This window comes from Aethalodelphis obliquidens, unplaced genomic scaffold, assembly GCF_003676395.1.
Source record: "Aethalodelphis obliquidens isolate GAN/ISIS:26980383/991018 unplaced genomic scaffold, ASM367639v1 scaffold5, whole genome shotgun sequence".
NCBI classification, from domain to species: Eukaryota; Metazoa; Chordata; class Mammalia; order Artiodactyla; family Delphinidae; genus Aethalodelphis; species Aethalodelphis obliquidens.
This window is the reverse complement of record NW_020837949.1, coordinates 72098562-72170650: the sequence shown is the minus strand read 5'-3', so window position 1 is coordinate 72170650 and position 72089 is coordinate 72098562. Positions and strand designations below refer to the sequence as shown.

The 72089-nt window shown below is 37.6% G+C and overlaps 1 protein-coding gene across 1 annotated transcript; it reads left to right on the top strand.

The window, feature by feature from the left end:
- Positions 1 to 36550: 36550 nt before the first annotated feature.
- Positions 36551 to 63950, top strand: MACC1 (MET transcriptional regulator MACC1). Its single transcript, XM_027101337.1, is given in 7 exon segments — positions 36551 to 36666; positions 38144 to 38158; positions 45420 to 45708; positions 45710 to 46531; positions 46678 to 47614; positions 50299 to 50487; positions 63738 to 63950. Coding segments are annotated over 7 exon segments (2580 nt in total). The 5' UTR covers position 36551.
- Positions 63951 to 72089: the final 8139 nt, after the last annotated feature.

The window sequence follows — 72089 nt, the reverse complement described above, 5'->3', positions numbered from 1 at the left end:
CTCCTTTTTCATGTGGGTGTGAGAGGTACTTCATATGGTCTCTCTGATACAGGCAGGGATTGAGGGACGAGATGTGATGACAGGATCAGAAAGATGTGACTTCAGAGGATTCCACCTGCTGTTGCTGACTTTGAAGATGGAGGAAGGGGATCTGAGGTAAGGAATGGGGATGGTCTATAAAAGTTGAAAAAGGCAGGACTCTCCCCAGAGTGTCCCAAAAGGCATGTGCTTCTACTGACACCTTGGTTTTAGCCCAGTGAGACCCATGTTAGCTTCCTGACTTCCAGAACTGTACGATAATAAATTTTTGTGGTTTAAGCCACTACATTTCTGGGTACTTCGTTACAGCAGCAATTGAAAATGAATACACTCAGAATGAATTTGTCAGTACCAGGAGAATGTGTGGATATAAAAGCAGCCAACTCATAGGTTCTGACATCCCAAAGGGGATCCTTACAGGGTAGTGGATGGGTGACATAAGGCACTGCTTTTCTTCTATGCAAGAGAACACCGGGATTTTGTATTTTGAAGGTAAACCTATCTGTCTCTAAGGAGTTCACTCTGTTAACCTCAAGTTAGAGAATAGAGCTTGCTGTGGTTGAAAATGTATCAGGAATGTACAAAATAAGAGGCAGGATAAATACTGCTACTTTCTTATAGAGATTCAAATCGACAGAAAAATTACTGCTGAAAAATTCCAGTAATGGTGTCCATAGCACATAGCAGTCTGTGAATGGATGTTAACATTAAAAAATATTTTGTGTCTTCTTGTGCAAAAATTTTAAAATGTTCAAGAAACATATATATGTATAGTGAAGCATATTATCTAAACTATATTGGCAGATAAATTAGGAATATTTGCCATTCCCCTTTGTCTTGGCTTATAGATTGTGAACTTTATAGAATACAATTAAAAGTTGATATTTTACTCTCAAATTACTTACATTCTGGTATATCAGGGACTCAGAGTAAACTCTTCTTTTCCCCTAAAGTGGGTGAGGTAATCAGTATGCTTGTACACACACACACAGACACAGACACACACACGTACACACGCACACATACACATAAAGACATCTGTTAATGGAATGAAAAAATCACTATTTTAATCAAGGGACACAAAATTCTACACTTTTCTAGGACTTAATGACAAATATATACCTTGGAAATTTTCTGGAAAATCATTTAAGTTCCAGGGAAGTTGATGTAAAGACAGCTGAAGATTTTTCCAGAGTGATCTTGGTATGAAAATGGCAATTGTACCAATAAAAATACAGAGGAGTCAACAAACGGACAACTCTTTAGGTTACTGTTCTGAGGCAAGTAATCCATAGACATTCCAGCAAAAACTAAACAGAGGGTTCTTTGTTGTTGATTAGTAGCAAAAGGGCAGCATGGAAACATCTTATGAACAGGCGAGTTGGCACATATTCCCTTACGTGCTATTCTGAAAGCAGCAAGTGAAAGAAAACAGCAATGAAATTCTAAACTACATCTTGGCGGGGGTCAATTTATGGATGATTCATCTTACGGCTGAGTAAGGAACGAGAAAGATCTAATGAAGGAAAATATGAAATTGTAAGAACAACTTGGCTCACTTTCTTAATCTAGGGAATTTAGGGTCAATCTAACCTAAATTAACAGACGAATTAACACTCTGACTTGAGATACTCACTGAAATTAACTGGTAAATGGCACAGTATTAACTGTTTTTAGCAAGTTACAGTATGATCATGACTCAGGGACAAAGTGACCCAGAAAACAGATGTCATAGGCAGCCCAGGGGTCTAAGAGTGAATGCATACTGATACAGGACAGAGAAAAAACTCCAGGGGGAACTTTCTTATAAGCTTGCAAATGTGGCCTTTCTCTTTCCAAGATAGCCTCACATGGGGAAAAATCTGATCTTGTGGGGAATATGGCGGCTTCCTATCAGTCTTTCTGGTATATTTGTACTATAGGGACCAAACATGAGTGACATTTAACATAGGTCATTAAAGGATACCAAGAAAGTCCCCTTTTAATTATTAAGCAACACCCTGGGCATATTCAAACCACTTTTTCTGTTTGATTTCCCCCTATGGGTGCAGGGAGTCACCACCTCTGCTCCCTACCAGATAAAGAGAGGGGGTAAGGTCTAAATTGTAAATCAGATGTAGCATTAGGAGAAAAAAATTACCTCTGCATTAATGAGCAATTGACAGCTTCCATGTGGTCAGAAAATTTTTAAGTTAGAAGAACTTTAAGCAAGCCTTCCTCATTTTACTGGTCAGTTCAATTTAGGTCAACAAATATGTACCATTGCCAGGCACTGTGGAGCTTTTGGATATTTAGGGATTAAATAAGATCCAGTCCTTGATCGGATGGAGTCTAAATAAAGTGGGGTAGGCAGAGGTGATATCTGTTACAGTGAGGTAAGAACTGCATTAGATGTATATATCAGTCAGTGTTCTTTGTTCCAAGTATTAGCAAATGACTTTGGCTGATCTAAATTGAAGCGCAACACACCAAACTCCAGTCCCACGATTGCTGAGAGGGCTAGAGAATCAGGCACATGGCTTGTGAAGCCAAAGCAGCAGCCAAGATAATGCTGCTGGATAAATTAGTTGTTTCTGCTAAGTCCTAGAAACCAGTTTGCAGGACCATTACCAAGAGTCCTCGGCTCTACTCTCCACAGCTCCAGCGGACACATCCAAAGCAGGACATTGTTTGCACAGCTGCCTCTGTTCACTTCAAGAGTGGATTCTCCTCTGTCTCTGCTGCTTTGTGTCGCCAGTTCCTAATTCCAGGTCCCAGATAACTGTATCTGATTAGCCACTGTAAGTGCTTTGCTTCTTCCTTATCTACCAGGCTGGCTGGGACAGTGAGTCACTGGCATTTTAGCTTCAATGTTGGTTGTCACCATTAGAGTATGGATGGAGCACAGCAGATTTTAAACTCACAGTTTAGTACATCACAGTCTCTTTTAGCTTGAATAATCTCTTGGGTGACTTTTCTTTTATTCTCAGTCTTGCAGTTTCTCCTCCTCCTTCTCCAGTTTTAGGTGGTACCTAAGTGTACGTAGGAGGACAGACATAATATTATGGTATGGGGAAAAGAAGGGAGTCTGAAGCCATGTGATGCTATCTGGATCCTAGGTAGTCACCTGCTATGGAGGAGTTTGCTTTGACTCTGGTGCTTGACCAACAGGTCTTTTGGGGATGTTGTAAAAGCATTACATCCATTGATGTATGATTCTTACCATTTTTCTCAGGTCACAAAAGCATAATATAGCCTCTTTGTCCTAATCGCTAGCATCTGCAGGTCCACTTGCCCCCTCGACACCTTCACATTCCCACATGAAGAATGTGAAAATAGTTACTCCCTGATTAGCTCTCCTAACTGGGCAAATAATACAAGGGTGTCAGTTGTGTGATTGAACATGGAGGCCCTGCACCTGATATATTTCACTTTTCAGTACCTACTAGTATGTTTCAACTGAAGCCCCCTTAGACTTCCACTCACCCTCTGGGTTTCTTCTTCCCACACACTGGGGTAGGAAGGGCTGGCTTTCCATACCCTTTTGCTATCTGTCAGGAAATAACAGATGTCCATGTTCTACTTATTTTTTACGTACAATAAATCTCATGGCTACAAGTGATCATGATTTCAGAGGAGATATGAAAACATCTTGGTTTAGCGTGAACAGAATATCAACCCAGTCAGACATTTGTGTAAATCAGTACAAGAAACATGTAAGGGTTGTTAAGGTAGAGGGGTCAGAAAAGACTTTCTTAAGGAAGCAACCCTGAACTGTGTGTTGAGGATGAACTCCCTGCCCAATGTTAGATAGCTTAGATAAGGGGCTAGCTGTCCTTACGATATGTTAGAGGAGAGTTGGGAAGACTTCCCTGACAACAATCAACTTCATTAGCCTGCCTTCGCGTCTGATGATCCACAGAAATTTCATTGTGTGTCAGCAGTGTCTAGAAGGTTCACTTCCTCCACAGTGGCTGACAGCTAGATGACAGAGCAGACTGTGGGAGGACTGGGAGAATCCCATAGAAGCAGACATGTGAGGAACTAACAACTACTGAGAGAATTCCCTTCCTGGGTGGGAGAGATCAGTGATTAAGAATTATTCAAAGTCTAAAGGTCAGAGTTTTGACTTCAGAAACAGGAGATTAGATTGTAGGGGAAGGGAGCCAGAAGTGCTGGAGATGATGATCAAAAATTGTAGATGGCGGCAGGACCAGGTCTCCAAGATACAGTCATAGGACTGGGGCCAGTCCTTGGGAAGCTGTTAGCAAGCCAAGTGCGCAGCATGAGGCAGAGCTGGTAAAACAATTAGTTCTGATCCAGGAAAGCATTCATTTCAGGTATTGACAGGGGTTAAATTGATAGACCTAGTACCTTATCATCCTGCAAATAACAGTTGTGGAAGCTACACCAGGCTAGACTACAGGAGCATTCTGATAACAGTATTCTTTCTAGGTATTTAGAAAGTTCTTTAAATGCAGATATTTCTGGGAGACATAAAGATAGTATTAACATCCAGTTTAGAGTTAATATCTCAGTTATTTCATTCATTGGTTGTTTATCAGAAACATTTACATGTAAATTACTGAGTTAGTGAGTGGGAATAAAATAAGGTCTTGCCTTCAGATTAGAAGGTAAAACCACGTACACACACACACACACACACACACCAATGAAACAAAGTATAAAATCTGCTATGAGAGGACTAGATAATACATGGAATTTGTTAGGAGAGAGAGAATAATTCAGATTAGGGCAGACCGGGGAGGGCTTCTTGGAGAAGAATGTTTTTTCATTGGGCTTTGAAAGAAAGGAAGGATCTGAACTTTTAAGGGTGGGCAAATAATATTTCAGAGAGAAGAAACAGCATGGAGAACAAAATCTATAGGGTTTAGGGAAATGGCGAGCGGTTTGTTTTGGAAGTAATATAAATGACATAAGGGCAGGTGAGGTTCTGGTCAGGAAACTGTGGTACCTGTGACAAAGAAAAATAGAATGACTCAGTTTGAATTCTGGAATGACCCAAGAGGGAACTTCAGAACAGCTCTGGGTAGGTCAAGTAGGTTGGGCCACATGAAGCCTGTGTTCCTTAGGGGGGGGGCAGCATTTAGGGAGGAGAGAGAGAAAGTGCAGAAAATGGAAAAGAAATTTCTCTTTTGTCACCATTCTGCCATCTGCTTACTTTAGCTGAATCCTTACATTAGGTTCTTGGGTTCATACCAGGACTTGTCTATTTCCATTTTATGGGTTGTTTCTAATGAGAAATAAAAGAGACAGATGCTGTATGTAACAAATGGAGAATACACATTTCTTAGTTTTTGTTTGTATTTATCACTTTCTGTTCCCAATGTGGCAAAGAAGCGAAACAATAGCGCCTTTAATTTTACCCGTTTTAAAATTTCTATTTTCTATTTTTCCTTCCAATTTTTTTGCTCTTGAATTTTGAGCAGTCAGAAGTAATCCTGGAATGTACAGAAGGAAAACACAACATCAGGGAATGGAAAGGAAAATGGGAGAAAATATCAACAAAAGTTTCATCTTGCTCACATTTTTAACAGCATATTTAAAGAAATCCAGGCCATTTGGAAAATGAAGGGTAAAATGTCTCCATTATATCCTTAGCACCTGTGAATGACAATCACAGTGCTGATGCAGGAGGAACTAGAAGCTTTTAGGCCTCACCTGGGAAGTCCTCATTCACCTGTTCCACCAGGTAGTGAGGCATCCTCAGCTCTGAATCACTGAAAGAGAAACTGGTGGTGCAGTTTCCTCGGCTGCATGAGGATTTGTTTGTGTAACGATTTTTTAGTTCTTGGCAACACTGAGGGCGCCTTCTTACTCCTTGGCAAACATCAAACTTTTTTGTTTTCTTTTATAAAAATAGTTTCATATTTACAAATTGTTCTTAGATATACACACCTGATACATACATGTTTATTTTTTGCTTTGCTTTTCGATCTTCCTAGGGTGAAACTGCAGCCACCCACCCTCTTCTCCTGGTTTCAGGTGAGGAATTTGAATTGTGCGTATTGTAGTTCTTCTGCCTTTTAGGGTTTCCGGTTAGGCAGCCTGGAGCCATACCAGGAGGACTCCTAGTCCCAGGTGGCTGGGTAAGCAGTAGTTCAGGCGCCACATTCAGAGCGAGGCACGTTTGCAGAGTCCTTGGTTTTGGTAGAACGACTTCGATTCTTTCTACCAAATAATGTTCCTGAACTGAAGAGACTGGGGTTCATTTCCACAACTGTAAGTGTTGTTTTTAAAAATTAATATCCTTTTCACTGTTGATATATGGTACAAATAGGAAATTGTGTCATTTCCAGAACAATTGACCAAACTAAATGTTTCTCCCTTCCCAAGCCCTCCTTGGGAAGGATAAAGGGAAGGTAATTGATATCCTGTGGGTTTGTGGGACATGGTTTAAAATAAATTTTAACACATATAATAGACTAATACCTTGAGATGGCATAGAATGAAATGATGTATAAAAAGAAGAGTAAGACATGAAACATTCAAAGTCAAATGTAAACAACAGAACCCCACTTTGACTTGCTTCAAATATGTAGACGGTTGAAATCCTCTGAAATTTTTAAGTATTTCAAAAGGCAGCAGGTGTGTTGAAAAGAGTGTGGGCATTGAAGTCAGATAAAGTTGGATTCAGTGGCTCCACTTCTTTTTTTTTTTTTTTTTTTTTTTTTTTGCGGTACGCGGGCCTCTCACCACTGTGGCCTCTCCTGTCGCGGAGCACAGGCTCCGGACGCGCAGGCTCAGCGGCCACGGCTCACGGGCCCAGTTGCTCCGTGGCATGTGGGATCCTACCGGACCGGCGCACGAACCCGTATCCCCTGCATCGGCAGGCGGACTCTCAACCACTGCGCCACCAGGGAAGCCCGACTCCACTTCTTATTAGACGTGTGGACTTTGGCAAAATAGTTCACCTTGTCAAGCCCCTGTTTCTACACTTATAAAGTGGGTATAAAACCTACCTCACTGGATTAGTAGAATGAAATTAGCATAATGCGTAATAGTAAATAGATATTTAGATAATAGCTGCTGGAGAATGAACTTGGCTTCTTCCTAATTGTTTCAATTAAGCTTCAAAAACAGATTAAAGAGATAATTTGTTGTAGGATTCCACTTATATGAGGTATTAAGAGTAGTCAAATTCATAGAAACAGAAAGTAGAATGGTGGTTGCCAGGGGCTGGGGAAAGGGGGAAATAGGAAATGTTTAGTGGGTAAAGAGTTTCAGTTTTGCAATTTGAAAATGTTCTAAAGATTGGTTGTACAACAATGTAAATATACTTAACACTACTGTACATTTACAAATTGTTAAGATGGTAAATTTTACATTATGTGTTTCTACCACAATTAAAAAAACAGATCAAAGAGCATGTAGTGAAAATTCTGGTGCCTCCCATTTACTAAGGTGTCTCTGACTCCTTAAAAGATGTCTAATTCCATTTTCAGTGGGTCTAACTTTAGGATCGATATTGGATCACCTATGTTAGTGTCTGGTTCTTACATAATAATTAGTGGAGAGGATAATACATTTTGGGTATATTCTTTTCTTTTATAAACTGACTGATTGATTTTTTTGGCTGCATTGGCTCTTCCTTGCTGCGCACATGCTTTCTCTATTTGTGGCTTGCAGGGGCTACTCTTCTTTGTGGTGCGTGGGCTTCTCTTTGCAGTGGCTTCTCTTGTTGCGGAGCACGGGCTCTAGGCATGAGGGCTTCAATAGTTGTGGCACACGGGCTTCAATAGTTGTGGCACGCAGGCTTCAGTAGTTGTGGCACGCAGGCTCAGTAACTGTGGCTCACGGGCTCTATTACCCCGTGACATGTGGGATGTTCCCGGACCAGGGCTCAAACCCATGTCCCCTGCATTGGCAGGTGGATTCTTAACCACTGTGCCACCAGGGAAGTCCAATTTTTGGTATACCCTTAAAGTTATCTCCACTTTTGTGGAGATCCTTGTATACCCTCCATGAATTAATTATGTGATTATCTCTAATTCATAATAATGATTTTTAGGGCTTCCCTGGTGGCGCAGTGGTTGAGAGTCCGCTTGCTGATGCAGGGGATACGGGTTCGTGCCCCGGTCCGGGAAGATCCCACATGCCGTGCAGCGGCTAGGCCCGTGAGCCATGGCTGCTGAGCCTGCACGTCCAGAGCCTGTGCTCCGCAACGGGAGAGGCCACAGCAGTGAGAGGCCCGCGTACCGCAAAAAAAATAATAATAATAATAGTGATTTTTAATATGATTTCATAGTTACGGTACAGAATATAGGAATTGTGAAGTCATAATTTGGTTATAACTTACTTGAAAACTTTAGATACAGCTTAAATGTATTATTTATTTTGGAGTTCTCACCTTCCCTGGAGCTAATTTATAAACAGATAATTTTATGTGTCTGTCTTAGAGATAATAAAGACTATTAAGACAGGATCTGTTAAACACTATCCTATCTTAAAATACATTAGCTAATTTGGAGGACAAAAGACAATTTGGAATTAAATTGATTTTAAACTTGAAAGCGTGTCATTGTTGAATTTTTGGAAAATCTTTTCTTGAAAGACCACACAAATGCCTAGCTGTCTATTAAAACTAAGTGTCCCCTGTGATATTTGGTGATAGCAACTAGTATTTGTGACAAGTATGCAAAGTTTTGCGCGTGATATACCATTTAAATGTAAACTCTCTCAGGAACTGTGTCAGGAAGTCCAGGGTAGCATTAGAATGAAAACAAAGGAGAAGGAAAGCTACAGAAGCAGTTGATAAATATAGTATACTATCTAAAAGGGCAGCATTGTTTTTGCTGTTGAATGCCATCTATAGTCTACTCTCTCTAGGAAGTGTCATTTATTCACTTAACAATTACTTCTAGCAATCCTACAATGTCCTCCCACTGGGTTGGGCTTTGGGGTTAAAGAGTGACTGAGGCATAGCCCTTGAGGGGATCCTGGTCTACTAGAGGAGATATGTACTCATAAATAGCTAAAGGGAGAAAGTGCTAATTCATCAATCACTCAAGTCATTCCTGGCCTCACTGTTGGTTAATTCCTACTGCTTAGAGTATATGATGCCCAGTATCATGAGATTAAAGAAGCTTCCATAAATTTTTGCTTGAACTGTAATCATTGGAGACCTGAAAAAAATAAATTTGAAAACTTATATGTGAGTCAGTCAAAAACAAAGTGGAGTGACTTCCCAAAACTTGGAAGAAACGCATACCCAGAATGCCAGAGGAAAGAGAGGTCATAGTGTACTGGATACCAGGTGGGTACTCTGGGAAGTGGTAGAGCTTTATTTTTAGCCCAGACCTGGAAGGATGTACAGAGTTGAAATCATCAGAAAAAGTTGAAGAAAATATCTCATCTATAGCAGCATTTCCCAAACTTTAGATGGATAATATGATTCTAGGCAATATGTGGACTGGGCAGTCAATAACATTGGGTTACACAGTGAGAAAGTTACTATATTTTTAAAATTACTTTCAATTCTTCAAGGACAAAGTCTTATTGTTGTAGATATGACTTTAAAATTCTTTTAACACTTGTTTAATCCTTTATAACAACAATAGAATAAGTAACACGTTCAATGATTTTAGCAGGCAAAAAACGTTATAACTTAATAACTTTTAGGATAACAGTTATTTTTATAGCTATTGCCTATTTATTCCAATAGATACTGCTTTTTTTCACTTATGGTACTGATAGAAATGTGCTTTTAAAAGACTTACCTGAACTAAAATGAGAGTGGATTTAAAGAAAATATTAAATAAAAAATAGTTCAGATGGTAATGGAAGAATCATGAAGAGGTACCAGAATGCCTGAAGTTTGTGAAACACTGAAGTACGGGCAATGCCACGTACAAAAAAATCAGGAAGTGCAATTGAATAGGCTGGTTTTATGTATATCTGGAAAGGAGGGATATTGAGCATTCTATGGAGGGTAACCTAGGAGGCTTTGTGTGATGATGCTGGAATAAGTTTGATTGTGGAAGATTTGAAGGGATTTGCACATCAGCTTCTAGATGGTGGGGCTCCACAAGGGTCCTGACCCAGGGACAACGTGTTGAAATCTGTGCTTAGGAAGAGCACAAAAGGAATGGCATATGGGTAGGTTGGAGCACAGGGAACATGAATGCAAAGAGAGCACTTTGGAAATAGGTTTTAATGATCTGAGCATGAATAAATAACAGGTGCTGGGAATGAAAATGGAAGAGAGGGACGGGGAAGTCATTCAATAACAAAGAAAATAATAATAATAATAATGAATGATGACAGACAAGATGCTTTTGAATTTTTAAGCTTGGTGGCCTGAGAGAATAACAGTAACACTGAGGCAAAAGAGAGGGAGCTAGTTCTTGTGTGTTGGGGGGAATGATCCTTTGTACTTCAGGCAGTTTGAAATTGAGCTGAGTTGACCTTCCAGTGGAAAGGGGAACTGCGTTGCTAATCACGTGGAATTGGAATTCTGGAGAGCCATCAGAGTTGGCCAGAGAAATAGAGACAGCAAGCAAGCACCTCCCTCCTTAAAATGAAACTTAGTTCTGTTCTTCCTCCTGCCTAACTCATAGAGGAATGCTGAGGAAAGAGAATCTCCAATTATCTAGGGATGGAAAGGCGAAGGAAGAGTTGGCTGTTTGCTTTCGATATTTTATTTTGTCCTGGGTGTTCCCTCTTGATTACTATAGGTGCCACCTTGCTCAGGGATGACACTTCTTTGTAGGGTCCTCCCTGGGAATAAACAAAAACATCTTCATCTCTAGCCAGGAGAATGGCCACTAGGGTTACTTTCCAGGAATGGTAGAGGGGAGTTTTGTATGTCTTATATTTCCATTGGGAAGAGCGCTTAATTTGGAAATTTTCCTAAAAAATACAATACATAGTAGATTTCTATTTAAAGATAGATATTGCAAAGACTTGCACACTCACCTTCCAGCTTAACAAATAAAATTTTAGAAATTTTAAAAAATGAAGTGCTCTACCTGATTCTGTTTCTCCCTCTCCCACCTCAGCAGTCACTACCTTCTTGTCTTTGTAGATTTTCTCTCCACTGTATGCTTTTATTCTTTTTTCTGCTTTTATTTTTATATTTTATTCTTTCCACTGCTATGTGAACATATCCATAAATACTATGTAACATTGTTTTAATGTTTCAAAATGTTATATAAACATTAGAGTTACAGTGTTCATTTGCATCTTGCTCTTTTCTTTCAACCTTGTACTTCTGAGGTTAATCCATGTTGATTATTTTAGCACCACTTATTAGTTTTCATAGCTGTATGGTATGATGCTACTTACATTATTTATAAGTAGCATTATAAATAATATTCTTATACATGCCACTTGTGTACAAATGTAAGAATTATTCTAGTGAATATTTCATAGATTTGCTGAGCCGTAGGCTATGTATCTTCAAATTTATGAGATACTGAAAAATTGTCTTCTAAAATATTTATGCTAGGGCTTCCCTGGTGGCGCAGTGGTTGAGAGTCCGCCTGCCGATGCAGGGGACACGGGTTCGTGCCCCGGTCCGGGAAGATCCCACATGCCGTGGAGCGGCTGTGCCCCTGAGCCATGGCCGCTGAGCCTGCGCGTCTGGAGCCTGTGCTCCGCAACGGGAGAGAAAAAAACAGGGAGCGCCCGACAACCAAAAAAAAAAAAAAAAAAAAAAAAAAAATTATGCCATATTTTATTCATAGACAAAATGGATCGGAGTTCCTGTTTCTCCCATAATCTCAAGACACTTGTTTATCTTAAATGTTATAATGAAATAATCTTTCCAGATGTAACTGAAAACCAGACACTTGTGGCATCTTGCAGACTCAGATATGTTTGTAGCACTGTAATCTGTAAAATATAGTGCAAAATTTGATCTCAAATCAAATTCCTTGTTTCTCAACCTATGGTGTGAGAGATTGACTAACTTTTCCATTTAACAGACATTACTTTTGTATTAATAATAATAGTGATAATGGTATTGATAACACCTGTTAACACCAATTGACTGCTTACCATATACCAAGTACTGTCCTAAGCCCTTTAATTAAAATATCTTATTTAATTAATTTTGGGGTAAGATAATGAGATTATGCCAATTTTAGAGATGAAGAAACTGATTCACAGAAATAGCATGTCAACAGTAAGTAGAGATGGTGGAATTCATATCTAATCAGTCTATTTCAGCTAAGACAAGTGATAAAGGTTAGGTGGGAACAGACTGGGAAAAGAGACATCAAAGTACCGTAGTCCTTAACTTCCAAAAGTTTAAAATCTAGTTAATATTTAATAACATCAAAAGAGCATAAGTCTGTATTTGTATTGGGGAGAATTTAATTTTGTCTAGGAAAATTGGAAATGATTCTCATAGGTGATCAAACTTTACTGAGCCTTGGAGATGAGAGAAAGGAAGTTAAAGCAGCAAAAATAAAGGGAGTAGCTGTTTAGAAAATATAAGGAAGTGGAAAGTACAAGATAGATTTGGTAAAGTTACTTTATCCAGTCATTAACTCAACAAATAATTTCTGAATATCTGTTATATGAGAGGCACTGTGAGCTAAATTGTGGGACACAGCAGTCAACAAGAAAGACACCATCTCTCCCCATAGATGGGTGTGCTTGATGATGTAGTATTTGGGGAACTGGGGGGAAAATATGAAAGGAATAAGATTGGAAAGATAGGTTACCTCTAATTATGAAGGATTTTCAAATATCAGCCTAAGGATTGTGTACTTTATTCTGAAGGCAGTGAGGAATCAGTGTGAATCACTGAGATGAGTGGCATTATTCTTTTATTTATTCAGTAAACATTCTACCTGTGCTTTGCTTAGTGCTAGGGATATAGGGATAGAGGGAGTGACAAGTATGTATATAAAATTGATAATACTATGTGAGAAATAAGGCAGAGGGTTACACAAGATAGAGAAGCCTAACCCAGGCTGGAGAGAGTGGTGAGAAGAGGGGGACCACGGTGGGAGATTCCTTAAGATGGTTTGGGGGATAAAGGAAACTGCTTGAAGAAATTTTACAATGGAGTTTAGTCTTTTATAAAATAACATTTTATACTGTGGTATATGTTGTCCTGTAGATTTTTTTTCCTTCTTAATTTCTTTTTTCTTTTGTATGGAGCTAAATACTTACCTTTGTTTAATTCTATATCATAGCTTTCAATTTCTCCTCCTGACTGAAGTTACAGGAAATATTTTATAACAAAACTTAACATTACTAGAAACTAGCCAGTTTGACCTCATGAAAATTTATCAGAATAAAACTTTAGGTGGGTTTCCCTTCCCACTTTTTGCCACTCAAAAGAAAATAAATTTTGTTAATTTACATATCATTTCATATATCAAACTTCTTTTTCTGAAACTTTCTCCTTGATACCTATAGCATAAATATAATTCTAGACCCTCAGACTAGGGTGCCAAGAGGAGCCTCTTTATCCTTTGCTACTTGAAAAATAGCAGGTCTCAAGCAGAGTGAACAGTCTTTGCTTACTAGATCATTCTCTTTTTTGGATGATTTTAATAAGCTGAATATTCAGTAAAATATTACTTGTTTTTGAATATCAAGAATTAAACATCATTTTCCAGTTGTAAAGGTTAATTCCTCAGCATTTACATGTAGATTACAAACTTAAAGTATGAATGTATTTTTATGTTATGCCTGTAATCCAGCCTATTTTTCTGTATTCTCATGGGAAAAAAAAGAAAGCATGTTTGTTAGAGCTCACCTACTTATAGACTCATTTATACTGTGTATGGTGTTTCATTCAAGTTTCCAAATGTTATAAATGACCTGGTCAATTATTTGGGAAGGGTATTTCACTTGAATATAGACACACAACTGTGTCAGGATGTCAGGGCTGAAAAGAAAGATGTTGGAGACTTTGTGCCAAATAGAAAGACTTGAAAATAATGTTTAAAAAATTAAACAATGAATAGAGGCCTTAATATGTATCCAAATATATTTACAAAGATATTAAAGAAAAAATGTACAGTAAGTTTTACCACAATAAAAAATTCAAATAATATAAAATCATATAGAATGTAAAGTAAGCTGAAACTCCAGGTTTCAGATTTTTGGTCTGCTAATCCTCTCCTCAGAAGTACAGCATGACAGCTTTCAGTTTCTCCTGACGCTTTCCAGTAAGAAATATTCTAAACATGGAATGTCTAGTGCCCTTCGTTTTTTTATTCAATATATTTCAGTGATTGACCCGTATCTTTGCATATGAAGAGACCACATTATTTTTTTACAACAATGGTTATGGGTAAGCCAAAGATTTTTATTGGTCTATTATTGATGATTTTTATATAATTTCTTGTCTTTGGCTACTATTACCACAGCTGCAGTGATCAAGGATGTTAAATTAGAAAAGTTGGCCAAGACTCTAAGATAACTGTTTTCAGATATCAAAAAGAGATATCTGACTAAAATCCCAAATTGGGAATATTTTCACAATTCTTGACTCCTCATCCACCTCCAGGTTATAAAGAAAAATAAAGGGAGAAAAAATACTGAGAGGATTTTGTGAGAATGATTTTTGAAGGGCTAACCCAGTGTAGAAAGGTAGACATGAGGGATGGTCCTTTTTTTTACCTCAAACTTAGAGGAAGTGGCTTTGTTGTGTACTCTTGGAAAGCTTGATGTGTTTTCCTGCTAGAAAACCAGAGCTGAGGGAGGCATAGCTAACAGAAGAATGGATGCATTGCTCACTTCACAGGCGGTGCAGTCATAGACTTCTGAGGATTCCCTGAAGCTCACCCGTGTACATGTGCACACCCCGACATACACAGTATCAGTAATAACATTGCAGAGGCAAAGCCAGCTTTCAATCATACCAGTAGAGTAAAAATGTTCTGTCTTATTTCTCCCTTTTCTTCCCTCTTCTCCAGTTTTGGAGGCTTCAGTAAGAGGAGCTTGCAAATTGGGTGATAGAGGAGGTGAGGCAGATAAAGGGAAGACGTGCACAGCACCCCACTCCCAGAAGGCTGTAAACATGTAGGGCACGAGGGCAGGGAGATCGGTCTTACACTGGAATGTTGGTGTGCTTGATGGAAATATTGGATGGGGCATTCTAACTCACGAATCAGAACTGCATTTTGCAACTTTAAATAACCACAGAATTTTCTTTAAATCTAAGAGTGACCAGAAGGTACACGGGGCCAACTGGGGAATTTTCATCAGTGGTATTGGGAAAAACTCCCCCCAATGAATACATTTTTAAAAGGAAAGTGGTGGACAAAAATACAATTGCATTCTGATTCATCTCACAAATTGTTTAAAATGGTTACGTATATATCTTTGCCTATATGTAAGGGAAACTCGCATTCTTAAACAAGGACAATATATCTATGAATTTCCAGAGCAGAGTAGAGTTAATTAACTTGCCGTAAGAATAACTGAAACTAAAACTCTACTGGAGAGAGAATATGGAGAACATTTCCAGTATGATAATCCAGCATGGTAATCTGGTGTCTTTCAAAATTTAAATTAATTAAAATTAGCTAAAATGAAAAGATTTAGTCTCTCAGTTGCACTAGCCTTATTTCAAGTGTTCAGAAGCTACATGTAACTATTGACTACCTGATTTGACAAAGCAGATATAGAACATCCCCCAAATCACAGAATATTTGGTCCCTGTCACAGACATTAAATCATTTGATTCTCACAAAACATGGGGAAAAGGTATAGTTACTATTCACACTTAATAGGTATGAAAATCCAAGATCAGAGAGGTTTAGAATCTTGATCAAGTTCTTTGATTCCAGGTCCCATGTTCTTTCCTCTAAACCACATTGGTTGACCCTCAAGACAAGAAAATATAAAATCAGCTTCACTCTACTTTCAAAATACAACGGGGAATATTCTAAAATCTAGAAATCCCTAAGGGAAGGAAGCTTTGCTCATCTCTATATCATTACTGGATTGGTGGGAAACAGTCTTGTTTCTTGCTTCTATTTTACAATCCATGAATTTATTCACAGATGTAGATTCAACTAAAAGACTGTTTTAATGAATGAAAAAGGTTTTAGTAGCAATAGCAAAGTACTAAATAACTGCACTTATCTATATTTCCCTTCGCTTTTGTATGGTTCTCTAAGAAACTACTCAGTGACTTGGTTATGCATAGATTGTTTTCAGACCAGATTTACTTTCTATTGTTCTTACAAATAAGGTATATGAAATTCATAATAAAACTGTTGCTTCACACTAAACATCTAATGGTGTGTGGGTATAACTGTTTTATTGGAGAAAGAAAATACAGGAGCAAATTGAAAAAAAAAGATAATTAGCAGTAAGTGAGGTATGAACACACCCCCCCCTTCCATTATAGGAGGCCAGAGAGGTCCAACTGGAACTTGGACTAAGGGGTTTCCTCCAAGTCTTGCATCCTCAGAGGCTGAAGCCCAAAAATGGAATATAAGGAGGTCCTGAGTGCAAAAACTCAAGGGATGACTTGGAATCCTTAGGCAGCTCAGGAATGGAAGACAAGGAATGAGTTGGGCTCTGTCCACTTCTCTCCATTCTCATGACCAGACTGCTTTCCTAGTTCAGGCCACTGCCACCTCTCCTTGTCTCTAATTCTGCTCCACCTTTTGCTTTCTATGTTTCTAAAATGTAAATCATAAATTGGATCACATCATTCCCTTATTTTAAATTCCTCTGTGTCTTCTTTCTTTTAGGCTAAAGTTCAAGTTCCTCAGGATGTCTCACAAGGCCACTCAGGACCAGGCAGGTCTCTGCATCCTTTCCTCTTGCCACTTCCCCAGTCTTCCTACCTCTGTCCCTACCCCACTGCTACAGCCCAGCCTTCCTGAACTACTTGTTGCTTCCTGAATGAGCCATGCTCACTCTTGTTTCTACATCCTGTGTATCATATTCCTTTTAGCTGAAGCACTCTTTACCCTTCTTCTCCCTACAAACTCCATTGTGGAGCTGGCTTGTGAACCCAGATAGCTCAGCCTCCAGAACCCATTTCATAAACACTGCATGATACCATGAGGCACACAGGATGAGGGACTTCTCCTGTCCTCTTGTATTTCATGATCCCAGCTGTTACTTTCATCCCTCTCTGCCCTCCCTGTTATAACTGCAGACTGCGTCCACCTTCCCCTGGGTCTCACCAGCAGCCATTAAGGTTGTCTTTATATTTGATTCATCAATTCAGATGATATAGTGTCACTACGTTCCCTTTACAAGGTATATTTTTTAATAAAGAAACATAAAAGTAGAAATTCATCCTGCCAAATAATACGCAGTCATCTTTGAAGACTTTAAAAAAGAGAGATGAACAACTACCTGAGTAGACTTAGGTTGACACTTTCCTAGATGCAGAATAATGTGAAAAATACTCAACAATGGACATGGCATGGACACTGACCTATCAGAATGGATGCTGATCAGCCTATAGTACCTGGTGTTCTTACTGAATATTCACTCTGCCTGGAAGCAGTGGATAGGCATGAAAATATTGCCTGGCTTTTATAAACTTCCATTATTGGGTAACACCCATGTTTCTAGTCTAGGATGGCAAGGGATGTCTTAGGAGCCTAACTATGAGGATATTTCCCTTGGTTCAAGCAAAAAGGAAATTAGGTACTGATGGTTGAGAGCATTGCTTCCGCTCCCCTCTTATGTAATGACTGATACATTGCTTGATCTCGCATGTCTTGAGTTGAGTTGGCTGTTTTCTGAAGTTGAAATTGCCTATAATTAACCTATGCACTCCTGCCTGTTGCAATTTGACAGCAATTTACTTTCTCTTCCAGGATTTGTTGTTATGATCAGTAAGTTGGTTGAGAATGTTGATACCGGAGTTCTCTCAGTAACCTGTTTTTTTCTTGGATGTCATGATTTTCTTCAGTTTTTATTATTATTATTTTGAAATATAAATTAGTGTTTGTTACTGGAAGAGACATTTTTATGTTTATCTGTAGCTGTCTGTTTCTAGTAATCTAAATGAGTAATCTAGTAATAATCTAAATGAGTGTGTGTGTATGCATATAAAATTATATAGCCACTGATTTTCCTTTATTCTCTATCATGCTAATAATTGTAGGATATAGTTAACTCACAGCTGCTTTAAAACTATTCACAAGGCCTTTTTTCCTCTATGAAAATATGTTTAATTCACAATTTTCTTACTGATTAATTTTATAGAACATTTAGGTTTATTTATTTTTATATTTATTTTAATCATTTTTAATTTAAAAATAAATTAAAATTATTTTAAAATAAAAATAGTCTATTTTTTATTAAAAGAAGGTGGTGAGAATTGAAAGTGGATTCCTTAGTATTATTTTTGAATGACACTTTATGTACTCTTGACTCACCTCTGTGAGTTCCTCTTCATTTATTTTTGGTGTTTAATTCTCATGTTAATAAGTTCTTTGTTGTTGCTGTGTGCTTCTCATTTAATTTGAGCAATTGTACTTATTCCTTCATGCTAATTCTTATTTCAGAGCATGGTTCTGAAGTAATTGTTTACTCATGTTTATGCGATGATCTTCCTGGTGTGGGAGGGTGTGATGGGGGAGGATGGTGCTAGAGCACAGGTTAAGAGGATGCCAGGGTGTCCGTTGTGCTGAGCAAGGGAGGCCAGGCGCTTCACCAGTAACTGCACTGGTATGTCCTGGGTTGAGCTGCTGCCTCCAGCCCTCTGCCACATGCTCCCAGGTCCCTGTGTAATTCCCTTTTGCCCCAATAGCTTTGGCTGGGATGGTGCCTTTTTTTTCTTTTTTTTATGTGCCTGAACAGGAGAAAGTGAAATCTGCCAACTCTTTATCTGTGGACCACATTCCCACCTTTGTAGCTAATGTTTTTCCTGTCTACTCCCAGCTTCCTTGCACAAGTATTGTATAAGCCACATAATCTGTCTGTGTCTCAATTTCTTATCTGCAAAAGGAGCTAATAACACTGGCTACTTTTCTGCTAAGATAGTCCTGAGGATTAATGAACTGACTTTCAAATGCACAAGTGTCTAAGATGATAGGCCGTCCACAAATTCAAATTACTATTCTTACCATCCTCCCTTTTTACTGCCACCAGAATATTAGATCACACAGGATCTAGTATTTATAAAGGGCTTTGCAGTTTTTACAATATCTTATAATCTTTAATAATTTAGAAAAGCCTCTCTCTGCACAGTCTCAGCCTCATACGTCTATGGACAAAGGATTTCTGTAGATCTTTTTCATGAACTCTTCATTGTTTTGCCAATTCAGATTATTATTTTTTGAATCCTATTTTGTCTCTCGAAGGATTTGTTCTATGTCAAGGCTGCTTGGGGTGTATGGGATTTATTCCTCTGATTGAATAATTTGGATAATACAAATGTAATTTGACTTATAAATTGGCAACCCTTATAAAAATATTGCCTCATTAGAAAGGAACTGGAGAGACTAAAAATGAGGCTGAGACCTGAATGGAGAACTCCAGAATGAAGGCTTAGACCAGGGACAGACTTCAGGAGCTTATCAAGTCATGATTGAATAATCAAAGGGCGGAGCCTGGACAAATGTTCACTTGTCTGGTTAAGCCTTAAATGTTTACCTTGGCCAGTTGATTCCCTTTCATCCCCTCTGGCCCAATAGGAGCCCAACATCCATTAAACTGATTCCTTGGCTACCCAGCTTTGTTCATTGTTTATACCCTGAACTAGCAGGATACAGTTGGCTCTTTATCCCTCTTGATCTCCCATGCTGCCTTTGGATCCAGTGCTTAATTCTGGTTCAGAAAAGTCCCTGGGACTTTACCCAGGCACTAGTTTAATTAGTGGCAGGTTTTTCCCATCACTCATAAAAGGAGATCAGGCATTGCTTTGATCTATATCTTTTTGGCAATGGCTTGCTTCTCTTTCCACCACTTTCCTCCATGCCCAGGTGTCCTGTGCTCTCCAGGACATCCAGATGCATGTAGTCTTCTTGAGGTTTCTTTGCTAATAACCAAACTTCAGAACTTCCTATTATTTCCTTCTCTACCTGGATGAGTCAGTGCAGTAACTGGAAGGCAGTCTGCCCTCATGACTTTGGTGTTTCAGGGTTTCACCACTAGAGAGTGGTATTTTCTGCCTATGATCCTTGAAATTGTTTATGTTGAAATGGTTTTTATTAAATAAATATTTCTATAAGTGAACTTACCCATATATTCTAGTGGACAAAGTAAGCCTGTATACTGTAAGGAATAAAAATGAAAACAAACAATAAATGATAGCTTTGGAAGCATTTCTCCTAAAAGCCATAATGTTAAGTCTACTATTAGATGATCAAAATTTGATTCAAACTTTTCTGTTCCATCTGAAGTTGAGTGTGAAGAATAATGACTTTGAACTTTGTAGCTCAAATATGGCTTTTTAAAACTTTACATGATTTATTTAAAGTTTGTCCGAAATCTTTGTGCATCATGCAATGACATTCTATTTTCTTAGTTTTTGTCTGGAGGCATTTGTAAAATAAACCATGCTCCCAAGTTTATTCAGTTCTCAGTTTATTGATAGTGGTTACACAAGGACATGTACAGATTTTACTAACAGACAAAAGAATTTGATATGTATTATGTGAAAAATCAGAATCGGGTCAACATTTTAAAATGTCCAAGAAAGAAAAATAAGTTGTCACTAAGATTCCACAGAATCTTTATCTTAGCTATGCTTATTTAATACAGAAAAAATGCAGAGCCATATGATTTTTACTCAGAGGGTCAAAAAATTTAGATCTGTTAGTTTCACATAGGGAATAGGCAACACACAGAACCAGTTGAAAGCAAACCTGAAAAGAAGAGAGGCCTATCCCCGCTGGGTGGGCCTAGAAGGAGGAAAAAAGAAAGAAAATAATGTTTGCTGCCTTGTTGAGTTTAAGAAAATCTTAGACTCTCTTTAATTTTTAACAAAATTCAAAACTACTCAATCCTTGTCAAATAACACAATTTTAATGTTAAGCCCATATTGGGATTGACCTTTCTGTTGTAACAAAAATAAACATCTGGCAATCAGGGAACCTAACCTGAGAACTGATGTTGACCTCATCACCACCTTGGTAAGTGTTTTTAGATAAATCACAATTTCAAAGCCTCAGTTTCCATATTTATAAAAGGAGACAATTGAATTTGATTGAGAGTTTTCAAATATGTACCATGGGAAACTGTAAGTTCTGTGGAGTGACTCCAGAGCCCCCCACTGCAGTGAAAGTGGTGGCTAGCAAGTGAGGGTGGTGGGCTATTCTCCCCTTTATGTTTCAACCAGATGAACTCTGCTTTTATTATTTACTTTCCAAGTATATTTCTTTAAGTTTTGCATACTATTTCATTTGAAGAAATTGGTCCTCAATGCATGAGAGAATTATGTTTGAAACCAGTCAATTAAATTATTGCTAAGGTCCTTCATTTATAAAGATGTGTTTTCTATGACAATTAATATATATTATATATAGCACACATATACATATACCAACACACATTGTTATATATTTATATACTACCTTTCCCCAACCTAATCATAAAAAATACATATATAATAAAATTGAAAACCCTTAACAATAAAAACTAAGCGTCATATAATAATGAAAAGGTATAGTGGGTTGGGTGAAGAGATTAATTATATTAAACAAACAAACAAACAAAAACCAGGGATATGGGAAGCTATTTTAAATGCACTAAAACCCAGTCTAACTTTCCCTAGTAGCCAAGGTAAAACCCAAAGCATGAGGGGATACTAGTCTTTAAGAGAAAAGATTAAAATTTGGAGGAAGAAACGTTTCCTACCCCCCAAATCTGAGAATAGTTTGTCACACATGGCCTTATGTGAAACATACTGGGCAAGTTCCCTGATTACACTTTTACAAAAATATAGAGAAATTTCATATATGGTCACACCTCGTCTTTACCAGGAGTAAAAACCAAGGAAGTAGTGCTAAGCCATCATTCTGTAAAGACCATTTTGATAACAGGCTGGAATAATATGCTTTACTTTTAAAGCTGCCTTCTGATTGGAATTGATCTAGGGATAAGCCTAGAAGAATTGTGTGCTGTGAATAGTTCATATGCCCTGTTCTAGGATTGGCATGGCTTTTGATGGAAACTACATGGTAGGCCATTTTAAATTCACATTGTGAGACCATATCCAGAAGGCACACTTTCCTTATTGTTTGTGAATACAGCAAAATGATGTTTTGTGTGGAAATAAAGTTCCTGACATGATCTTGCTTTCATAGTTGTCTGCTGGACCTCAGCCACAGGACCACACAAGTTGAGCTGGCTTTTAGCCACCACCTGAGCGACTCAGGTGTGAGCTTCTAAGGGTACAGTAAAAGGAGTGAGGACTACTTAAGAGGCTCTTTATACCTCTGCCACGGGGCCAGATTAAACTGTTTCTCCTTGTGTTTATCTCTAATGAAAACTGAAAAGAAAGAACTTGGAAGGGGGCCATCACTTGGCTGTGCTGTTTTCTAAGTTTGGAGAAGAGAAGAAAAGCTGGGTTCCTTGCCTCTGTCACCACTGAGCTGTGTGTCAGAACCTGGCTTCCTTTTAATTTCTTTCCATCACCTAAAATTGTATCGTCTAAAATTCTATGATCTAAAATTATGTTGTAAAAAAGAGAGAAAACCCCTCGGAGCAGCATGGCTTCACAAGTTCCCTGGTTTTAAAATGGATCCCATTTCATTTGTGAACAGAGTCAGATGATGGTGACAGGAGATGAGATCTTGATGATCACATCATGAGGATCCCCTCATTTTTCAGACAGAGACGTGAGGCTCTCAGCAAGCAAGGAGTCACTGCAGGTCATAGCACCAACTGGGCACAAACCCGGAACTGGCCTCCAGATCTTGCTCTTTCTGTTCTACCACTCCACAGTATCCAAAAAATTATTACAATAGCCAATGTTTTCTTTAAATATATCTACTTGAAGGGGTGTGTGTGTGTGTGTATGTGTTTCTATATATATTTTGTGTGCAGGTGCATCCCTATTTGTGTAAAGATGGCAGATACAGGGATGGAGAACAGTGTTGGCTTTTTTTGTTTGTTTGTTTGTTTTTGCGGTATGCGGGCCTCTCACTGTCGTGGCCTCTCTGGTTGCGGAGCACAGGCTCCGGACGTGCAGGCTCAGCGGCCATGGCTCACGGGCCCAGCCGCTCCGCGGCACGTGGGATCTTCCCGGACTGGGGCACGAACCCATGTCCCCTGCGTCGTCAAGCGGACTCTCAACCACTGCGCCACCAGGGAAGCCCTCAGTGTTGGCTTTTTGATTTCTGGCTCCTGGTGGTTTTACTTTGCTGTTTATGAGGCGAAAAGGGAGTAGAAAGAAGTCAAACTTCCCCAAGAGTCTGAGTTTACCTTCTTATTTTTCCACATCACACTTTGCAAAGAAGTGAGAAGTGGCCTTCCACAACCTGGCCTGCTTTCCCTAGCTTTGGGCATTACAGTAATTCCCTTAGTTTAGCTGCATATTTTACAAGATATCTCATAAAACCTCAGAAGCTGATTTCTGAGAGAGCTTGCATCACTTACCAATGACTGTGATGGGATGCAACTGGCAAAAAAAGAAATTGAAGATATGGACTTCCCTTTGAAGATATGGTGGTCTGGTGGCTAAGACTCTGCGCTTCTAATGCAGGGGGCCCAGGTTCGATCCCTGGTCAGGGAACTAGTTCCTGCATGCCACAACTAAAAAAGATCCCCCGTGCAGCAACTAAAAAAGATCCGGCATGCTGCAGCTAAGACCTGGCACAGCCAAATAAATATTTTTTTAAAAAAGAAATTGAAGACAAAGTTGCATTTTATGACCATTACCTCAACATAACTGTTTTTTCACCTCTCCAAATTTCTTTCCAGTTTTTATCTGTAATATATACATTTTTAATACTTGCAACCATAATTCATATAAACTTTCAAGATCAGCTTTCTCACTTATACTATAAACAATTTCTCGTGTTGTTAGAGACTCTGCAACTATTTTGTGAAAAGAGGACATCGTGCTCTAAGTTGATTGCTTATAATGTATTCAATTATTCACCTGTTAAAGAACATTTGGGTTATTTTCAGTTTATTTTTCTATTTTATATAATGCTGTGAAAGAGTTTTATAAACATAACTGTCCATCTTCCTTTTGAATTATTTTCTTGGGGAAAATACAAATTACTTAGAAGGACTATTAGAAGAATTATTGATGTGTCTTCCCCAAAGACAGACTCTATTTTATGGGGCCTGAAATTTATATAACTTGGAGAAAGGGGACCTTTGGGAAAAAGAATACAGAATTACAAACATAAGTTGTTAGGGTCCCTCCCAGTGCCGTGAAGGGACTCGTCACAGTGAGGGGCCATAAGCTCAACTTGTAACAGCTTAACATTATCAAAGTGGTTCCCTCAAATACTGTAATAATTTCAATTTCATCAGTAATATGTGAAATACTTCATCCCTGAAATTTCAAGAGTACTGTGTTTAGTATTTTAATAACCTGGCTACATTTAACATGGATAATTTGCTTTAGTGTACATCGTTTTGCTTATTAGAAAGACCATGTTTCATCACCTCTTGCTGTATAACAAACTACCCCAAAACTTAGTGGCTCAAAACATGCGTTTTGTTATATTTTACAATTTGATAGCGAGACGTTTAGGTAGGATTGGCTCGGCAGTCTTCTACCCTTCATAGTATAGGTTGTGGCTGTAGGCTTGCAGGTGGGCTGGTCTGGAGGGTTCATGATGGCTTCATATTCTCGTCTGATACTTTGCACATATGAGTAGAAGTTGGGACTCAGCTGGGACTGTTGACCAATGCACCTATATGTAATCTCTCCAGCATGATGGCCTCAGGGCAGTCAGACTTCTGACATGGCAGCTGGTTTCACCCAGAGCAAGTTTTCAAAGAGAATTGGACAGAGCCTCCACGACTTTTTATGAGCTTGGAAATCTCACAACATTGCTTTTCTCACACTCTATTAGTCAAGCAAATCACTAAGGCCTGTCTGGATTCAAGTGGAATCTCAGTGAGAGGATAGCAAATAATTGAATTGGAGATCATCTTTAATCTACCACAGGGTAATAAATTTTTATTGATTGTGTTCTTATATAAATTACCTGCTTAATAACATCATATATTGGAATGTCAACAGAATTATGAAGGTTTAAGTAGAACATTAACGTGGCTTTATGACAGTCAGGAAAGAGATATTTTGTAATTTGCTAAATCTATTAAATATGCCTTTAATAAAGTTGAAAACTCAGAATTATTTCAATAGCCGGCTTAAATAAGGTCACTAGTTTACAGTTATATATTACATGCTTTATATATATTATATCCTTGTCTTCCATTTCTTTCTTTCTTATTTATTTTATTCCTTTAGTAAGATGATAAAAATAAATGCCAGATTGTCATTAGCAATTTTAGGTATAGTCATGTTAAATAAATACTACAGAAAAATTGGCGTAGAATATAGGACATATGAGCCATTTGCCTGTTTGCCCTTAGCCTCCATTTCTGTCCTTTTCTGCTCTTCTATGTATTGTAGGTTTCTGATACCCCACAGATTGCCTTTCCAGGTTTTTATTGCCAGCAAGATTCCAGTTAGGTCTTGCCAATGAGAGGTCCCGGCAAGAAACTGAGAAATGAAGGAGGGGGAAAGTGACTCACTTCCTGTTTTCAGCTTTTAGGCCTCCATCTGCAGCAACAAAAAGCTATGAACTCCAAGCATCCTCTGGCCGTTTCAGCACCATAGTACAAAATTCTTCCTTGATTGCAACACTTGCCTTTTGCCTCACTCCTTGGCTATACCAGCACCAGGATGTGCAACAGAGACCCTTGGTAACCTTGGCTCCAGCTCAGTGGTACTTCCTCAGCAGTTCCAGCACCACTTACACAGGGCCCAGTTATATTTCCAGCCACCCACCTCTCTCCAGCACCGTATTCGTGGTCCAAGTACTGACACAGGGGTCCCTGCTTGGTGTTTCCAAGATCTCTTGAGGCACCACACAAGTGCATTAGCAAGTGGGCACCTGGATTCCACCACCTCATCCTCTCTTTTGTTTCCTTGGCCCTGGGGATAGTAGCTCCTTCCTGCAGGTGTCAATATTTAGATTAGTTCACATTCCACGTTTTTGCTCTTTCACACTTCTACTCCCCTCTGCTTGAAAGATCTCATATAGTTTCTGTTTTCCTTACTGGACCCTGAGTGATACTGGAGGAGCTGTGTTGCTACTAGTCATTTGCAGATATGGATAAAATGTGTACTAAGGGAGAATGTTCAGATCAGTGCAGCTGGTGTGACAGAAAGGTGAGCAAGCCATTCATAAAATATTGGTGCTTTGTTTTCCAAGTTTTTAATACCCTCCGTTGTTTATGGGCTTTGTGTCATAGTACCAGTTGTATTTTGCAAGGAAATACTGTCTTTTCACAAAACAGAAAGCAAACATTATTGGGAGTAATACTCATTTTTGTCAGTGTCAAATTGAATTTTGCAACAGTAGAAGTCACAGGAATAGGTCCACTGATTGTCCTATCATTAACAGTTCACAAGCAGCCTCTCAAAAATGAAAGAGTAGGTTATTATTAGAAAAAAATCTTGCATTGAAAATATTTCCATTTTTCTTAGTTTGACAAAAACTACAGATTTTGGCTTTGTTGCTGTTTTGAAGCTGTGAACTGCTCCAGATTTTTCATGTTTAGAATTATCTGTGCAGGCTGTGGGAATGGAAAAAGGCACTGCCAATTCCTTTTTGAAAAACAGAATCAACAATGAGGAATGTTTATTTGTTATGCCTTGATTCTTATGTTCATTTGTCAGTTCTGAAAAATTTGTATAAAGAAAAAAATTTTTGTATAATGTCAAGATCCAGTAACAATTTATTAGTTAATCTATGGCCTTAAATATTATACAAATATTAAATAATAATTAAAGTAGTAGAATCAAAATGTTTTGAATAAAGAAAGCTAAGCGGAAAACTGTTCACAATTAAACATTTAATTTGGCATGAATTTAATTATCTTTGATGTTCAGAAGACAAAAATGATATGATATACATATATTTGAACAAATCAGGACTGTAAAATAGTCCTGATTTATTTTTTACCACCTTAAGCCTGGTACTGTGGTTATCAAATGTCAAATTGGATAATTATCTTTCTATCTTTAGAGTACCACATATTTATAGTTATTCCATATCACAGATGTTCTTCTTTTAGGATTAAGTTACTTTGGAATACAAAAGACTGGCCTCAGCTAACAGTTTATTTATTAAAGCCAGTTAGGGCTTACTTAGAATATCATTTCATGTGACTATTTTTGTGAGCTTGGAGGACGAGTGCTTGAAATTGATAAACAGGCTAGGTCAAGAATAGCTATTCAGATCTTCACAGAATGAGGTCTTAGGATGGGTATAAAGACTAAAAAGAATCCAGATGTTTACTAGCTGTCAAATGTACAAATCTGAAGATAATTTAGGAGACTGAAAATATTTGTGATTGTCTGGTCTACTCATTTACAGTGAGGCACTTTAATCCTCACGTGTAGCATAGATAGTAACAGATTAGAAGGTAGAAGTTTAGAAACTGGAGTCTCCTGGACCTCTCTCTCTCTCTCTCTCTCTCTCTCTTTCTCTCTCTCTCTCTTTCTCTATTTCTATCTCTGTTTGTGTTTGTGTGTGTGTGTGACTATTTGTCTCTGTCTCTTTCCCCCATCTCATGTTAGTAGGCAGCCTCTCTCACCTTGGCCTAGAACTAGTAGATAGTGGAATTTATGCCATTTCTTGGTTAGTCTCCCCACAGCTTTCACACTGCGGTGGGCATTTCTTTCAAGAAAACTATTCATGTAAGCTACCTATATGCCAGATTTGCAAACCACCTAGAAAACCCTCACAGACTTCCTGTGATTTGTTGCAAATAACTTTTGGTCTGTTAATCCAGCTCTTTACTTTCTCAGCTCTCAAGTGGAAATTCATTCATCCATTTCATTTCACTGCATATTTTACTGAATATCTACTATGTACTAGAAACTGATCTAGATTCTAAGGAAACAACAGTGCAAAGAAATAAATCTTCATTCTGTGGTCCTTATATTCTAGTGTAGGGAAAATAGGACATAACAAAATAAATTAGTCGTATATATTGCATATTAGAGGTTATAGGCGGTATGGAAAAAAAGAAGGGAGACACAGGCAACAAGGAATGTGTGTTGAATTATTAATTTTAAATAGGGAGGCCAGGGAAGGCATCATTTATGAGGTGATATTTTAGTAAATATCTAAAGATGCTGAGGAAGTCGCCACAGTTATCTGGGGGGAAGAGTCTTTTAGGTAGAGAAAACAACAAGCATAAAGGCCATGAGGAAAGAATGTACCTGATGTGTTTGAAGAACAACAAGTAAGGCCAATGTGGGTGGACTCACATGAGGAAGGAGAGGGTATAGAAGATGACCTCAGACAGGTTATGGGGTCAGGTGTTTTGGACTAGGGCCATATAGGTCATATGACTTTGGCTTTTACTTGGTTGAGAAAGGAAGCCATTGCAAGGTTTGAACAGGTGAATGATATGACCTGAGTGAAATGATCTGACTGTTTCAAGGAGGGGAAAGTGATAAGCTACATTGCATGATGTTGATGAATCAACTAAGACAAGGAATGAAAATTTACCATTGAATTTGGCAATGGGAGGTCATAGGTGACCTTGACAAGAGCATTTCTGGTGGAGTGGGGAATGGGTGAAAATGATGGGAAGGCATGAGAGTTAGGAAAAAATAATTGTGGATAAGGAGACAAGGTATTTTTGTGTGTGTCTGCTTTTGCTGTAAAGGGAAGGGGGAAAATGTGGTGGAATCTAGAGGGTGAAGGAAGGTGAAGACAGGTTTGGTTGGCTTTTTTTTTTTTTTTTTTGAGGTGTCCAAAGTATCAGCATGTTTTTATGCTTATGGGAAACATGCAATAGAGGGGAATACACTTGTGATGCAGGAAAGATGGAAGAAAGTTTTTGATGCATTTCTCTGAGTAGGTGAATAGGAATGGGGCCTGCAGAGCAGGGGAGATTTGGCTGGCACCACCAACAGCTCATCCACAGTAACAGGAAAGAAACCCAAGTACGGGGGTCCAAATATAGGAAGTTCAAAAGATGTGTTGGTAGGAACAGGTGGAAGTTCTCTCTGATTGCTTTTTTTTTTAACCCTCAGTAAAATACGAAGCAAGATTATCAGCTAAAAATAAAAACCAAGAAGGATGTTGGAGATTCAGCAAGAAAGGAGAGGGGCGTGTGTGTGCCAGGGGCATTAAGTAAGATTGCCTGGCAACATTAAGAACTAACCACCTGGGAATACCCTCCTTAGAGAGTAAAAAGAGCATTATCAGGTTGAATAATCAATCATGCTAAAATAACAATTAAACTTCCACAGAACTTTTTCTGCTTCCTCTTTTCCGATATTCCTTAAGTATCTTCATCAGTAGCCTCTCATTACTCACGCTAAAACCGACAGAACTGGCACAGATATGAAAAAATAAAACAAGAACTCTCATTTTCAGCAGTGATTGGTGTTAATTGGGGATTTATGTTATTTAATTTAATCTTTATAGCAACTTTCTGTTTAAAAAAACAGCTTTATTGATATATAGTTCACATACCATTAAAACAACTATTTAAAATAAATATTTTTATACTCTATTGTTGAGAAAGTGATGCTCAGATCAGTGAATTCATTTGTAAACTTTGCTTGGAACACATAGCTGTCTAATTTCAAGGCCTGCATTCTTTCTACTGCACCCCAGTTCCTCTGTTGTCACGAGCCTACCACTCTTTTTGGCAGGAGTAATACAGATACCTATTAAAATATTCTATGAAGAATGATGTATAGGAGATAGGGTCCCAAGACACAACTGGTCAGCAATCATTTTTTCCCTTAGGGAGTGAGGTCAGGGTCTCAAGCCATCTGAGTGATAGGAGAAGCTTCTGGAATGGGCCCAGTTGGAGAAATTATTTCTATATGCACAGGAATAATAGGAAGGAGGGACAAGAGGGAGAAAGGGAATCACCTGGTCCTGCCACTTTTTATACAGTACTTCATTTGACTGTTAAAGCAGCACTATGAAGAATGCAGGCTCATGAAGAACAATGGCAACAACAACAGCAACAATAATAATAGTTATTATTATTATTAATTTTTTACAGATGATAAGCGGAATCACAGAATGTTTAGTCAAGTTTATACCCAGGGGTCCGAAACAAGAGAATTCTAATTCCAAAGCCTAATTTCTTTGTACTTTGCCAAAATGCATTTACACATAAGGAAAAACAAACAAGTGAATACTGCCGATAGTGGAAAACCAGTGAGATCTCATGATGTCAAGTATTCTATAAAGTAGTGGAGTTTTTCAGGGTATAAATCTTATAAGAAAACAAGTACAGAATTAGACACAGGGCCCTGGAAAGGGCCATGCAAGTCACAGACCTACAGGTTCAGCTTCCTTAGTCACATTGTAAATCTGACTCTGGCTCCACTCCTTCTGAATCAGTACTTGACCTCTGTACCTTTTGAAAAATACAAGCCAAGAGACTTCTCTTGCATTTAACAACGCAAAAAAAAAAAAAAAAAAAAAAAGGCTTAAGGTCACTATTATACAGCCAAAGTCATATCCAGCAACTCATGCAATAATTAAACTTGTTCAGTTACCTACCAGCTCTCTGCAAGTGTCACCCTAATTTATTCACTTACTTCTTTTGTTTTCTAACTTTTTTACTGAAGAATGATGTACACTTACTTGCTGTTTAAGTGCATTGCGTTGTTTGAGTATTTGTAAGCATTCTCAAATTCTTTGTAAACCAAGAAGGAGTGTGTGTGTGTGTGTATGTGTGTGTGCATGTGCACATTAAAAAAAGTTTTGTAGCTAATTCATCTTCTAAGTTTTGCTAGGAACATATATTGCTTAAAGTTAAACTTGAGAGACATATCACTAGGAATATACCGTGGCAACAGCAGGCATTTGATAACACCTTCATTAAACGTTTTCCACAGTGAAAGTACTAACCTTGCTCTATGGCTTAGAAGGTTAGTACCTATATGCTTCTATGTGGAAGCATTAATACCACTGTGATCTCAGGAAAGTTTCAGCCCATGTCCTAACTGCAACATGCAGAAGTAAAGTGATCTTCTGTTCAGGTCTACGATTTAGCTACTCCTCTTAATTTCCCAAGAGAGAGTGACTCCCATCTTTAGCTTAGCTCATTGTTTGGATCAAGAGAAAGTGATTCTTTGGTTCCTCATCAAAAGCTAGAACATATAAATCCACGTGGGTTGAAATGTGGAAACAGAAACTCAGTTGAGAGAAACTAAGTAGGGTGGGCTTTACTGGCCCTGATGATCTATGCTGTCCTTTTGTAACCTAACGTGTTTTCTTCTGTTAGGATAGGAAAACAGCTGCTTAGCCGGACCCACTGCTCTCTATCCAATTTGACAGAATTGCCCCTGGGTGAGATGCCATCAGCACATATTAAGAAAGAGTTCTGTGACAGAGACTCACTGTTGAACATATGATAAAGGGTGGGGTAAGGATGTCCTTCCCAGCAGTCCTTCCTCACCACTCCGGGTGATGTTGGTGCTTCTGTTAAGTGGTTTGTTTGTATCATATGCTCACTGTGTAGCTTGTAACTAGTAATGTTTTCCTTACTGTGGTCTCTGAGAAAGTGGAGAGCCAAACTTTTGGTCTATTGCTAGTAATATACTGGAACTTAAAGCATGATGTTTGTAAAATCATTTATTTTTATTTTCCTACCAACTTTCTGCAAGTATCACCCTAATTTATTTACTTATTTGTTTTGTTTTACTTTTTACTGAAGAATAACATACACTTACTTGTTGGTTAAATGCATAGTTTGAGTATTTGTAAGCATTTTCAAATTCTTTTTTAAACCAAAGAAGAGTTTATGTGTGTGTGTGTGTTTGTATGCATCCACACACAAAAGAAATCCATCTTTAAAATGAACATACTGAAGGGACTTCAAATTAATAAAACAAATGTCTATTGATCATCAGTTGTATATGCTTAGGTCAATATTAAAAGATTGGTGATTTACAATGAATATTTATCAGAAGTCTATAATATTCTCTTAAACACTTCTATCTCCATGGAATAGCCTCTGAACTTTTGAAAGATTTCTTACCATTTTTTGAATGTTGATTACATAGTTCTGCTCTCTGAGGTGAAAGGCAAGATGTTACAAGAATGAGGTAAGGTCAGGATGAGTAGAACCAACCTTGCCAAGGACTTGATTTTCTTTTGCCTTGGCCAAATGTCCTATCTAAAAAGTCCTTGTTTGGAGGAGGTATGGTGCGTGAGGCTGGGGACCACTTTATTTCACTCTCATTGAGTTAAACTTTTTATCATTTTTGCTTCAAAGTCTTAAAATCTAAGCCATTGTTACTTTTTTTTTTTTTTTTTGCGGTACGCGGGCCTCTCACTGTTGTGGCCTCTCCCGTTGCGGAGCACAGGCTCCGGACGTGCAGGCTCAGCGGCCATGGCTCACAGGCCCAGCCGCTCTGCGGCATGTGACATCTTCCCGGACCGGGGCACGAACCCGTGTCCCCTGCATCGGCAGGCGGACCCTCAACCACTGCGCCACCAGAGAAGCCCCTGGAAGCATTTTTAATATCACATAGGTCGAGAATTAAATGCAGTACAGATCATAGAAACGTAACGGAGATCTGAGGTATTCAAGGACTAGTTGGAAAATACTTTGAACCTACTGGGTGGCCAAAAATAGCAATCTTCACTGTATAATGACTACCATAATGACTTCAAATGAACACATTTTAAAGGGATAATTCTTTAAAATGGTATTGCTTGCCTGGTTACTCTTGCAAAGACCACCCCCCTTCAGAAAGAATCTGGGATCTTTTGCTAAGTTATACAGTTGGTAAATATTCCCAGTCACTTAAGGCCTAGTTTAAACAGTAAAATAAAAGAAGATCAAAACTTTATTCATTGGTTCTTTAAGAAAAAAAATAGTGGATCATGTAGAATCAGAATAATTGTGTTCTAAAAAGCAAGAACATGTCCCCAGTTAAGTGGGTAGTAAACTGCTCTTTTCCCACTTAGTCATTCCAACAAAGACTGACTCATGCTTCTTTAGATGAGGTTTAAAAAATTCCCGTTTCAGACAGCAATTGCAATTGGTATAAAGTTTAATTGGAAGAAAACACAAGGAAAAGATAAATGTGCCTAGTGTTATTTGCACCTGTGTAAACATGCGCTGCCCTCTGTATGTCAGAATCACAGTCCTTCCAGTCAAGGGATTTTCTCTTATACCACCTTTCCCTGTATTCACAGAAAAAAAAAAAAGTCCAGATTTAGGACAAAGTCCAGTGAGGGGTGTGTGTGTGTGTCTGTGTGTGTCTGTGTGTGTCTGTGTGTGTATACACAAAAAGATTGGGAGAAGAAGGATTCATTGGGGGATAGTGGGAAGAGCCAGAGAATAGGGAGAAGTCTATTTGGGAAAGAAATTAGCATGGTGGTTTTTAGAATGTGATTCTCAAAATGTACCCCTCAGAACCACTGCATTACATCACTTTTCTACTTTCTTAGAAATGCAAATTCTCAGGTGCAACCCCAGACCTTCTAGATCTGAAACACGGGTGGCTCCAGCAAACTGTTTTGTATTGTGTTTGTTCAAACCCTCCAGGTCATTCTGGTAGGGTTGAATTTTAGAACTACTGGCTTAAATGACAGTGAAGATCTGCTTGGGTGACTGGAGAAGAGGACTACTCCATAAAGAATTCCAGCTAACAACCACCTTGTCCCTCTTTTTCTGAAATGTTATAATTCTCCAGGAGCATAACTTCATAAGGCATCATTCCTGGTTCTTATGTGGTTGAGACATTCTCACTGTATTCCACTGGGTAATTACTATTTTTTATATTCAGGATTATTTGCCTCAAAAGAATCCTAGGTATAAATTGTTCCTTTCTGCTCTTTTCTCCACAAGAAATTAAAGAGTTTAGGTAGACTTCTGTCTAAATTGGTTTTCCATTTAAAGTGTACTTTATCATTTTGAAAAGTACTTTTTTATTTAAATATTTTTTCTCATTTTAATTTAATCTGCTTAATTTTGCAGAAGGATGAGAACTTAGTTTTCCTGTTTCAAAGTATTGGCTACCTACTCTGTGCTAAAGACTTTAGTTTTGGACATTACATATGGTAAAATCAACCACATAATTTTGAGGATCTGCCAGGAAACTTGAGGTTCAGTGTAAAATGCATAGTGCAAAACTCTACTTTTCATCCGAACTTTCCATGTAGTTTCACCTATCAGAGAAAAAAGTTGCTATTGCAGTATTTGACTTTTTTTCGAGATAATTTTTGCATTTGTTTATCCACCATGTTTGGAAAACATTACCCCTTTTTCCGTTCCTTTCTTTCTCTTTCTTTCTCTTTTCCTTCCTCCCTTCTCCTCCCCTCTCCTCTTCAATTTGTTCTTTCTTTTATTATACCAGAAAAGGCTTTTGATTTCTCTAAAAAAATAAACTGCTTTGAAATAAAATGTCAAGAACTTGAAAGAAATGTATGGCTAAAAAGACAAGTCAAAGGTGAAGGAGGTGTGATTAACAGATGAAGGACGACAAGAAATAAGGTTTAGCATGACTGGAAACTGGAAATGGAAGGTGGGATAGTCTCAGAATGTACTCTTGGGAACCTTGAGTCTGAGAAGGGGTATATGGCAACCTGATTATGGGCTATATGGTGTAGCTGTAATGTGCATGAGTAATTATGGCTGGTCAGTCACTCACCAGCTATTTGACCTTGTAGGTTACTTACGTCATATTGTTGAGATTCATTTTTGTACTCTATGAAATCTGATTTAACATACGCATTTTTCAATGTTGTCATAGGGCTCAGAGAAAACATATATGTAAAGAAGACTGAAACTCAGCAATGCCATATCTACAGTTAGTACATATGGATACTTTTACTGGTAATCCATCTGTTTTCATAGTTGCATGGTACTCCAGTGTATTGAAACACCACAATTTATCCATTCATATGGCAAAGGATATTTTGATTGATTCCCATTTTTTAAAATATGTAATGAACATTCTTGTATATATCTTCTGATGCACATATGGAAGGTTTTACTAGAACAAATAACTGGAATTGAAATTGCTGAGTACTGGGCTGTAAGCACCTTTCCTAGATAATACCAGATTGATTTCTAAGTGGTTGTACTTATTGACACTTCCACTAGTAGTGTATAAAAGCTCCCTTTGCTCCTCATCTTTGCCAATAATTAGTGTTGCAAGATTTTAAAACTTTTGCAAATTTGATGGTTGATAATTGTATCTCATGTGGTATCATTTAGCATTTCCCTGATTACTGATAAATTGAGCATATTTTAATATACTTAGGGATCATTTGTGTTTACTTTTTATAAGAAATGCTTATTCAGATCTCTTCAAATTTTTCTGTAATGTTGTTTTTATTTTGCTTATTAATTTGTAGGAGTCTTTGATGTATTTTAGGATACAATCCTTTTTTCTTCTTCAGTCATATGTAATGCAAATATCTTCTCCCAGTTTTGAGCTTGTGTTTTTACTTTTTGTAAACAATGTCCTTTGATATGTAGGATTTCTCTTTTTTTTTTATGGTTTGCATTTTGTGTGTGTGCTCTGCTTAAGAAATTCTCCATTTCCAGAAAGCATAAAGATAATTCCTTAGACTCTATTTTTAAGTTTTAAAGTTTTGTTTTTCAGTCTTTAAATCTCTTAGAACAGATTTCTATGTATGATCAATGTAAGTTTTTTCAGCATGGACAACCAATTGTACCATCACTGTTTATTGAATAATCTATTTCCACACTGCTCTGCCTGGCTACCTCTGCCATATATTCAGTTTTCATGTGAGCGTGGGTCTATTTCTAGGGGTATTGTGTGTCCTTAGTCTATTTCTGTTCCAAATCCACGTTGTCTTACTTAGCACAAATTATAATAAATACTGATATCTGGCGGCACATATAACTTCTATCGTGTTCTTCTTCTGGTTTGTCTTTGCTTTTCTACATAATTTTTAAAAAGCCTAAGTTACAAACACATATACATAATATATGATTTTTCTTGAACTGCATTAAATGTATAGAAGGATTTGGGGAGAATTTTGTTTTGTGATTTTTAGACTTCCAGTCACCAAACAAGGAATGCCTATTTATTGAAGTTTCAACTTACTATTCTTTTTGTTATCCTTGGGATTTTCATTATTACTTTTTTTTATAGGATCACTAATGTATTTCTAGGTTTGCTTGTTGGTATTAATCCAGGATCTGAAGGTTTTTCAATGGAGTAATAATACCTATTTCAGGATACCTAGTCCAGCATCCTATCAGAAGTAGAGGACCTATGCAGAGTGTTTTTATATGAAGTTTTCTATTTAAATATGTAGATTACTTTGAGTTTGGTTTCTATGCCAACCTGTTTATGTATTCTTACAAGAAATATATATATATATATATATATATACATATATATATATATATGTACACATATATATTATATTTACTTTGTAGGTGGAATAATGTTAACCAGTGAAAAAGCCCATTTTTGGTCAGGAGAAATTTCACGAAGTACGTCTGAAGGAAATTTGTTTGACATGGAAGCCCAAAAAGCCTCAAAAAATTGCAATATTACAGGTACACGAATTTATAATTATTGTAATTTTTTCCTCTACCACCACTAATTACTGGAGAACTACCTCTGAAAAGTGCTACAGAAGATTAAAAGAATGGTAAAATCTAAACTTTACCATGGAAATACATTTATCATTAAAAAGATGAGGAAAATAAAATAGTCAAACAACATATAATAAATATTATGAGGAGACAAAAACTATTAAATGAGTGGTATATTGCAGTAAATATAATGAATTTTGGGGTTAAAGAGATCTCTGTATGTTGGAGTGGGCTAATAAATACAGTATAAAAGAATTGAACAGATTCTCAGAGAAAAAGTAAGTTTTAAGAGAGTCCAATGGAACTGGGTTTGAAGAAAAGTGTAAAAATAAAAGAAATGCAACATTTATTTTTCAAAACACGTCTTCTGATTTTTAATATATGACACTTAAAGCTCATTTCAATCAATGTATAGTTCTATATATACTAAACAAAAAAGTCTGAAAGCTTATTGAACTCATTTTTCTATTTTAGCTTTCATTTTCTCTAAAGCAGCACCAGCTTCACAAAGTCCACAGAATCATTATCAATATTTTGCAAAATGACCAAGTATAAGTTGCTCTAAACATAAAAAAATTCAAGATTTTTGAGATATATAGAAATTAATTGTAGTTGATATATAAGTATTTTAATGTGTTGCTGATGCTTAAAATACCCACTTTCCAAAGTAATGTGTTTCCATTTTACAGTGGTAATAAGCATGTTCTTTGCCCTTTTAAACTTGAAAAATTTCAGGAAATCCCTTCAGGTAGTAAATCTAATGGTGGTCTATTTTTTCAACGTTTATTTTCATGAAATGTTCATTTTTCATGAAAAAATTCAGTGTTATTAAAATTTATCATTACGAAGTTATCAGAAAATAATCTAAGAAATGCATGATTGTCTAGTTCAGCATATTATTTTTTAACAAATTATTTAAGCTGTTCACAGACGTATTTGATATTTTTTTACATATTGACTATTATCAGAAAAGAAAAACATTAAATGAATAATTTAGATGTAATGAGACGAACCATTCAATGTTTAGAAAAATCTGGATAATTGACCAATTATTCTGTTTGTTCAGAGGTATTCTTTCATGAAAATGAAATATAAAACAGCGCATAGGAGAGAGGGGGAAGATGGCGGAAGAGTAAGACACGGAGATCACCTTCCTCCCCACAGAACATCAGAAATACATCTACACATGGAACAACTCCTACAGAACACCTACTGAACGCTGGCAGAAGACCTCAGACGTCCCAGAAGGCAAGAAACTCCCCCACGTACCTGGGTAGGGCAAAAGAAAAAAGAATAAACAGAGACAAAAGAATAGGGACGGGACCTGCACCAGTGGGAGGGAGCTGTGAAGGAGGAAAGGGTTCCACACACTAGGAAGCCCCTTTGCGTGCAGAGACTGCAGGTGGCAGAGGGGGAAAGCTTCAGAGCCATGGAGGAGAGTGCAGCCACAGGGGTGCGGAGGGCAAAGCGGAGACATTCCCGCACAGAGGATCAGTGCCGACTGGCACTCACCACCCCGAGAGGCTTGTCTGCTCACCCACTGGGGTGGGTGGGGCTGGGAGCTGAGGCTCTGGCTTCGGTCAGAGCACAGGGAGAGGACTGAGGTTGGCAGCATGAACACAGCCTGCAGGGGGCTAGTGCTCCACGGCTAGCCAGGAGGGAGTCCGGGGAAAAGTCTGGACCTGCCGAAGAGGCAAGAGACTTTTCCTTCCCTCTTTGTTTCCGGGTGTGCGAGGAGAAGGGATTAAGAGCTTAAAGGAGCTCCAGAGATGGGCGCGAGCCGCGGCTAACAGTGCAGACCACAGAGACGGGCATGAGACGCTAAGGCTGCTGCTGCCACCACGAAGAAGTCTGTGTGCGAGCACAGGTCACTATCCACACCCCCCTTCCGGGGAGTCTGATTAGCCCGCCACTGCCAGGGTCCCGGGATCCAGGGACAACTTCCCCGGGAGAATGCATGGCGCACCTCAGGCTGGTGCAACGTTACGCCGGCTTCTGCCGTAGCCACAGGCTCGCTCCGCACTCTGTACCCCTCCCTCCCCATGGCCTGAGTGAGCCAGAGCGGCCGAATTAGCGGCTTCTTTAACCCCGTCCTGTCTGAGCGAAGAACAGAAGCCCTCCTACACGCAGAGGCGGGGCCAAATCCAAAGCTGAGCCCCGGGAGCTGTGCGAATAAAGAAGAGAAAGGGAAATCTCTTCCAGCAGCCTCAGGAGCAGCAGATTAAATCTCCACAATCAACTTGATGTACCCTGCATCTGTGGAATACCTGAATAGACAACAAATCATCCCAAATTGAGGAGGTGGACTTTGAGAGCAAGATTTATGATTTCTTTCCCCTTTTCCTCTTTTTGTGAGTGTGTATGTGTATGCTTCTGTGTGAGATTTTGTCTGTATAGCTTTGCTTTCAGCATTTGTCCTAGGGTTCTATCCATCCGATTTTGGGGGTCTTTTTTTGCTTTTTTCTTACTTAAAAAAATTCTTTTTTCTTAATAATTATTTTAATAACTTTATTTTATTTTATCTTATTTTATTTTATACTCTTTCTTTCTTTCTTTCTTCCTTCCTTCCTTCCTTCCTTGCTTTCTTTCTTTCTTTCTTTCTACTTTTTCTCCCTTTTATTCTGAGACCTGTGGATGAAAGGCTCTTGGTGCTGCAGCCAGGAGTCAGGTCTGTGCCTCTGAGGTGGGAGAGCCAACTTTAGGACACTGGTCCACAAGAGACCTCCCAGCTCCACATAATATCAAACGGCAAAAATCTCCCAGAGATCTTCATCTCAACACCAAGACCCAGCTTCACTGAATGACCAGCAAGCTACAGTGCTGGACACCCTATGCCAGACAACTAGCAAGACAGGAACACAACACCACCCATTAACAGAGAGGCTGCCTAAAGTCATAATAAGTCCACAGACGCCCCAAAACACACCACCAGACGTGGACCTGCCCACCAGAAAGACAAGATCCAGCCTCATCCACCAGAACACAGGCACTAGTCCCCTCCGCCAGGAAACCTACACAGCCCACTGAACCAACCTTAGCCACTGGGGACGGACACCAAAAACAACGGGAACTACGAACCTGCAGCCTGCAAAAAGGAGACCCCAAACACAGTAAGATAAGCAAAATGAAAAGACAGAAAAACACACAGCAAATGAAGGAGCAAGATAAAAACCCACCAGACCTAACAAATGAAGAGGAAATAGGCAGTCTACCTGAAAAAGAATTCAGAATAATGATAGTAAAGATGATCCAAAATTTTGGAAATAGAATAGAGAAAATGCAAGAAACATTTAACAAGGACCTAGAAGAACTAAAGATGAAACAAGTAATGATGAACAACACAATAAATGAAAATAAAGCTACTCTAGAAGGGATCAATAGCAGAATAACTGAGGCAGAAGAACGAATAAGTGACCTGGAAGATAAAATAGTGGAAATAACTACTGCAGAGCAGAATAAAGAAAAAAGAATGAAAAGAACTGAGGACAGTCTCAGAGACCTCTGGGACAACATTAAACGCACCAACATTTGAATTATAGGAGTCCCAGAAGAAGAAGAGAAAAAGAAAGGGACTGAGAAAATATTTGAAGAGATTATAGTTGAAAACTTCCCTAATTTGGGAAAGGAAATGGTTAATCAAGTCCAGGAAGCACAGAGAGTCCCATACAGGATAAATCCAAGGAGAAACACACCAAGATACATATTAATCAAACTGTCAAAAATTAAATACAAAGAAAACATATTAAAAGCAGCAAGGGAAAAACAACAAATAACACACAAGGGAATCCGCATAAGTTTAACAGCTGATCTTTCAGCAGAAACTCTGCAAGCCAGAAGGGACTGGCAGGACATATTTAAAGTGATGAAGGAGAAAAACCTACAACCAAGATTACTCTACCCAGCAAGGATCTTATTCAGATTTGATGGAGAAATTAAAACCTTTACAGACAAGCAAAAGCTGATAGAGCTCAGCACCACCAAACCAGCTTTGCAACAACTGCTAAAGGATCTTCTCTAGGCAAGAAACACAAGAGAAGGAAAAGACCTACAATAACAAACCCAAAACAATTCAGAAAATGGTCACAAGAACATACATATCGATAATTACCTTAAATGTAAGTGGATTAAATGGTCCCACCAAAAGACACAGACGCCTGAATGGATACAAAAACAAGACCCATATATATGCTGTCTACAAGAGACCCACATCAATGCTCCAATCAAAAGACACAGACAAGCTGAAAGGATACAAAAACAAGACCAGTATTTATGCTGTCTACAAGAGACCCTCTTCAGGCCTAGGGACACATACAGACTGAAAGTGAGGGGATGGAAAAAGATATTCCATGCAAATGGAAACCAAAAGAAAACTGGAGTAGCAATTCTCATATCAGACAAAATAGACTTTAAAATAAAGATTATTAGAAGAGACAAAGAAGAATACTACATAATGATCAAGGGATCAATCCAAGAAGAAGATATAACAATTGTAAATATTTATGCACCCAACATAGGAGCACCTCAATACATAAGGCAAATAGTAACAGCCATAAAAGGGGAAGTCGACAGTAACACATTCATAGTAGGGGCCTTTAACACCCCACTTTCACCAATGGACAGATCATCCAAAATGAAAATAAATAAGGAAACATAAGCTTTAAATGATACATTAAACGAGATGGACTTAATTGATATTTATAGGACAGTCCAGGCAAAAACAACAGAATACACATTTTTCTCAAGTGCTCATGGAACATTCTCCAGGATATGTCATATCTTGGGTCAAAAATCAAGCCTTGGTAAATTTAAGAAAATTGAAATTGTATCAAGTATCTTTTCCGACCACAACGCTACGAGACTAGATATCAATTACAGAAAAAGATCTGTGAAAAATACAAACACTTGGAGGCTAAACAATACACTACTTAATAACGAAGTGATCACTGAAGAAATCAAAGAGGAAATCAAAAAATACCTAGAAACAAATGACAATGGAGACAGGAAAACCCAAAACCTATGGGATGCAGCAAAAACAGTTCTAAGAGGGAAGTTTATAGCAATACAATCCTACCTTAAAAAACAGGAAACATTTCGAATAAACAACCTGACATTGCACCTAAAGCAATTAGAGAAAGAAGAACAAAAAAGACCTAAAGTTAGCAGAAGGAAAGAAATCATAAAGATCAGATCAGAAATAAATGAAAAAGAAATGAAGGAAACGATAACAACGATCAATAAAACTAAAAGCTGGTTCTTTGAGAAGATAAACAAAATTGATAAACCATTAGCCAGACTCCTTAAGAAAAAAAGGGAGAAGACTCAAATCAATAGAATTAGAAATGAAAAAGGAGAAGTAACAGCTGACACTGCAGAAATAGAAAATATCCTGAGAGATTACTACAAGCAACTCTATGTCAATAAAATGGACAACCTGGAAGAAATGGACAAATTCTTAGAAATGCACAACGTGCCAAGACTGAATCAGGAAGAAATATAAATATGAACAGACCAATCACAAGCACTGAAATTGAAACTGTGTTTAAAAATCTTCCAAAAAGCAAAAGCCCAGGACCAGATAGCTTCACAGGCGAATTCTATCAAACATTTAGAGAAGAGCTAACACCTATCCTTCTCAAACTCTTCCAAAATATAGCAGAGGGAGGAACACTCCCAAACTCATTCTACGGGGCCACCATCACCCTGATACCAAAACCAGACAAGAATGTCACAAAGAAAGAAAACTACAGTCCAATATCACTGATGAACATAGATGCAAAAATCCTCAACAAAATACTAGTAAACAGAATCCAGCAGCACATTAAACGGATCATACACCATGATCAAGTGGGGTTTATTCCAGGAATGCAAGGATTCTTCAATATATGCAAATCAATCAATGTGATACACCATATTAACAAATTGAAGGAGAAAAACCATATAGTCATCTCAATAGATGCAGAGAAAGCTTTCGACAAAAATCAACACCCATTTATGATAAAAACCCTCCAGAACGTAGGCATAGAGGGAACTTTCCTCAACATAATGAAGGCCATATATGACAAACCCACAGTCAACATCATCCTCATTGGTGAAAAACTGAAAGCATTTCCACTAAGATCAGGAAGAAGACAAGGTTGCCCACTCTCACCACTCTTATTCAACATAGTTTTGGAAGTTTTAGCCACAGCAATCTGAGAAGAAAAAGAAATAAAAGGAATCCAAATCGGAAAAGAAGACGTAAAGCTGTCACTGTTTGCAGATGACATGATACTATACATAGAGAACCCTTAAGATGCTACCAGAAAACTACTAGAGCTAATCAATGAATTTGGTAAAGTAGCAGGATACAAAATTAATGCACAGAAATCTCTGGCATTCCTATACACTAACGATGAAAAATCTGAAAGTGAAATCAAGAAAACACTCCCATTTACCATTGCAACAAAAAGAATAAAATACCTTGGAATAAACTTACCTAAGGAGACAAAAGACCTGTATACAGAAAATTATAAGACACTGATGAAAGAAATTAAAGATGATACAAATAGATGGAGAGATATACCATGTTCTTGGATTGGAAGAATCAACATTGTGAAAATGACTCTACTACCCAAAGCAATCTACAGATTCAATGCAATCCCTATCAAACTACCACTGGCATTTTTCACAGAACTAGAACAAAAAATTTCACAATTTGTATGGAAACACAAAAGACCCCGAATAGCCAAAGCAATCTTGAGAACGAAAAATGGAGCTGGAGGAAAAAGGCTCCCTGACTTCAGACTATACTACAAAGCTACAGTAATCAAGACAGTATGGTACTGACACAAAAACAGAAAGATAGATCAATGGAACAGGATAGAAAGTCCAGAGATAAACCTACGCACATATGGTCACCTTATCCTTGATAAAGGAGGCAGGAATGTACAATGGAGAAAGGACAGCCTCTTCAATAAGTGGTGCTGGGAAAACTGGACAGGTACCATGTAGAAGTATGAGATTAGAACACTCCCTAACACCATACACAAAAATAAGCTCAAAATGGATTAAAGACCTAAATGTAAGGCCAGACACTATCAAACTCTTAGAGGAAAACATAGGCAGAACACTCTATGACATAAATCACAGCAAGATCCTTTTTGACCCACCTCCTAGAGAAATGGAAATAAAAACAAAAATAAACAAATGGGACCTAATGAAACTTCAGAGCTTTTGCCCAGCAAAGGAAACCATAAACAAGACCAAAAGACAGCCCTCAGAATGGGAGAAAATATTTGCAAATGAAGCAACTGACAAAGGATTAATCTCCAAGATTTACAAGCAGCTCACGCAGCTGAATAACAAAAAAAAGAACAACTTGATCCAAAAATGGGCAGAAGACCTAAATAGACATTTCTCCAAAGAAGACATACAGACTGCCAACAAACACATGAAGGAATGCTCAGCATCATTAATCATTAGAGAAATGCAAATCAGAACTACAATGTGATATCATCTCACACCAGTCAGAATGGCCATCATCAAAAAATCTAGAAACAATAAATGCTGGAGAGGGTGTGGAGAAAAGGGAACAGTCTTTCCCTGCTGGTGGGAATGTGAATTGGTACAGCCACTATGGAGAACAGTATGGGGGTTCCTTAAAAAACTACAAATAGAACTACCATATGACCCAGCAATCCCACTACTGGGCCTATACCTTGAGAAAACCATAATTCAAAAAGAGTCATGTTAAAAAAAAAAAAAAAAAAGAGTTATGTACCACAATGTTCATTGAAGCTCTATTTACAGTAGCCTGGAGATGGAAACAACCTAAGTATCCATCATCGGGTGAATGGATAAAGAAGATGTGGCACATATATACAATGGAATATTACTCAGCCATAAAAAGAAACGAAATTGAGTTATTTGTAGTGAGGTGGATGGACCTAGAGTCTGTCATACAGAGTGAAGTAAGTCAGAAAGAGAAAAGACAAATACCGTATGCTAACACATATATGTGGAATCTAAGAAAAAAAAATGTCATGAAGAACCTAGGGGTAAGACAGGAATAAAGACACAGACCTGCTAGAGAATGGACTCAGGATATGGGGAGGGGGAAGTGTAAGCTGTGACAAAGTGAGAGAGTGGCATGGACATATATACACTACCAAACGTAAAATAGATAGCTAGTGGGAAGCAGCCGCATAGCACAGGGAGATCAGATCAGTGGTTTGTGACCACCTAGAGGGGTGGGATAGGGAGGGTGGGAAGGAGGGAAATGCAAGAGGGAAGAGATATTGGAACATATGTATATGTATAGCTGATTCACTTTGTTATAAAGGAGAAACTAATATACCGTTGTAAAGCAATTATACTCCAATAAAGATGTAAAAAAAAAACACCAAGGCATAAATGTTTGTAGTCTGGATCATTTTCAAGAAGATGTGTTAAATGATTATTATCTAAATTGCTATACATTTGTTTATAAATCATAATGTCTTAAGATAAAGTAACATTACATATGGTCAAATAATCTGGTCAAACAATATCTCTTTCCTCACAACATGAAAATTTGACCAAATTTAACATTAATTTTGTAGTATTCATTAGACTGGAGATCAAAAAGCAAATAAAAACTCTTCAATTTTTTAGCTATAATAAAAATTAATCTTGGTTATATCTCAGAATGCCACTTCATCTTTGTTTTTCTTTGTTTTTGTTTAAATAACAACCAGACCCAGGTTTACCTCTCAACTGGCCCGATGATTTCACACTTCATGGCAATAGTGCTTCCAATGCTATGAATCCATTCTGGAATGAACTGTCCGCATCTAACCCATTTTTGGATGACATAATTCAGCTAAGAAATAACCAGAAGAGAGATAATATTTCCATCTTGAAGGAAGATCCTTTTCTTTTTTTTAGAGAAGTAGAAACTGGAAATTCTTTTGGTTCTTCTGGTGATGAACTTGACGTGCATCAGTTGCTTAGGCAGTCTTCCTCAAGGAAATCTGAAAGATCTAATTGTTTCAGAACTTTTGGACATTTTAGATGACACAGCACATGCCCATCAGAATATGCATAACTCTGACCAGATCTTAGAACAAGACTTATAATGGCTTCAAAATGATCGAGAGGCTTATAAAATGGCTTGGGTAAGTCAACATCACCTGGCCTGCTCCTGCCTAGATTTGAATACAATTAATCAGAGTCCTGGATGGGCCCAAACACAAGTTGCAGAGACCACAATAGTTTGCAAATTAAACTACCAGGGAGGGTCAGTACAATTACCTGAATCAGATATCACTGTTCTTGTGCCCCAAGGCCATGTAGCTGTGGGAGAATACCAACAGGTATCTTGAAGGGCTTTTCTAGATCCTCCACAGATGCTAAACCATGATCTTTCATGCACTGTAAGCCCACTGTTGGAAATCATGTTAGGTAACCTTAACACAATGGAAGCCATTTTGCTAGAGATGAAAATTGGAGCTGAAGTGAAAGAGGATCCTTTCAGCCAAGTCATGACAGAAGTGGTGTGTTTTCACAGCCAGGGTAAAGAAGGCCCTTTTAAAGTATTAAACAATTGCTACATTTATAAAGACACCATCCAAGTCAAGCTAGTAGACTTGAGTCAGGCAATGTATCTAGTGGTTGCTGCACAAACTAAATGTACTCAGTCACCAGCTGCCACCATTTGGGATTATATCCACAAAACCACCTCAGTTGGAACTTATGGGCATAAATATATCCATCCCAGTTTCACTGCTATTTTCACAGTTTGTGGACATAGTTATATGCCAGGAAGGCTTACAATCTCTGATATTAAGAAGGGTGAGGTGCTTCCCTGGTGGCACAGTGGTTGAGAGTCCACTTGCCGATGCAGGGGACACGGGTTCGTGCCCTGGTCCGGGAAGATCCCACATGCTGCGGAGCGGCTAGGTCCGTGAGCCATGGCCGCTGAGCCGCAAAAAAAAAAAAAAAAAAAAAAAAAAGGGTGGGAAACAGCACATCTCCAGTTGTGTTTCAGCTCTGGGGGAAACATTCCTTCTTACTTGAAAAGCCACAAGATTTAAGTATTTCTGTCTTTTCATGTGATCCTGATTTTGAAGTAAAGGTAGAAGGAAAAGGGAAAGAAATTAAACAAAAGCAGTTGCAATCAGGTCAAGTAGTTCATCAACAATTTTTATTCTCCTTAGTTGACTCCAGAGAAATGCACTTGTTTGTTTTCCGTGTTCAAGTGGAGCCTCCCAATGGTAGGCCAGTTACACAGTTCTTTATTACTGCACCTGATCCAGCCCCAAACCTAAAAAGCCTCTCAAATCTGCCAGGTGATTTGCAGAAGGAGAAGGAAATCAAGTCTGCTCCTTTATTACCAACAGTGCGTGTTAAATATCCTACATTTCAAAACAAAAATTTGAACTTTGCCAACTATGGGGTAACCCTGAAGACAGTGCTAAGACAAAGCAAGATTGACTACTTACTTGAATATTTCAAAGGGGACACAGTAGCTCTTCTTGGAGAAGGTAAAGTAAAAGCCATTGGATGGTCCAAAGTGAAAGAATGGTATGTGGGAGTCCTGAGAGGTAGGATTGGACTTTTACATTGCAAAAATGTCAAGGTGATTGCAAAGGAACAAGTAATGTCTATGTCAGATAATGTCTTCAAAACCAGGAATCTTCTTGAACAAATTACCCTGCCTCTTAAAAAACTGACTTACATCTACTCAGTTGTATTGACCTTGGTGTCAGAAAAAGTTTATGATTGGAAAGTTTTAGCTGATGTCCTAGGTTACTCACATCTGGCACTGGAAGATTTTGATCGAACACAAGCAGACAAAGAATCAGAAAAAGTTTCTTATGTTGTAAAGAAGTTAAAGGAAGATTTTCATGCAGATAGAAATACCAGGAAGTTTCTTTATGAACTTATTGTGGTGAGTATTGCTTGATCACAGTAATTTATTTACCATAGAGAACTTTATTGGCAATATTTATAAGTAAACATATGAGAGTAGTTAAAAAATTCTCAGCAGTCTCAAGTAAATTGAAGTCACTTTACAGCAAATATAGAGCTTTGCCTACAAGATCATATAACTGCTTTCTTAGATTTGACATTCAATTGTGATTTTCCCAGAAACTAGGCCCCCAAGGATCATCCTTTAATGGAAGATTAAAGATTCTGTTTGTGCTAGAGCATAACAGTTAAGAGATCCCTTCTTTTCCTTTTTCAAATATTTAGATAGCTCTTAAAATATCAGAGAAGCTCCAATTACATGAAAGTAAATAAGAACAAACTGAAACAAAGCTAGTTAACTTGACCATTGGTATCGGTTCACTTTTTAGTGTTTTTTAGACATATCACCAATGTCTTTAACTTTAGCAATTTAATATTCATCCTTTGTATGCAATGCATCACAATCCAAAAATGATATTGCTAATTCCCTTCTTAATCTTCATGTTTTAATAGGACTCTTAGGATTCTTTTTTTTTTAACATAGCATTCACCCCAGTGTAAGGCTCAGCAGAGATCTATAAAAAAGATGAAGAACTATTTTGCCTTAAATGTAGAAATTCAGTATTTTATAAAAGTAAAAAAAAAAAATCAAGAGCATTATTTCTAAAAATGGCTAAAATGTGACTGTATAAATAATGATAATGATATATACCGCTTCTCTAGGGTTCTCTATGTGTTTGGCACTGTCCCCAACATTCTATACATGCTCTCTCATTTAGTCATTTTAACCACTCTACAGGGTAAGTCTAGTTAGTATCTTCATCTTCAAATAGAGGAAACTGAGTCTTGGGCGGTTGGGCAACTTGCCCAAGTTCTGACAGTTGGTTAGTATCAGAGATGGGATTTGAAACCTTTTTGGTTCCAAAGCCACACGTAAAACCACTGTCTTCCTGAAACAAAGGTATTAACAATGCATGCGTGTGTGTAAAAATATTTGTTTGAGTACGTATGTTGGTGTGTAGTAAATATCATTATTACTGTGCAAAGCTGGTGCTGTGTAAGAGATGTAGATCTTCACATAGATAAGTCAGGTTCATGTAGAGGAGCAAAGATTTAACCAAAGTGCAAAAGGAGGAGAGAAATTTTTGGAGAGAAATTTATTCTGTGATGTTAACAATAATTTATATAATAAAGAACTATATATATAAAACAATCCCTCTCCTTCTGTTATTTTTATGTTTCTACAGTGATACTGTGAGGGGTGAATTTTTAAAGTCCAATATCTGATTGTTAAATAGGTGGTTTTATGATGGTGTGCTGCATTCTCACTTAACCCAGGCCATTTACAGTCATTGGCTGATCTACCTGGTTGAAGCTGCACATGCATTTTATAATAGCTCATTACCTCTCATAGCTCATGTTCAGCATGGAGCCATGAAAGTCTGAATTGAAAATTGCTTTCTTGTTTCTCTTAGTGGCAAAAAAGGTTATATTGGCCAAATGATCTGAAAGTTTAAGCCTGGTTACACCTGCTCTGTGTTGGTGTGTGATAACTGAGTAGCTTTGGTGACTAACTAGACAGTGCTGGTGGAGAGCTCATTCAAGGGAGTAGTTCCTAAAATTTTATATTTTGCCTCAGTGGAGGCTTCAGAATTTCTGAATGGAAAGAGCTAAGGCCTGGCTATCTGACCAGAAGACAATGAAGCATATTGTATAGAGGCTACCCCTTGAAACTTCATTTGCATAGTAAGTGTACTTACTTGGTAATTCATTTTTACTTATTGTTTCATAATGATAAAGCTTTTCAGTGCCATTAAATGATGAAGGGCTACCAAACATCTTTATCTGAACAGAAAAGAGATAGATAAATCTAATCTCGTATTATAAAAATATATTCAAGGCAAAAGAGAAAGTCATAGACTTGTTTTAAAACATGCATGGTGACTGACAAATCTCAGATGCTTAATTAAGGAAGAAAGAGTCTGAAGGTTTTCCAGTGTGCGTTGTTGAAACCTCAGTGTTTTATATTTGATACCTTGAGATTTAAATTTAGCAAAACTACACTGGTGGTGAATGGAGAGAGTAAATTTTTTTTAAGTCATAAATATCAATAGCTTTGTTCAAGGTTGTCGGAGTGTTTCATTTTTTATGCAATACACATGATTCTGGGAAGGTTTAAATCACATTTTGATTAAAAAAATAGAATAATGTACCAGCAACTGTGTGCTCCCTCTATAGAAATCCTGTAGCCAGTCCTCTGGTAAGGAAAGTAATTACTGTTCATATAGTAAATAATCATCTCTGGGTTGATAAATTATTGACTGCTAGAACCTCAGGGTATCTTTGGAAGTGGCTAATTCAACTTCTTCCTTTTGTAATTAAGGATATTAAGAAATATATTAGTTCAGTGGTTTACACAAGCCCCTATAATTAGTTAATGAGTTAGTCCTAAATCTCCCCTAATTCTGGTCTAGTTGTGGTCTCTGTACTTTGCTTGTTGGATTTGCTTAAAAGGTAAATCAGCTCTTTGAATTTTAGAAAATTCAAATATATGTGTGGTGAGAAAAAGGATGCCAGTTTCCAGAATATGTAATGACAAATTTAATTTATAGAAAAAAGCTCAAATTAGTTGCTTTTAATTATGCCATGCAATTGTTGCTGCAGGCTCTGCTGAAGACTGATTGCCAGGGGTTAGTAGCACATCTCGTCCAAGAGGCTGCTAGTCTGACTTCAGCTGTCAAGCTTGGAAAAGGCTGGAGGAAACTAGCTGAAAAGTTAGTACGACTCACAAAGCGACAAATGGAGGCATATGAAATTCCTCACCAAGGAAAAGCTGGAGATGTTGCTGTAGAGGTAAGATTTCTATTTGTCTAAATAGTGAAAAACTGCAGACCAGGTAAATCAAATGCAATCAAGAGTGCCCTGCATACGTGGATTGATTGAGTGTTCTAGAGGATGCACTAACTGAAGTCACTGCCCCTATAACCATTGATATTATCTGAAATATACACACATCACTCTTTAAAGGTATTAAGAACCTTTAAAATATACTGATGTTTCTCCTATTGGATTGCATATCTCCATGGCCTTTTATCAAATAAATTGACCAAATTAAATAGGCAGTTAGTATGTAGGGCTATAATAACTTGAGGCAGAGAACAGATAAACTTTGAAGGGAAGAGTTGGGACCCAGTCATGACAAGGAAAAAGGACATAGTAATTAATATTTATCAGCCTCAGGCACAGACTTAGTCATTGGTGGTAAATAATATTTGGTGACAAAAAGCATTAAGAGAGTAGATGGTGTGGGGTTCATTGGTAATGATAGCTAGAGATATCTACGAGCATTATCTCCTTTACAGTTTTGCATACAATAACTATAGACATCAAATACAAAATGACAGCATGTAGAACAAAGTAAATATTTAAAATGCAAATTTTTATTAATATTAAAACAAAGGTATACTATTAGGTGTAAGTTAGATAAATATTTTCTCTATTTAATACCGTAAAGAAATGTGAATCAGTTTTTATTGACTTAAATAAAAATATTCCAGTGATGAGCACATATAAAATGTTCTGTATCTTTCTCTTACATGAGTGTAAACATTTTCAAGATATTTCAGTTAAGGAAAGATTATCTCTCTAGTTAGATGATGACTTGACAGGAGGCAAAAGCTGTATTCGCTACTTCCTTTATGAGCATAGAACTGGGTATTAATTTCTTGAGAAAATTTTCTTACTTTGAAGTAACTATGTCAGCTGGGTGTGCAGGAGAAGACAAGCTTTTCCATGAAGGGTCAAGAGTCAAATCAAGTTAGTTGAATTCTAGCAGCTACAGTGGAAGTCTCAGCAGTCTGGCTTCTGGTTTCCTGAAACCTGACTCTCTAAACAAGATTCTTTAGCCACGACTAGCCAAAGGCTGAAGCCATCTTTCCTTTGCATAGATTACATTTATCTCTATATACTAAGAAGGGCATTACAACCTACAGATCAGTTTTTACTGAATGAGCCAAAAATGAGAAATCTTTAAGAAATAAAAAAGGAACAGTACTGTACGTGATATGCTACTCTGATATTTTAGTTAACTGACTAAAAAATTGTGTAATTGAGATACCACTACATACCTATTAGAGTGGCCAAAATCCAGAACACTGACCACACCAAATACTGTTGAGGATATGGAGTAACAGGAACCCTCACTCATTGCTGGTGGGAATATACAATCACTTTGGAGCACCTTGGCTGTTTCTGGCAAATGAAACATACTCTTGGTATGTGATCCATCAGTCATGCTCCTTAGTATTTATCCAAAGGAATTAAAAACTTTTGTGCACACAAAAACCTGCACATGAATGTTTATAGCAACTTTATTCGTAATTACTAAACGTGGAAGAAACCAAGAGGTCCTTCAGTAGGTGAATGGATAAATAAACTGTGGTACAATGGAATATTGTGTGACAATGGAATATTATTCAACACTAAAAAGAAATGAGCTATGAAGCCATGAAAAGACATGGAGGAACCTTAAGAGCACATTACTAAGCAAAAGAACCCAATCTGAAAAGGCTATATACTGTACGAGTCCAAATATATGACATTCTGGAAAAGTCAAAACTATGGAGACAGTGAAAAGATCAGTGGTTGTCAGGGGTTGGGAGGGAAGGATAAATAAGCAGAGCACAGAGGGTTTTTAGGGCAGTGAAAGTACTCAGTATGATACCATAATGATGGATACATAACATTTTATATTTGTTCAAACCCATAGAATGTACAACACTGGGAGTCAACCCTACAGTAAACTATGGACTTTGAGTGATTATGATATATTAGTGTAGATTCATCAGTTGTACCAAATATACCACTATGGTGAAGGATGTTGATAATGGGGAGGCTGTGCATGTTGGGGGGGGCAGGGCATAAACAGGAAATCTCTATACCTTCCTCTCAATTTTGCTGTGAACCTAAAATGGCTCTAAAAAAAAATCTTTTAAAAAACGTTGTCTCATTGAAATCAGGACTTATTTTTTTCTTAATAAGCTCGGTTTTTAAAAAGGTTTTATTTAGAGTTGTTTATCAGAGTGCTATTTATCAAAGAGTTTTTTGTTAAGTATCCAACTTCTCTCTGATTGTGGTTGTTTACAGTTTGTCCTCCCCAGAATCTTCATGGAGGCCAACAAACAGGCTACTTTTCCTTTATTTACTTTTGCACAGCCCAGATCACAAATGACTAAGTCTACGCCTGAGGCTGATAAACACTCAGAAGCAGAAAGGAAAGCCCCTATGTGTCTTTCTAGGGGCTATTGTTCAATCTATTGGGATTAACACTAACAATCATCACTTTGATGCATATTGTTAAATGTTTAGAAAATAATTCACGCATATTGGCCTGAAGCTGTTCCAAATAATCTATGAGAATCTTTACCTTTTAGGCCATGTAAAGTAAGGGTAAATATATGCTGATTTCCATCTCTCTGAAAAAAATATAGTTGTACAATATTTTTCTCCTAGGAAGGAGATGATTCCTAAATATGATCAATTTACAAGTTAAGCAGTTGATTTCAAAACATACTTATATTAGTTCTGGGTAGGGTGTACAGAGGGAGGGAATTGAAATTGGGGCAGGGAGATAACAAGTTCTTGTGGTTCCCATGCTGCTTTATTTCCTTTATCTCACTTCCTCAGTGGGCACAAATTTAGAGAATTTCCTCCTATGTGTGCCAATGTCTACAATCATGTTCTTTTCACTCACTTTCCTTGCTTTTCAACTTCTCCCTTTTTCCTTTGTTCTTTTTTTATTTTATCTAACAGTTATGTGGCACTTACTCTGTGCCAGCCACTATTCCAGTAACATTTCAAAAATTAACTTATTTAATCCTTTCAACAAAAACTTGTGGGGCAGATAACTAATGTTATCTAAGCTGTAGGGAGGCTAAGTAACTTGCTCAAACATGCATAGCTAGGAAGTCATGGAACGAGTTTTGGAGCACAAACCTTGACTTTGGGGTCCTTGCACTTTAACCATTACACTCTGACCATCCAGTCCAAATCCAATATAGTGGCTGAGTGGCAGAGCTGGGAGTTACGGTTAGGATGGAGAGTTTAAGCAACTAATTTCACTTTTTCTTTTTTCAAGCTATGATAGGATACTATCAAAATTTGCCTCAACATCTTCATCAAGCCTCAACCAATTAAAGAATGGATTATTAATAGTGTGTCAGATTTTTCTTTAATACTTCTGACCACTTCTTATTCTTTTCTTTTTTTTAATTTTTTAATTTAATTTAATTTTATTTTTTATACAGCAGGTCCTTATTAGTCATCAATTTTAATACACATCAGTGTATACATGTCAATCCCAATCACCCAATTCATCACACCACCACCCCCCACGCCCCACCACCCCCCACGCCGCTTTCCCTTATTCTTTTCTAAGATGAAAAAAGTCTCTCTCTGGAGACTTCTGAGAACAACACTTTTAAATTAACCGTCTCCCTAAGTAAAATTTTAAGAAATTTTCTAATGACATTGTAATTCCTACGTGAAAGCAAAATTATAAAACTTGGAATATGATTATAAGCAAAACATGTTTTTCAGAGAATTTCTTTTGGGAAAAAAAACCTATTTATACTTATACAAAGACGTTTAACTCTTGCCAAGGTTTTCCTGTGAAAGTTAGTAAAAATTCGTTGGAATTTTTCTGAGCTTTAATTAAAAAAAATAGGTATCAATAAAATATTAGAAAAATAGCGCATTTTAAAAACAGTTGTATTTTACAAGTGGAAATGCTGGGGATTTCAGGACCAAGATATTCACAGGCCTAAATTAGGTACTCTTTATTTAACCTTCTGGAGATTATTACCATATATGATAATAACTTCCCTAGCAACTCTCTCACCTTGGTTCCCTGCCTAACAATAAAGGTTATGCTCTTTCCCTCTTATTCAATATGGACATTTATTCACTAAGGACACTAAGGGTTCGCTTCCCCTTTTAAATTACCTACTACCAGTGCCCACTGGGCTCCAATAAACCTGTTGAGGCTGATTTCTTATTTGACTTATCAGAATGGGCCATCCTCCCTATGAAAGCCCAATGAAGTGAACATTCCTAATTGTAATGTTTTCATCTCAGAAACCACTCACCTATAGACAGCTGTAACCAGCAAGATATATTTATGTCTTCTTGCCATCTGTACTTAATCAGTGAGGATCTAATTCTCTGTTCTATCTTCTAGCTACAATCTTTTCCCTCCTCATTCTCTAACTGACAGCTGTAGTGTTCAGAGCACTTTATTCTAAGTCTAGATTAAAAATGGGAAAGTAGGTAATCCTCAAACAGCTAATTTTATTAGTACTTTTATAGGTGAATAAAAATTCTATATGGAGTTCTTCCTACTTTTTTAGAATCTTGCCTCTGTATCCTTGCTTTCAGTATTAAATTAATCCGTACAATTAATATGTTTTCTGGGATTATCAGTTCTCCGCATTATCAGTTCTCAGCATCCCTGGGAGCTACAAAAAACACAAACAGAATGAAAAATATGAATTTTTTTCTCTAAAGCCAAGTTTCATTTGGCATGGGAATTGGGATAAACTGTTAATATTTGAATTGTTATATATATATATTTTTAATTTATTTATTTTTGGCTGTGTTGGGTCTTCATTGCTGCACGTGGGCTTTCTCTAGTTGCACTGAGCAGGGGGTACTCTTCGTTGTGGTGCGCAGGCTTCCCATTGTGGTGGCTTCTCTTGTTGCGGAGCACGGGCTCTAGGCACATGGGCTTCAGTAGTTGTGGCACGCAGGCTCAGTAGTTGTGGCTCGCAGGCTCTAGAGCACAGGCTCAGTAGTTGTGGCGCACGGGCTTAGTTGCTCCGTGGCATGTGGGATCTTCCCGGACCAGGGCTCGAACCCATGTCCCCTGCATTGGCAGGCGGATTCTTAACCACTGTGCCACCAGGGAAGCCCTGAATTGTTATATTTTAAACAAGTATATGATTAGATGCTGAAATAAGTAAATATAACTAATAATGAGAATGATAATAGTTGTTGCGATTTATTGCATATTTACTGTGTGTCATCTAATCATTATGATCATTTTCTTTGTAATATCTCATGTACTTTAACAAAGTTTGTAAGGAAGACATTAGAACCATCCTCTTTTTACAGATATGCAAACTGAGAGTGAATGCATTTGTGTAAGCTATCCAGAATTACATGGCTGTTAAGTGACAGAACTAGGATTTAAATCCAGGTTTGTTTTACACACAGTTATTCTCTTGCTCTGCTGATGATAAATTCTTTCAGAGTTAACTAAAGGAAAGAAGATCAAAGAGGCAGGAGCTGTCAGAGGGCACATCCTAGTCCTGAAGGATGGGTAGCATTTGAATAATTGGAGAGGACTAGAAGGGGAGTTCAGTGCTTCTGGATACAATGACTTCTAGAGACCACTGAGGAGAATATGTGGGCTTGAGGAGAGAGTGCATCTTATTAATTATGGGGAGACACGGTTGGATATATATATTTTGGAGAGTCTTGAATGACTGCCAGAGCAGAGGTTAAGATTCCTTGTCTGGATTTCTGTTTCAGCTCTACCATCTATTAGCCCTAAGACCTTGGACAAGTCATTTGACTTTTTTAGGAATCTTTTTTTTTCTGTAAAAAAATCATTTTTTTTGTAAAATCATTTTTTGTAAAATGATAGTAATAATACTGTCGTATTCATCAGATGTTTGGAGGATTAAGTGAGATAATATATGTGAAATATTTGGGAAAATGCTTTGCACATTGTAATAGCTAAATATATGTTATATTATTATTATTTATTTTGTCTAAGAGGAAGAGGTAAATTTGACAACTGTGTGACACTGAGTGATTTTGGAAAAGGGAATAAAGTATACTAATTTTTTAGTAATATGGTGGAGAGTAACTGTAGAAAGAATGTAGGTAAGGGGTAAGTCAGCAGTGATTTTGAGCCTTCTCTTCTGAGAAACTGGCAGAATGGTAATGCATGGAAAAAATGAGAAAAAAAATCCTGGCTGACCAGCTTTTTCTTACTGGCTTAACAACATTTAATTTTCCTTGGAAAATATCTCTTGCAAAAGGTAAAAGGAATGTCCTTCAAGTCTTATGGTTTTCTGATTTTCCGACTCACACTGCAATGCCTGGATTCTGCTTACAGGGATGTGGCATTGTCTGGTTCTGTATCTGGGCCCGGCTCAGTTCTAGCCTTAGTACTTAAATTTATGATTTGCTGTTCTTTTACAGTAAGAAGTATATTTATAATTTCTTTAAAAAGGGGAGAGTATTATATGGAAATTCATCTACCATTGGTAAAATGTATAGAATAATTTCTCAAATCTTCATTGTTTGTATTAGAGATTTGGCACAGTGACATAATATTTAGATTATCATTGTTTATTTTGTACAGTACTATAATGCTTTGTGCTATAATCTTTAATTCCGAAAAAATACTCCATTTTTTGAGACGATGGAATAAAGAAAAAAGGATATCACAGTGCAATACATTGGGGTAACACATTGTATTCCTATGATCTTTGGTTTAATTCTGCATTATATATCTGATTACCACACTGAAAATCAGATAGAAGTAATAATCATATTAGGTTAAATGTTACAAAGGTATTTAAAAATGTATTTAGAGACACTAATATTTGAATTTGATTTTAGATTTTTCTTTATTAAGATTTATTGTTAGGGATCACAAACAATAGGAAATTTCAGAAAACCAAAGCCCAGCTAATTATAAGACTTAAATTAGCATTTATTAAAACTGTTTACTACTGAAATAAATTTGTTGCAATACAATAGTGAGATGGCCTCGGATTTATAACCAGGTGACCTGTAGTCTCTTCCTAATTAAGAATTGGTTGGAATAGCTTAGCCAGCAGGTTCTCCTAAGATGTTAGACTATTTTGATGCAGTAGTAAGGAATGTGTCCTCTGTCTTCCTGTGGCTCATGCTTAACCCCTGAAGTTTCAAGTGGTTATTTCTAGAGCAAACACAGCTGGCTGTGCCCAAAGAGACTTTTCCAAGAAAATCTTAGGTCAAGTTTTAACCAAGTCCGGTACCGTCTCCTTTCTAAGGAAATAGGGACCCCAGATATGTTAGTCTCCCTTCTTTTCTAAAGATAACGGCAACCTCATTTCAATAATATTTATGTAGTTACCAATTAAAGGTGATGGAAGGCCCACCTCGATATTGTAAATGATGCACTGAAGATAAAATGCATATAATAATCATTAATGAGGCAAATTTCCCTTGATACTTCTTCAGATAATTGTACTTAAAATGAAATGTTGCTCCAATCGTTTTATGAGGAAAGTAGGTGGATTATTAATCCTTTAATGTGGCAAAATGTAATTATCCAAAGGTAGTTAAAACCACTTGCATTCTTTATACTATTCATATTTTATGAGCTAAAAAAAGACATAGAGTGCTTTGCTCAAATTTGAATTGCTTTTGTTCATGTTGCATTTCGTCATCTAGTGAGTCTGATTGGCTTTTGGAAACAAGCACTCTAAATTTAGAAAACTTTTTTTTTTTTAATCTCTATTCCATTTCATTTCTTTTGGCATCCCACTTATTACTTTTTCATTGCTCCTTTACCTTCTTATTTGTCCTCTAGTATCTGGAAGATAAACCAAAGACATATTCCTACTATACAAATTCTGGGAGCTTAGAAACTGCTCAGCTTTGGTAGATTAAATGCCTACTGGTGCTGCTGCCCTTTATATAAAGAGATCAAAGCACATAGATGAGAAATTAATAACTCTCTGCTTTTATTAGCCTCATGCTTCTTATTCAGAGATGAATCCATAAACACCATGAAGTTAACATCAAAAAGCTAAGAGTAAAGGGGCAAGAATGATGCTTGTGTGTCAGATATTTGTGATAAAGATGAGAAGCCTGATGGAAGTTGTTTTGTGATCAGGAATAATAAAACAAACCCTGAAGAGCATGCTTTCCTTCTGATTAGTCAAAGCATTAGTGCAGTGTTTCTGCATATCTTCCATTAAATCATAACACTGAGCAAGAGAGGAAGAACTATTTTTAGACCACTGAATAGGTATAAGATAATGTAAACCTGGAAGAGATCTTGGCAGTCCACAACTCATTTCCAGTTTTAGATGACTTAACTTAGATCATTCCGGAAAGAAAATTGTTTATTCTACTCATTCATTCAAACTTTTCCAGAGAAAATGATTTCATTTTCTGTTTATTACAAAGTTTAGAATCCTTGTGGCCTTAATGTGTATGTATATTTGGACATAATTTCATAAAGTCTGTAGTTAATTAATGTATGGAAGTTACCTTTTGTGTCTTTGCCTGTGATAACATATGTTCACTTGCTGAGTACGAAAATAGAATGATCTTAGAAAATTAAAAAATGCTGAAGAAAAATGTAAGTATTTAAGAACTTGAGTCCAAATGTCATATATCTATACCACAAAGGATGACAAACAACTGATTAGACTTTTGCATTGATGAAAGCTGGACTTCTATCAGGCTTTGTTAAGGCAATCTCAGTATAGAAAAAGTTGTATTTACTCTGCCTGGCAGAGACTTTCTTATTGAGGGAAAACGTAGTTCTTAATATTTTTCATCAGTGTATCAAGTACATAACTACAACATATGCTTTTGAACCCATTCCTTCTCTATTTTTCTTGATACTTGCCCCCTTAGTTACATGCCCCAACTCCATAATTTTTTTTTTTTTTTTTTTTTTTTTGCGGTACGCGGGCTTCTCACTGCTGTGGCCTCTCCCGTTGCGGAGCACAGGCTCCGGACGCGCAGGCCCAGCGGCCACGGCTCACGGGCCCAGCCGCTCCACGGCATGTGGGATCTTCCCGGACCGGGGCACGAACCCGTGTCCCCTGCATCGGCAGGCAGACTCTCAACCACTGCACCACCAGGGAAGCCCCATAATTATTTTAATGTTTGTCTGTGTTTATGTCTTTTCTGTCTAAAGAAAGTTAACTTTTCTCCTTGAGTATGTTGCGTTTGCTACCTCTCTAGTCCTCAACAACCCTAAATTCTCCATCTGGCTAAGTTAGGATTCAAACCAAACTCTCCTTTCAATTAATATTACTTTATAGAGACCTTTTTCCTTTTAAACATACTTTCATTTTCCACTGCTTCTACTTCTAGCTTTGTCTCTCTTCCTTTAACTTCCAAATTCCAGACATGACCCATTTGTTCTGTGGCTTCCAGTTCCTTGGCACCTGCTCATACCTGCAGTCTGCCTTCCACCATTCTCTTGAAACTGCCTCCTCCAAGGTTACCAAAGTCCTGTCAATTGCCAAAATCCTGAATTTTCTCAATTTTCTTTCATGTTTCCACATCACTTGATGTTCGAGGTAGCAGAAGACGTAACAGAAAAGAGATGTCCTGAGTGAGTGCCATGCTGGTAGATGTTTTACAAGTTCTTCAAGGGAGGAAAATCCCTAACTTAAAGCTTTTGCCCATTTTCTTGGTGTAAAAACTCCCAACATGGGTGATTTTCGTCTTACAATGTGATGTCACTGAACATGGAATTGGGAGGCTATATGAACAATAGGCTGGTGTGAGCCAGCTCCAGCAAACCACTGAATGTCCTTTGGGGGATACTATCAGCCCTTAACTTTTGCAACATGAAGCAATCTGCTTCATTTTCTATTACTCTGACACTAGCTTCTCTCCATCCTTTTATTGCTTTTCTTTCTTAGTTGTGGTCCCTAACTGTAGACTTAATTAAAGGTTAAATTTTTCATTCCTTTTTTTTCCTCCGTGGCATTTTCCTCTACTCTCATGCTTTTCACCATCATTTTAGCACAAGTGACGCTAAACTCTTGCCTACTCCCTAGAGATCATCTCTCTATTCCAATTTCTTATTGGAAATAAGAGATAGCCCCTTTTTACTTCAAACTCAGTAAGGCTAAAATCCGACTGCTTATCTTTTCCTCACCCAAAAAGTACCCACTTTCCACCATATCCTACTGAAAAGCATTAAATGCAAACAATATGCCAGACACTTCATGAGGTACTTTGGACACAGACATGGAGATTATTATCCATATTTTATAGATTAAAAAATTCAAAGCTCAGATAAGTTAATAAATTTACTCTAACTGACCCATCCAATACCCAATGGAAATCAGATGTGAACCCAGGATTCTGAAATCAAAACTCATCTTTCTTTCTGTTACACCATAGTGCTTCTCGGTTGATGGAACTATCCTTTTTTTTCTTACACTGAATTAGAATGTGCAAGTAATTTTTGAGTTTTTCTTAATCATTATTTAGTATAAAACCCTGTCTATTCATACATTGGGCCAGTGTTTGTGCAAGTATGTACCTCCCTTCTATGCTTTAAAGCTTCTAAAAACAAGAGCCCTGCTATATATCAACATTTTATTCCTTTTTGTAACAAAATTCCTTATAGCAGTAACTCAGTAATTTTGATTTAATAAGTGAAATAATTAATTAATGAACAACAATGTATTTAAAATATTTTCACTGTATGTGTACTACAGTGGTGTTTCTCTGTCATCTGTATTGAGAGCCACCAATGATGTTATATATAGCAGAACAAATTTTGCACTGAAGGAATATTCAGGCTTAATTTGCTACAAAGAGGAGCAAAAATGGGATGCAAAATGTGCTCATATTTTAGTACAAATCATGCAGTTTACCATTGCCATAGTATTTTTAGCCCAAAGCCACTGTACCTATTTCTAGGTAGCTTATGGTTTAGACTCCAGGGGATCTCCAATGAGTGTAGAGCAATATGCCTCCTTGTATTTCTGACTAATTCAGAGGACTCCTGGAAAGTCTTTTTACACTTTCAGAGGTCCTAATTAGGGTCCAGGACTCAGCAATCTTTCCACATTTCTCTGAATTGCAAGAGCTGACCATACTGTTCTGCTATCAGTACAAATTGCCAGACTTGAGGAGATTATGTGGCCCTCTGCATAAGTAAGTTGGTAAGTGTATCATTGGACTTCTGCATCTGTAGTTTCTAATTCCCATATCACCTTGGTGTATTTCCTGCTTCTGACAGCAGCAAGGGGCTCCTTCGTCATTGAGTATGCCTCAGGCCTTTTCTATACATAGCAATGCACTGTGCTGCCGCAAGGTATGTGATGCAGAGCTTTTCTACCCAGGAAAGTTAGTGAAGATGTGTACTTTGAATCTGCACTGTAGTGCACAACCTGTAAATTACCCATCTGCCATTCTTAAGAGACATCTGTTTTCAGTGATACTGTGCCATTATCTTGGTACTGAAATGCTCTCAGTTGCTGTTTATCATAAAATATCTTCAAATACATCTTTTTATCAGACTCAGTCACTAAGGGGCTTAGAATAAAGTCTTAGAAGCCTTTAGCTATAAACACTATTATTTTAAACAATATATAACAAGTTGAAAAATAATGTAACAGCTAGTCGAGCATCAGGGAATTTTAAATGAATGCAACATAGAATACAGGTCTCAAAGCTTTTACAGTGGGTCACGGGATTATTCCCACTACAGAATAATCTACTCATTTAGTGCTTTTTTGCATCTTAGCAGTGATAGGCAAGATTGAATCTGCCAAAAGGCTCTATTAATATGCCTCACCTCATCTTCCATTGCAGAGTATTCGTGGGACTTACTCTTTGGGAGGTTTGGTTTCAGTGTGAATACTCAGAAAAATAGATGAGAGAACACCTCATTCACAGTTCTTTATAAATCAGCTTAGTGAGGATAAAGCTTATATACAGAAATATGGAATGATTTCTGTTGCTGCATTATGACTACATAGATAGGGTTTAACTTTGATAATTATCTTCCATTCAATACCTTGAAGACTCGAGCTTTGTCTAGAGAGGTGAAAATATGGGTGTTCATGGCTTCCCAGGAATGCTAATTGGATAAATAACATCAAATTATCCTTTGAGCCTGATGCATAGCCTTTCATATAGATTGAATTGAAACATAACAGAACTCCTTATTTAGGTCTTTCATTCTTTTAACTTCAATTGTAGGGTATATGGGGGTATCAGTGGAAGGTGAAGGATTATATGCCAAGGCCCTTTATCATGTGATATTACTGTTAATTGAGTCTCTGTTTTAAGAGGGCAACTCTGTATAATATGTAGCTAACAATCTGTGTTCCTGCACTTTGAAAGTGATAAAATCACAAATGAATTAGTTTAGTGAACCCAAATAAGTAGCAAGTAACAAAGTTTATATTCCAAATATTCCAGTTACAAGTGCAGAGATCGTTTTGTTGTTTTCCTAGAGAAAATGTATTTTAACCTGGGTGTGTGTGTGTGTGTGTGTGTTTTCCACAATTTGTCTTATTTGGTCGGCCTTTGTCTCTATTCTCGCTAAGCCTGGTTGCCTTGGTTACCATTACATACACCCTTGTATGTGAGGTTCCTCTTTGGCGTACATTTATTTCTATGGAAACAATGAGGTCATTGGTATGGGTAGGTGCTTAGGGAAAGCATAATAAGTATTGAATATCTATCTTTCTTTTGGTCATTAAAATGTATCATTAAATTATTTTTTAATTAGAGAATTATATTTTTGCTTTCCTTTTGACTTGATCGTGAAGCTACATTTTTCCTCGTTTATAGACTTTGTCAAATAAAATGACTTAAATCATTAGATATACTGTATACTTCCTTCTTGTTATATGTGGTATGGTAAAGATCTCCACAGACACATAACAATAAAAGAGTTATTATTTTAACCTTAAAAGTCTGTCAGAGAGCAAAAAGTTTATCGCAATAACATCTGTTACAATAAAAAAATTGCACAAGGAATTTTGTATTCCTATGAAGACAATGAACAATGTTTAGATCATGAATCAAGAAAAAAAAAAGCCCTACTTCTGGTCATTATTTTTTAAATCTTGAGGTTTAGAAACAGGAATATAACAGAGGAGTGATAGTTATTAAAACATGTTTTCTGTGACATTAAATAAGTTATATGTAATTGGTATTCCATTTTCTTCTTAAGTTTTAAGAGGCTTTTAAACCTTTTTTTAAGGCATCTATTTTCCTCTCTGATTTATTTCCAAACTACTCCAGTTTAATGTTTTTTTTCTTTATAGATGATGTGGAAACCTGCCTGTGATTTTCTCTATACTTGGAGTGCTCACTACGGAAATAGTTACAGAGATGTGTTACAAGACCTTCAATCAGCTTTGGACAGAATGAAAAACCCTGTGACCAAACAAAGGCAAGACTTAACTGGAGCTTTAATACTAGTAAATTCTTTAGAGGTTTTGAGAGCAACTACATTCTCCACTTCTTAGGAAGTATAGAATTGAAGAGTATGTTTTGGAGGAGGGAGTAGGGGGAGAAAGGAAAATAAAGGGGTGTGTATGAGTGGTTGTGTGTGTGTGTGTGTGTGTGTGTGTGTGTGTGTGTGTGTGTGTGTGAAAGAGAAAGAAACTCAGAAAAGTATTACTTTTTTTCATGTTTGAAAAAGTATTTTTTCCTGGTGAAAGCACAGCCTAACACAAAATCCAAGGATGTGTTTTATAATCAAATATGCATTTTTATATATGTTTCAACTGCAAACATTAAGCGGCTTTGTTGCTGAGAAGGGAAAGAAAAGCCCTCTCTCCCTTTCAAAGTTACTTTTAATTTCTTTTAGTTAAAACAAATGACAGCTAACATAGTTACATCACACAGATACCCAGATAATCTAGAGACTCTCAATGTGAACACTGGAATTTTGCCAGCAGACAGGTAGGGAGAGAGGAGAAGCAAACAATACTCTGTGGCCAGGGACAGGGCTACAGGCTTTCTATGCCTGATCGCTTATTTCTCAGTGGTGTTTGCCAACATTATTCCCATTTTTCATGTGAAGAAACTAAGGACTGGAGAGGATGCTCAGGGCTCTACAGCCAGTGTGAAGGAGGTTTTCTGTTTGCAGAACTTGGTTCTGGATTTTTAAGAAAACATAGAACATAGGAATATAGTTTAAAAAAATCAAAATGCATATTAAAACTTATAGGGAAATGGTAATGCTTTCATTTTCATTGGAGCTCACTGCTCTTTTGTACCATCTCTTGAAAGACTGCCAGAAGGAACATATTATTTATCAGAAATCTGTTGTCTGTACCCACTAGCTGGAGTTTTCACCACCTTCCTCCAGCATCTTGAGACCTAGCTAATCCTGCCTAAGTTTTGGACTTTTTCTTCAGGATCATAGTGCCGAGTAGTTCTTTAACTCTCAAAGATTTTTAAAAACAAGAGTTATTTTTTAAAAACCTGATTTATCACTGCTGAGTGCAGTAGTCTTAACCACTAGAACCACTGATAACTGTGTGTGTGCATGCTCATGTGTTCATGTAAACACGTGTGTGTGTGTTTGTTTTTGTGCACCAGAGTGTTTTCTAAAGCTTTTGGAAGACAAAGATGATATAGAAATTTGGGCCAGTATAAATGCTAACTGTTGGAGAGTTGATAAAGAGATGGTCTGTGCTTACTCCTATGTTCAATCCTCTGCTGCGTGCCAGTGTTTATGTGTTTTAGACAGTCATTCATTTATTGGCATTCAGTTGGCAGATGGAGTGTGTGTACCTACTCTGTGGCAGACACATAGATGTTTGAGGTTAATAATGGGGAAAAAACAGCATGATCGTTGACTTCAATTCTGCTGAAGTGATAGAGACAATAATAAAAAAAATACACAGTTAAATCTAAAATGGCATCTGCAATACCTGCTGCAATGGAAAGGCTGGGAAGCTAAGAGATATAGATATTGGGGGACATCATATAGATCAGGGAGATCAGATAAGTTTTCCCTGGTAAAGAAAGGATGAGCCTGAAGGAAGATTAGACACTGCTTCTGGTCTGGGGAGGTTGGAAGAGGCAGTTCCTCAATGCACTGAAGCCCTCAGGCAGGAGGAGAGCCCAGGAGATGCAGGGAGCCAGGATGAAGGGCTGGAAAGGGTGAAGGAGTGAAGGAGGGAAAGACATATCCTCAAAGGTAGTGTGGATGAGCTGAATAAGGATTTTATTTAGGGATCCTGAATAAAACATGTCCATTTGGCTAAAAAGTAAAAGCAGAATCTTTTTAGAGCTTTTAATACACCCACCCTGGGGTATTTGGTATGCTGGCAAAGGTAATTTGAATTAGGGTTTAAGATCTTTAAGGCTTTTAATATTTATATTTGATGATAAGAGAATATAGCCTGCCCAAGGAGTTATGTACACACATTCAAGGACAGAATTTATTTTAGTTGAAAATGAATTCAGGGAGAAGAAAAAAGACAATTTGTAACTTCAGAACACAATCATTTTTAGTAGTGATTTTTCTTTTTTTAGAACATTCTTGGAATCTTATTAGCACATCAGCAAACCGGAGAATTTCGGGAAAGGATAATCAAGAATTAATAACTGGGTTTTTCCAGGCTCTGAGATCTGCGATGACAGAGATTTTGCTAGCTGATTAGGGCAGTAAGATTTTATAAATCACTTCAGGTTTATCGCATCATCTGTTGTGATTGTGGTTGGGAAGTTTAAGAAGAGTTTATAAAATGAACAGCATGATCTGTGTAATTTAAGGATGAAACAACAGTTTAAATATTAATATACACAAAGATATTTTATAATCTTGTAACAAATCCTTTCAGAGGAATTTTAAACCCATGTCCAAACATTCTGTTCTTTTAAATATATTCTAACATTTTTATAAATCATTTCCACTCTTCTGAATTTTATATTTTTCTTCCTATAATGGATTTTCATAATCAGAAAAGATTAGCTCAGTAATCACGAATTGCCTTTTAAGATTTGGTGGCAAATCAAGGGAATTAATAAGGCACTTAAATCCCATCCTTGACATCATTAAAAGCATCAAAAGCCATTAATATAAAACTTCTTTAAACATTTCGAAACTGGAAAAAGCATAGATGGTTCTTTCAGTTCTTCAGGCTCTTCCCCTAATGATGCATTAGGATGAGATTTTTGTTCAGTGCTCAGCTTGCAGTGTAGTAATTTTTCTATGTAAGCCACAGAGCCTCCGCTTCCTTCTGTTAAAGCCTTAATATGAAAGCCAATTAATGAGGTGCAAGCAATAGTGAGTCATTAACTGTTCATGCCAGTCATGAATACAGCACACTTTCATGTCCTGTAATGTAGAAAATACCTTATTAAGTTTTGAACTTGGGGATGTCCAGGTCTCTGGAAGGAACAGAATGCATTACATTAATGGATGGTGTTGGTCTAAGAAATTTTGCTGCTACTAAATAGCTTTGAATATGTTATGTGAAAATACAGGGGCTTCCCTGGTGATGCAGTGGCTGAGAATCCCCCTGCCAAGGCAGGGGACACGAGTTCGAGCCCTGGTCCGGGAAGATCCCACATGCCGCGGAGCAACTAAGCCCGTGCGCCACAACTACTAAGCCTGCGCTCTAGAGCCCGTGAGCCACAACTAATGAAGTCTGCGTGGCTAGAGCCCATGCTCTGCAACAAGAGAAGCCACCACAATGAGAAGCCCGCGCACTGCAACAAAGAGTAGCCCCCGGTCGCTGCAACTAGAGAAAGCCCACGTGCACCCAGCCAAAAATAAATAAACAAAAAAAGAAAGAAAGAGGAAATACAATAAAGAAAATACAATCAAAATCATACGATGCTATACATAATTAGAAGTTTCAGAATGAATTTTCATACTGTGCTACTGTAAATTATATTTTCCATAATTTTTTAAGTCCAAGGAATATTTAAGGCACTATAAAGGAAAAGGAGAATAATAAGAAGTATGTCTCTGAAGGCTTTTCTAATTAAAATAGATTTCTTTTCTTTTTATATGTGCATACTTCTTCCCCCCTCTTCTGTATGAAGTTTCCTTCATGTGCTGCTGTATAATTTAGTGAGTTCCAAAGTTCTAAAGAGGTGGGGTCAACCCAAAGACATTCTTCAAAATAACATAATTGTTGAAAGTTGGTTTCTTGCATGCTTATTTACTAGTCCACAATACAAAATAAAAAGTGACTATGTATACACTACAATATTTTATTATTTCACTAAATGTTATGGAAATTTGTGGCCTTTGCATGCATATTTTACCTTTTGTTTTTATGTATATCTAGGCTTATGTAGGCCAGAAAGCTTTAAATCTAATAGCTTTGCAATTCTGAATAATAGTTTATACATGAGGGAGTGCAGAAGGAGAGATTAGTACTGGATAATAATTAGTAAGGGCAAGGGAGAAAATTCCAGAGTAAGCACTGCTGTTGTAGTAGTGAGTACAACCTGAATGGCTTCTTCTGTAAGATACTAGTCCAGGAGTTGAAGCTGTGGCTTCTAATCTTTGCCCATTACTTCCTAAGAGACTTTTGACCTGTCATTCAGCCTCCCTGGGCTTCAGTTTTTTCATCTGTAAAACGAGGGGCTTGAACTGGGTAATCTTGAAATTCCTCTTAGGCTTAAATGTCTATGAATGTATAATGAGTAGGATATTTTGTGGGTTTTGTATATTTATTTTGCTGTGAGGGAAAAGAATGTGAACTCAGACTAATAGTTTGAATATCAATTATTTACATTAAAATAAGTTCCCCTCTGTGTGAGGCATAGCACGCGTAGCATGCACGCATAAGCACACTAATCACTTTACAGATAGTATCTCATTTATTACTCATGTAGCCTACTGAAACTGGTTATGCAATATGCACAATTTTGAATAGTTGAAAACCACCAGCTATTCAAAACAAACTCGAATATGAGTATGAGGACTGAGTTAGAAGGTCAGCACTGGTTTTACTAGGAGCTACCCAAAGCACATTGTCAAACATGCTCCAGTCTCATTGCAAAGGCCTTAGACCAAGCAACCTCTACTACAGAGGTTCTTCAACTTTAGCAGCAGCAGAATCATCTAGAGGGCTTGTTGGAACACAGACTTCTGGGCTCCACCCCAGAATTCTGATTCAGCAGGTCTAGAGTGGTGCCTGAGAATTTGCATTTCTGATAAGTTCTCAGGTAATATAGATGCTGCTGGTCCAGGGACTATACTTTGAGTACCACAGCATTAATTTCCTTCATCTCTATAAGAATAAAGGAATCTTTGCTAAACCAGAAAACCTTACTTCTAGGTAACAAATTTTTATGTCATTCCATCAAAAAAATAGTTTTTAAATTGTAAAACAAAAAAACCCCTGCGAATCAGATTATATAATGGCTCCATTTATATATATAAAGTGAACTTTTTCATAATGACTTCCTAAACACTTGAAGAATAATTTTTATTATAAAACTAATTAAAATAATTAACATCTCTACATCTCGTTTAAAATGTAAACACATTTGAATAAAAATAGGTTAGTAATTTGAGACATTTAATGTGTGTTAAGATGATTTTGCAAAATATATGCACTGTTTCTATAAAACATTTTTGGAGAAAGCCTTGTTTTTACTGGCCCGTCACTTATGTCTTGTTAAATTAATTTTTCCCCATTGGAAACAAAAAAATGTTTCTAATGTGGTCAGTACAACTCTCTCTATGCCTCACCTTCTTTGTAGAATTACAGAGTGATCACAGGCACTTGTTAATAAGGTAGACAGATGTTCTCTTTCCAATGAGGAATTCCACATTTAAAGGGGTGGTGACTCTGACAGGGGTGATGAGCTGAGCAGCCTCACTTTGACATTAATGTATCATATCTCATCCTCTGCCAAAATTTTCTTTTTAATTGTTCTTCTTTGGGTGACTAGGAGGATCTATGACTTACTTTTTCCTTCTTAGATACATTTGAGACTCTCCTTTTGGGCTTGGAAGCAGATTTTAAATGTTCCTAATATATAAGTTGACACTTAAACCCTTGGAATGTGCTGAGACATTTAACGTATTTATATAAATATGATTAGTAGTTGAAAATCAAACTTAGCCATGATGATATTACTCATTTTACTTAAACTGGTTCTACCAAAGTCAGTCATTTAAGCAGAATTTGGGGTTGACAAGTTTGGTATAATGTTGACCTTACACTTATTATGTTAAATGGCATAATAGAATTATCTACCACACTCTTTCTTAGTATAGTAGAAAAATCCATTATAAGAGGAAAATATACTCTTTTACTCCAGAAAATATGTACTCGGCGCTCACTCAGTCTCCTTACATCATGGTGGAAAGCAAGGAAAGTGTGAAGGAGAGATAGGAAAAAATTTGATTGTGGTCTAATGAAAGGAACAATGGAAACTTTCTCTCTTATTGCTGGTCTTTTTAAAAATGGAAAATATCTTTCATTGATTCTCCTTATCTGATTAATAATAAGATACAAATTAACTGTTGCTTGGTTTCCTCCAGGATGGATTTAATGCTGCTAAAGACTGTTCCTTAAAACTCTTAAGAAACTTCAGCAAGAGCAAACACAGCAGCCCTACGTTAAGATTGTAATTTAGCAGTCTTTCGGGAGCTAGTGTCAGAAAACCTATTTCAAACTGGCTTAAGCACGAAGAATTTATTGTCTCTCACAACTGAAAACTCCAGGGGTAGTTTCAGGCATTCCAGGATTCAGGGCTTGAAGGGTGTGATCAAGTTGCTCATTTGTTTTTCACTCTTCTCTGACTTTGATTATATTAGTTTAATCCTTGGGCTCCACAAAGCAGCCCAGCAGCTCTGGGCTCTCTCTGGGGCAAGATGGCTGCAGCAGCTCCCACCTCATATTTCTCCATGTTCCAGTTTCAGGCTGTGGTGGCTTTGTAATGTGTCGACTTGGCTAAACTAAACTATGTTTCCCAGAATTCTCTTCACTGAATATTTCTGGGTAGGGTTAGCTACAAGAGAAATCTGTGGAAGATTTGGAAGGTCACTGTGGAGCAATAGCCGTTGTGACTCTTGAAAGGTGGATGTAGGTTAGGCTCCGTAGCAGCTTCTGACTCAGCTTGTTGGTGGGCATCTGCAGCCAGAGCACCACTTGTCCTGAGGGTTATCCACAGCAGCAAGGCTGCGGGCTTGGAGACAGGGAGGGACCAACAAGGGTGCGAGTAACTGACAAAGGCAGATTCTAGTTGTCCCTGCTCTTCCTCAGTCAGTCAGGTGTTCATCTTTTCTTTCCCTCACCCTGACCTATGACTTCTGGCTCCACACCAGAGACAGAAGAAAGTGCCAGGCCAAGACTTTGACCAGCTCTCACATATGTGTCAGGTCAAATCACTGCAATAAATCCTTATTGTATATCATTGCTGATGGTCCTGCTTTTCTGAGTAAACTTTGATTGATAGGTAGGGCAATACTGAGTATTTCCCTATAACCCCAGAAGAAGAGTGCCTCTGATTAGACCAGTTTAGGTTTTGTTCTTCTCCCTCAGCCAGTCACTAAGGGCTGTAACCAGCAATCCTTTGACTGGTCAGACCTGGGTCACAAGCTCCTTCCTTGACAACCTCCCCCCTCATTCAAACCACTGGGTTTGGGAGTCACTGGTCACCAGGTGAAATTGAGATCTGTTCCTGGAATTGGGAGGAGGTTGGTGTTGGGGACGTCAACAACAATTTTCCATTAAAAATGTGATGTGAGATAACCTCAGAACTATTTTTCCTATACCAGGAAAACTTTTTCCCTCAAGTGTAATTCAAGAATCTAGTCATCTGAGTCCTTCTCACGAGACTGGGCAGTGGGCCTGCTTCTGTAAACTTCTGCACTAAATCAAACGCTAAGTAAGTGAAACCTCACCGGCAATCTACCCTTTACATACCAATTTATAAATTGCTGATGACATGACAGAGCCATCTAAAACCCCATCAAGACTGTGAATTCACCTGACCCAGGAGGTCCAGCGGTAGATCTCCTATTACTCCTAATTGCTCGGTCTCAAGCAGGACCTGTAACCTAGTCAATGCACCTCAACTGCTGCCAGGAAGAAGCTGACTGGGAGAGAGGGATAGAGGAGGAGTTCCCAGAGCGCCTGATTGAGAAAATTGTAAAGATTGAGTGGCAGGTATCACCTGCTCGTGAAAAACATCACGGCACAATCCTTTGAACATTCTCTGAATGAAATTATGAAAGGAAGTCCAAGGTCAGGGGTATTTCTATCTTTGTCAGCCATCTGACTTTTCATTGGAGACCTTTATCTCCACTTTTGAATCAGTAATAACCTCTAAATGCTGCCCAAGGGGAAAGTAGAACAGCGAAGTAAATTAGATGATTCTAAGACATCAGTGAAAAATAGGACAAAATGATACAAAAGGGATACACTGACAAAGGTGGTGTATTTATTTGCTTGTTCTATATACAGAACAAATTTATTAAGATAAAGCTCATATTATACAATTCATTCTGTCCATTTTTAAGAACCTATAAACATTTTCTTTCTTAATACATAGTTCCTGTATAATATGTGTTTAATATGTGTTCAGTTATACTTGTGATTTACTCTGAGTGGAGAAATGCTCTTCAGGAAAGACTATCATACTGTTGTTTTTCAGGTGGAGTGGAATGCTGTGGGTTGTGGTGA